The sequence below is a fragment of the Mytilus trossulus genome, unplaced genomic scaffold, assembly GCF_036588685.1.
Source record: "Mytilus trossulus isolate FHL-02 unplaced genomic scaffold, PNRI_Mtr1.1.1.hap1 h1tg000247l__unscaffolded, whole genome shotgun sequence".
NCBI classification, from domain to species: domain Eukaryota; kingdom Metazoa; phylum Mollusca; class Bivalvia; order Mytilida; family Mytilidae; genus Mytilus; species Mytilus trossulus.
The window spans coordinates 1,630,451-1,702,539 of record NW_026963318.1 but is presented as its reverse complement, the minus strand read 5'-3'; the positions used below and the strand labels follow the sequence as shown (position 1 = coordinate 1,702,539).

At 32.1% G+C, this 72,089-nt stretch overlaps 1 protein-coding gene across 2 annotated transcripts; it reads left to right on the top strand.

The window, feature by feature from the left end:
• The first annotated feature begins 31,995 nt into the window (after positions 1 to 31,995).
• On the top strand, positions 31,996 to 47,827 carry LOC134701596 (uncharacterized). 2 transcript variants are annotated; one of them, XM_063562737.1, is made up of 4 exons: positions 31,996 to 32,222; positions 41,272 to 41,401; positions 42,650 to 42,933; positions 44,270 to 47,827. In XM_063562737.1, exons 1-4 carry the CDS (start codon positions 32,171 to 32,173, stop codon positions 44,335 to 44,337), a joined length of 534 nt encoding a protein of 177 aa, XP_063418807.1. In that variant the 5' UTR covers positions 31,996 to 32,170; the 3' UTR covers positions 44,338 to 47,827. The 2 variants fall into 2 exon arrangements, with proteins under 2 accessions (XP_063418807.1, XP_063418808.1); XM_063562738.1 differs by lacking the exon at positions 31,996 to 32,222 and adding an exon at positions 38,267 to 38,379.
• The last annotated feature ends 24,262 nt before the right edge of the window (positions 47,828 to 72,089 follow it).

The window sequence follows — 72,089 nt, the reverse complement described above, 5'->3', positions numbered from 1 at the left end:
TTGAGGATTTAGAGAAGTTTTTTAATAGGACGATTTGTGCTAAAAGTAAATGAAACAGCAACCTTAAAACAAACATCAACAGAAAAACATCTAAAGGACGACATATAATTTTTTTTACCAAAAATAGGAAGTTAATATATTCAATACGCCTATAAGCTGTATAAATCGTACCGAAAATACTATATAAAATTTGTTCTATTGATTTGGCATAATACTTAAACATGGTTTTATCAAAGCCAACGTCATTTTTGTACATATATTTAAAATTAAATGAGAAAATCTGAGATCAATAAAACATATTTTATATTAGGGCGTCAAATTTACCAAAAAAATACATTCTCCTCATCAATAAGTTTAGTGTTAGCGAGGATATTTGTTCAAAGGTAATTTGATAGGGGCATATTACTTTCTTTCAATTGATTGTTAAATTGATAAATTGATAGTTACTGATAATAATACTGATATGGTAAATGGCAATACAAACTAATTAATAGCCATTTAATCGTACAAGAAATTTTCTTGAAGTGGGCAGACATTGAAATATTTCTGTGTAATTCTTTTGTTTTAAAGGAGTAAGTTCGGCAAAGGCCTAATTTGGCCCCGATTATAAAGTTCATTGTTACAAGACAAAAACTGGTTTAAGTTGACTTTAAAGACATGTGATAAAGTAAAATAAATCTTTTTTTGCCAAAGTTTTATTCTTACAAGTTGATTTTTACATCCCAAAAAGGTCAAGATAAGAGATTTTGGTGAAATTTGACAAAATCAGCTGGATTTCAACCACATTTAGGACCAGGAAATATAGAGCGCAGGCGTCGACAAATTAAATATTGAAATGAGACATGTAAAATGCCTTCACAAACATTATTTTAAAAGATCTCTGTTGTCGACGTATGCGCTCTATGTTTCCTGTCTAATAATCTATGGAATTGAACCCATTTGCATTGTTTTTTTCGTAAAAAATCAGTATTAGTACAACTTGTGACGTCATAATAAAACGCAGGAACTTAAATTTTCAACAAAATGACTTGTTTCCTATCTAGTCACTTCATTAGCTATACTTTATTGTGATATTGGTCAATAAATCCTAATTTTAAATTTACGCTAAAAAAGGGGGCCATTTTAGGACTTTACTGAACCTACTCCTTTAATTGTACATGCATTACGCAAGAACTAAATGAATCATATACAAATTTGATATTGTTCCTTAGACAATTCTAATATATGATACAGAAATACTAGTATGTGATGCAATAATTTTAAAACCTATCTGTTTCATGAGAATCCGTACTTTTAATAGGATGGCAACAATCGCAAGACATTCTAATATAAAAGTGTATTTCTAAATGAAATTCAGCTTTCATGACATCACGTGTTTTTCATGACAACTTCACAGCAATTTTGAACCTTTAATAGAAAACTTTTTAAGTGCTGTTATGAATCACAGTTTATGACTAAACTCAGTAAGTCCCGTCATAATTGCAATCATTTGATCATTTTAACAACACTCGCCGTTATCTTGGTGATATATTTTTTAACTTTATTTTTGTACATGAAAAAGAGTGTTCGGTTACTCATTTGCACTGTTTTATATTTGTCATTTCGGGGTCTTTCATAGCTGCCTATGCGGTATGAACTTTGCTCATTGATAAAGGTCGTATTGTGAACTAAAGCTTTTAATTTTTGTGTCATTTGGTCTCTAGTAAATATCTGTTTCATTGAAAAGAACACCACATCTTCTGTTTCTATAATATGAAAAAAATACCTATAATTTGTAGTTGTATGGTTGCAACACTAAGTATTTATAAGAATTGAATGAGTATTATTAGAACACGGGATAGAAAAGAAGTTAACCTGTGCAAATTTGTAGACTGTTTACTTCTTAATAAAATTGCAAAATGAAGCATTTTTTTCTTTCGAAAACAACATAAATATTCTGTTTTAAGATTAAACATGTAGATGAAATTGATAAGTTTCTATCTGCTATTCAAATTGACAGACTTAATTCATATGGTGATAATGTTATACCAATGGCTCATTTCAAACGCAACTCCAGATAAGCATGATAGAATAATTAATACGAGTTTTCAAATAGAATCATTTAACTTCCTTCTGTTTTTAAAGTAATTGCTTAGATTTAACGCAAAACAGGACGATGCCACCAATTGAACTTCTGTGTAAATAGTAATTTGAATGATACCGTTTGCTATTAATGTAAACAGGATATAAGTGTGGCAAAACCAGTAAGCTAAATGAATAGCTATTATATATTATGTGTACATCGCTATTTTTATTGTAAAACAGATGATTACGAGATGAAAAGACATCTTTAAAAGACCTACGAGAGTGAACAGTCCCTTATTTATATTGATTTGAACGTTTTATATAGAACACATAACGCATGACTTAACATTCATCAGACTTTGAATATTGTATACTATAAATATACTCTAGTTATATTCTCCCTCAATACGTTCGTCCGAATATAAAGTAATTATATTCTATGACCTTAACAAAGAACAAAAGACATAATGGAGGTGTGCTACTCGCTATAACCTCTTTAATTCTATATAATGCATCACTGTATGTATCAAATACAAACATAAACACAATAATATCATAATTCCAATTACAAATTCACATTAAATCATCCGTGAATACACGTCTTCTTTAGGCTATAGCGAGAGTCGATGGTCAGAAAGGTGACCGCAAGGATTTTAAGTGCGGACAAATGGTCTCATGTCATAAATATTCATGAACGTACGACGAACTAAATTTTATTTCAACAACCCGAGAAGCACTAAAATTACTATTTGTTATTCGAATTCCATTTTAACACAAACTTAAAAAAAAGTTTATATATTGACATCTTCGTGTGAAGCATTTTGTAACCTTAACAGCTGGTGCAGTTTTAATGAAAAGAGACAAGAAGGACATTCTAACCTATAGATCAAAAATAAACTGACAACGCTATGGCAAAAAGTCACATATAAAGCCAAAGATATTGTTTAGGCTTTCCACTAATAATCCAACATTTAGTGATATAAATAAAACTGTTCGTCATGGAGTCAGAATACTTTGCCCTTTTAAGATGACAATCATCATGTGGACTATTATCTTGATAAATAACATGTTCCTAATCCGTGCTTCAGTAGTTTATATTATACAATGTTCTTTTGCCTTGATATGACTTATTATCTTACCTCCTATACATTTCTAGGAATATGATAGGTTAAAAGCGTCCGCGTGGAGACCGTGTATATTTCATATTAGGTTAGTAGGGAGTCGGAGCTTATTTCATACACGGTAAGAAGTGGTGTTACGTCCCTTTATATTCCATATAAGGTAAGAAGGGAGGCAGGGCTTATTTTATACACGGTTAGTAGTGGTGTTGCGTCCCTTTATAAAAACAAAACGCTACTGAGAAAAAATCCTCAAGGTTTCAACAGACGAAGAAATTGATAATTTAGACAGAAATAAATTTAAGGAACACTTTTAAACCTAACAAGTCGTTTCTGTTTGCATCTGTTTTTATTGAGATCAATGGAAGAATGAAAGTAGTTTCTCAATGCTAATAGTTGATAGGTCACTAGTTTTAATTTTACACGTTAAGATAGGCGGTAAGATCAATTCGTTACATACTGTTCTAGTGACGTAATACGGTATATATGGGGTCAGTAAATTCCATATGGGGATTCGAGCTTCGCTCTCATACCATATGGAATTTACTGACCCTATATATACCTTATTAGGTCACTAGCACACTATGTAACTAATAGTATTTTCCGCCTGACGTTACACGTCCAATTAATTCATCAATGTTAGAAATGTCTGATAAAAGAGTATTCAATAATCGATGTAAGGTCAATATAAAGATGGTTAATTGACTAGTTGGGTGAAGTAAATTATTGGTTTGACTTGATTGGCTACTTGGGCATAACCAATGAGCAGCAGGATCTGCTAACCCTTCCTAAGCACACTAGATCATCAACAGTTTCAGAGTTTTCTATGTTGTGTCTAGTGTACTATTATTTGTCTGTTTGTCTTTTTCTTTTTTATCCATGGCGTTGTCAAATTATTTGACCTATAAGTTTGAATGTCCCTCTGGTATCTTTCAACCCTCTAAAATACTAGATTGAACTACTGAGCTTGATTTGAATGTGTTTTAATTATTTATTTTTCTTTGAAATTTATCACTTTTATCTTTCAACAATCGACAATAGCACAAACATTTTTTAGTGGAAGCTCCTTTTCAACCATATAAACCCCGTGCACATGCAATGGAATCTTGATAAATTCCACAAAAAACAAATGTCTTCTTTTGATCTAACCTAAGTGTCAAGAGACAGGTCTAAATCCCACTTACATTAAATAAACTGCAACATCATATATAGAGAATCTTCACCACTTAGGGAAACCCCGTAAAATCTTAATTAACTTTCATCAATTCTAAATAGTATGTGTTAGCTGATAAACACCAAGAGTTCCGTTTGACGGATTCACATGTGGTAATTGCAGCTTGATTGAGCATGAAAGAATTAATTCCAAATATTAAGCATTGATTCAAATTGAAACAAAGTTGATTCATTTAATGCTACTTTTGTATGTGTAATACAAATCGTGTGAATCGTATGTAAGAAAAACAAATTATGATTTCATTTTATGATGAGGGAGATACACCATTCATCAAAAGTATTCCATCAAAATTAAATATAAAAACAACTTAAAGTGAAATTGAGAAAAACTGCACGGTTTTAAAGAAGAATTTGTATTTTACAAGATGACATTTAAAGATGTATGTGTAATATAATTAAACAACGTGTATGTTTCATGAAAATCCGTACTTTTGATTCGGTGAGAACAATTGATAAAAACTCCGAAATCAAATGGTTTTCCTTAAAACATTCCAACATTCATGTTAGCACGTGTTGTATGTGACGATGCCACAATAATGTAAGGAGCAAGGACATATAAGTGAAAATTTGCTACAACTCGAACTTTCATGATTGTAGAATAACATGTATTTATCAGAAATTAAATGTTTTTTTTTCTGTAAAAGCTTTGATCATGTTCACATGTTAGGTATGAAGCATTTCTTCTTATTATAAATTAATATACTAAATCGATTCAATGAAATTTATATTAGTCAATGATAATTACAAAGTACATGTTAATGAAAACCATCCAATGTGACGAAATACTTTTTTTCTTTCTTGTAATGTGAATAATGGTAAGTTTTATCATCGGAATGATTAAAATTGCTGTAACAAGTAATAGAGTATGTTTTCTAGTTCATCAATGCACAATCGATTAATATACGTTTTTGTATTGTCTATCTAAAGCTTATATTTTATGAATGGAAGTATGTATGTCAAGTGCATTTTAACTGATAGAGACCAAACGTTTTAAACGTTAGTGTAAACAATCTTATATATAAATTAATGAATTATAAACACCTATTGTGCAGTCAACTTAAGATGTTATGTAAAAAGTAAAATCACAAAAATACTGAACTCAGAGGAAAATCAATTTGGCAAGTCCATAATCACATGGCAAAATCAAAAAACAAAACGCATCAAAAACGAATGGACAAGAACTGTCATATTCCTGACTTATGTACTTGTTTATACTTATAACACTTTAAAGCAATTGAATAATCGTTCTGGTTCTTTCTACGTTAGTGCAAATAGAATGAGCATAGAAAAACCAATTCATTAGATATGATATACCTGTACAACAATACATGTATATGTATATATAATATTAGGATATACATCGTTGGATATATTTTTATGGACATTATATACATCGTCGTCTTGTCTTTTGTACTGCTTATCTACAGCTGCTACTCCGGTTAGCGACACGAAAGTATGATTGAAGTGACACTTCGAAAAAATTCGCAGAGAACATCTTATATACATTTTACTGTCCTAACAATGGTAATTATTCGAGTAATCAGTTACGTTTTCTTTTTTATAACAAACTACTTGTACTCAACTGTGTCCTTAAAGATGGATAATATAAGCTTGATATCAGTTGGATCAACTTTAGTCTAAGTATCGACCATGGGTTTTTTATTTACTATAACAGTTGTTGAGATAGGTACTGAATACATGTGATTAAGTGTATTAATAAAAAATAATGCCATGTTTCTTTTTTTACTATTAGAGCTTTAAATAAGTCTATCGTTTTTATGGCAATTATTTATAGAACACCAGGTAAATTGCTTTGAGTCTGAATCAGTCTTCTTAACATAAACAAGATCTGATTTAACATATCAAATCAAGAAATGTCATTCACAATGTTTGACCAGTGTAGGTTATATCTAAATATTATCCTGTTCAGATGTCAGAAAAATTATTATGAGATGAAAAATAACCTAGTTTTGCATTATTTCTTCTGAAGGGATAGATGTCTAGTTCAACGAAAATCCTGGTCCGAAATCGAATGAAAATGTAATTGGACTGAATGCATAATCGCGACGTACTTATTAATAGCATATTAAAACATCATCAATAAAACAGAATTTATCGTCTTTCAAAAAGAAACAACTATTATTTTTTAATCGGTCAATATTAGACGAATGATATTCGTATGCGAAAAGATAAGATTTTAAATTATCTTTCTTGTTTATGGCACATCTCTTAAGATATAACGTACTTCTATTTTGGGTCTCTTGTGGGGGGTTGTGTCATTTGCAATCATACCTCATCTTCTTTTTTTATATTTTTGTTTAACAGAAAAAAGAGGAGTTAACGAAACACCCTCTATAGGGGGTAAAATTAAAGCCAAAGAACATACAACGATTGAAAAACAACTACCATATTCCTGACTTGGTACAGACATTTCCTTATAAAGAAATTGGTTGATTAAACCTGGTTGTAAATCTAACAAAAACTTCTCACTGTATATCATTTTTATGTTCAGTTTGGTAGATTTTTGCTTGATAAATATGTAAATTGTATCAAGTCGGGAATATGACAGTTGTTTTCCATTCGCACGTATTAAGGGTTTTTCTGGTACTCGCTTTGACAGATTCGTTTTTTAACTTAAAAACGAAAGATGTAATAATATTTCATAAATACGCAACAGCATGTGCCCTTATTATGCATTTTATCGCCTGACTGCAACGGACAAAATTAAAAAAAATATTTATAAGAAGCAATGGTCTTTTTCGTCCCCTATTGATGAAGTCGAAGGGGACTTCACTAAAAGTCTGGCAAATCAGTTTTTCACATTTTTTTCCTTTTTTGGCTTGAAGATATTGATTTGATAATTAATCTATTGTTTAATCATGACATGTTACAGATCAAACTCGAATTTTGTTCCAATATGATGATTTGTGTAGTCTTAAACTTTGAAAAGTCACTCAAATAATCTGTTTTCCACACTTTTTGTTGTCATTCTTGAAGATATTTTATTGATAATTGGTATATAGTTTATCTTGACAAGTAACAGCACAAGTTCGAATTTTATTCTGGTCTGATGATTTTGTGAAGAGTTACAGTCTTTGGACTAAAACAAATCACTTAAATAATCAGTTTTCAACACTTTTGTCGTCATGCGTGAAGATATTGACTTGCTATTTTTTTGTATATGCATATAGGTTACACAATTGCAAGTTATAGATCAAGTTAAATGAATTGTTACTGGTAGGGGACCATATATTGCCATGCAATACTATCATAATGTTTGTTATAAAATGACAAACTAACTAGCTTCCTGACTAACTGTCGATGATGTAGACTACTTTGGAATTGATTATTTGTAAAATCCAGACAAATCAATCTAAGGCAGATAAAACACAACATGCTGCACATTTATGACATCTAATCACGCCATCCCTTAATAAGTTCTCGAATTCTGTAAAATACAACCTCATAAAACCCATCAATAAGTACAATTTATTCATTCATCACTGATCAATACAAACGTGTTTTTTTTTTTGCAATTCATGTGCAGTTACATGACTTTTTTGTCTAGCTTTTCTTGATAACATAAGAATTTCTATATCTGCTTTAAATGGCAAGAGAGTCAATTAAAAGGACATCACTTAAATGACACTGGACGAAGCAACAATGTATTTTCCCTAATGATACAAAATCATTCAACTAAAAACTGAAAAACATTATCAACGACTATATCAATACTCAAAAGGTTTGTAATAAAGCAAAGACCGACATGCACTTAAATGGTCAAAGCAAATTTTTGAACAAAACTTTCGGCGCAAAATAAATCAATAGACTAAATATTAATAAGTGTTAATTCAAATGTAAGAGAAACATCAAGAAAAACGACAACATTCCGTTAATTATGCAAGACACTAAGTTTTTTAGTTAATTATATGATGATCAAGGGGTTAAACATTTAACAGAATGCATGGTTGGAATACATATTGCATTCTTTCATTTTTTTACGTACAAAACATACCCATTCACGATACCACAAATTAAATGCAACATGGTTCCAGAATAAAATTAAACTCTTAAATGCTTAATAAATGTAACGCAAAATTACGATTCTTGTCGAGGAAGTATTTAAGTCAGGAAATGTTATACTACTGTGGAATGAGAGAAAACAAAAAATGCGATCAATTTCAAAAAAAACTTGTGAAGATATCATGAGGATGGGTGAGGGAGGGAATTGCGAGGAAAACTATTATCTATTCATGTCTTATACTTATCTGTTTTGAGATGCACCGTGTTGATATTGGTTTATTTCTATCGATTTTCGATCTTCAAATTTGATTTAATAAATATTTTTCCGATAAATCTTTATTTATATAATAAGATGATTAAGTTACGGGTCTGTTCGATTCTAAATCATCTTATATTATCGCATCATTTCAAGTTTTAACCCATGAACAAGAAACGAAAAAGTTAATGCATTTTAGATTAATACAAGTAATGATTATTATATCATAATACGTAATTAATACATAGTTGTTATTTAATACGAAGAACTCACTTACTATGATTAAAACGTTTGAAACAAAAATTTCATTTTGTTTTATGTTGTTCTTGCTACCAGCATGAAATTGATAATATATTCATGACAATCAAGTGTTCCTACCTAGTTGGCTATTAAAAAGCATACAAGTACACCAGACATCATTCATTTGTAACGGTAATAGAAAATAAATTGAGACTGAAAATGAAGAATATGTCAAAGAGACAACAACCCGACCAAAGGGCACACAACGCAGCAAGATAATCCCGTACCCGGATGCTGTCCTCAGCTTGCCCCTTAATGACTTGCAAGTGGTGCTGGTGCTAGTGTTGTATGCACTATCTCTATAATAATTCAACATTTCAGTTCTTTATATGATACATACACATCTTAAGTTTGAAACGGAATGGTTTACATCCTTTTATTAATTCTTTGAAACTCATTATTTAGATTACATACCACCATCTACTGTTACATTTCCTTGCAAATGTAGAATAAACTAACGCCTGAAAATTTATTTCAATGTACAGTAAACATTGCTTGAGCTACAATAAACCTGTGTAGATTTGAACTGTTTGATTCATTCCACTGAAGTTTAGATTAATGATCTTTGAGAGAAAAGCTCAAGATAAGCATTTCCCCGTAATGATGCCATTCAATTATAAATATATATTACATAACCTGGTGAAAGAGTTTAACTAAACATCTCGTTGTGAGGTTTATGACGCTAATTAGATGATCTTAGCATCGTTAATTTCCCAATTAGCTAATAAATGTCGAATACTTTCGAATTATTCGGGTTTTATTTGTTTCCAATCTTAAACGATATGATGTCGAAATGCTTAATCGCTTAATCATCTCTTTAAGGCAACTTATTTCAAGGCTTTTATCAAAGCCCCGACATAAGTTTGAATGTCCTGTTTGTATCTCTCGTTTTTTTATTGACGTCTAACTATTCAAACAGCAATATATGCAAGGTTAAACTGTATGAAGTAGCTACTTGCAAAACAATTCATTAAATATGTATAAAAACAGAAAAGAAATTCTATCAATGATCCCATATGATCTTTCACGATGCATTTTAGATAAACGTTCATAAAGCATGATAATCATATGATGTATTTGCAACATATTTCTAAACGCAGTGCACTTAAAATCTTATCACAAGAAGTGTTTAATTCTCACAAAAACTGTTCATATTATTGTAAGAAGTGTATAGAGTTCACCTCTAACGTCTATATATTTTATAAATAAATATATTATCTTGCAGTAATAAGGTTTTACGATTTGTCAATAATTTTTGGACTGGTTTGCTTAAGACTATTTGTTAGACGATGTTTTTTATAGGAATGTGTGTTAAAATTAAATAAAACAGCAACCTTACAAGGATACTACAGATACAGTTAAGTCGGCTTCATATCTTGACTTACATCTAGAAATTGACAATGAGGGTCGATTGAAAACAAAACTTTATGACAAAAGAGATGATTTCAGCTTTCCAATTGTGGACTTTCCATTTCTAAGTAGCAAAATTCCAGCAGCACCTGCATACGGGGTATATATCTCCTAATTGATACGATATTCCCGTGCTTGCATTTCCTATCATGATTTTCTTGATAGTGGGTTGCTGCTCACAAGGAAGCTATTAAACCAAGAGTTTCAAATGGTGAAGTTGAAATCCTCCCTTCGTAAATTTTACGGACGCCATCACGAGTTGGTTGACTGTTATGGAATTACCGTTTCACAAATGATATCGGATATGTTCATTGCGTCGTAGCTACAATCCCCTTCCCTTTCATGAATGTGACCTACCGAATAAGTCTATTTACCGGATTTGATATCTCATTAGCAACACGACGGGTGCCACACGTGGAGCAGAATCTGCTTACCCTTCCGGAGTACCTGAGATCACCCCTATTTTTTGGTGGGGTTCGTGTTGTTTATTCTTTGGTTCTCTATATTGTGTCATTTGTACTATTGTTTGTCTGTGTGTCTTTTTTTCATTTTTAGGCATGGCGTTGTCAGTTTGTTTTAAATTTATGAGTTTGACTGTTCCTTTGGTATCTTTCGTCCCTCTTTTACAACTAAAGTACAACATAAATATTTTTTTGTAAAATGAACAAGATAATATATTCAATATGCTAAGCTGTATAAATTTTACCGATAATATTATATAAAGTTTGTTCTATTGATTTTGCATAATACTCAAACAGGATTTAATTTAAACCAAGATTAACAACGTTATTTTTGTATACATCATAACATTAGGGCGTCAAATTTACAAAATTTACATTCCCTTTATCAATGAGTCTATTGTTAGCGAAGCTATTGAATCAAAAGTAATTTGATTGGTGCATGTTACTTGCTTGCAACAGATTGCTAAATACCACCGATAATATTACTGATACGGTAAATGGCAATACTAACGTAAGTGCCATGTAATTGTATAAGAATTTTACTTGCAGTAGGAAGCAATTAAAATATGACTGTTTTATTCCTATTTAGAGTTTAATTTGACATGCTTTACGTCAGAATTAGATGATACACATGTGATCGGAACGCTTAGATAATTCCAAGACACAATAGAGAAATACTATAATGTGCTTGTATGATTTCAGAACATATGAATCCATGCTTTCAATGCGATAAACACAATCGCGAGGCATTCCAATATATAATTGTATTTTTCAATTAAGGTCAACATTCATGGCAGCATATGCTTTTCATAACTAATTTACAACATTGCATATAAAAGCAAACATAAAGTTTGCTAAAGCTTGTAAGTTTATAGTTGCAGCATAAATTATTATTTATAAGGACTGCATGCTTCTTATTTAATTATATGGGATAGTAAACGAAGTGCAAACCTTTTTATTATCTATGGTCTGTTTATATCCAAACAAATTGCAAAAAAACATCTATCTAATCCTTAAGCAATCCTTAAGCAATCTACATAAATATGAGTGTTAATTTGGTTCAATTTAAACAAAAGACACAAATCCAGATAAGCATGCTCAAATAAATAAAAAAATCAAATAGAACCGTTTATTCCCTCCCTTGTTTTACAGTCATTGCTCTGCTTAAATAGTTATTTGAATGTTACCGTTTGCTCGTAATGTAAACAGGATATTAGAAGGATAACACTGATTTAATATCTATAAGTTTTTTTTTTACACACATACATTTTGTATAGTAAAATAGCTGAATGAAAGAAGCAAGACATTTAGGATGACCTATGAAAGAGCACTGCCCCTTATGTATATTTCTTCGGAAATATTATAAACAATATATAACGCTTGACCTAACATTCATCAGACTTTGAATATTGTCTACTATAAACACGTTTTCATTTAATAAGTCGAGAAGCCATAAAGACACCTGTTAATTATTGTATTTCAATTTTACTACAAACTTCAATTAAAATGGTTGATTTGTTTACATCGTCGTGTTAAACATTGTGTAACATTAACAACGCGTGCAGTTTTAATGATCCACTAATATTTCATGAATTTTGATACAATCATGTAACGGATATTAGTTTCGGTTAGTTATAACTGACACACATCTGATAGTTTTACATTTAAAAACTTTAAAACCTAACTATCATGAAATCATTTTCGGAAATGTACGAATTTGTCGTTACTAAAGAGAAAAAACGTCATGAACGTTGCTTAAAATCTTTGACATACTGTTAAAATAAAAAAAACTATAGGATCTGAGGTATCCATCCATGACACAGAATATGTACATGCATAGTAAAAGACAAACAAAAGTCTAGGAATGGCACTTTTATTGCTGTTGTTCATCATAAAGTCATAGTGAGGCCTCAACATGGAGCAAACAACTTTAAACTAACAACAAATCTACAATAGTTCCTAACACCGGTTTGAACGAAAGTCGACAAGACATCTCTTGTTGGTTTTGATATTTTTGCCAATTTTTCTGTCTTGTCAAATAGTTGATATAGCCATTTTACATGTACCATAACGTTTTCCGAACAAACACAGTTGAAAAGAATCAATCAGATATTTTATATGACGTTCTTCTTTCGCTTTGGAAACAAAACTGTTTTCTTTTTCTAATGCAACATGGACAGCACGTTATTGACGTCATAATTTAAATTGCAAGTGTTTTAACAACGCAGGTATTAATATATTTATAGTGACAAATAAGATGCATACCATTGTTTAATTGGCATAGAACATGGCCTATTAGAATTATTTCGATTCTTCAGGCAGAGTGTACGTAATAAACTACTCCACAGATTTTTTTAATTTTACATGTGGCTTCTGCTTGTAAAAATACATCATAATACAAAATGAAAAAAGGGTTTAACCGTTTTCGTTTTTCAGATACAAGCTGATTAAACTATTATCATGATACATGATACGTCAGAAATACAAAGGATATACAGTGAAAATCATAAAAAAATCGTCAGATATTTTTATTTCATCAAGATTTTCTAATTTATTGGTCCACAATTTTAAACAAAAAACAAAATGCGATTAAAAAATAAACAAGAAATCTATTTGTGCAAAAAAAATCATAAGGAACTGTGCTAGTTTTCAAGCTTTAACCTCTTGAAGCTTGATTTTTGGTGAAAAATAATAAAAAATATTCGGCAACGTTATTGATGCCTTCATTATCGTCACAAGATATTCTACTTTGTAACGCTATCATACCAATTGTAACAAACAGTATCGTTATACAAATCGTGAGTGTGAGTAATTCATTTTAATAAGTATTGATCACTGGTAACAAAAAAAAAACGAAATCGATTGGTAAGAAATAATCTGTAAAGTTTTGAAGGAAACTGTCATAAAAATTCAAATTGTCAGATAAATATAGTATAAAAAAGTGGTATGATTGCCAATTGGACAACTCTTCATAAGAGATCAAATGACACAGAAATAAACCATTACATTAACCATACGACCTTTAACAATAAGAAAAACCTATACCACATAGTCAGCTATAAAAGGTCCCGAAATGTGAATGTAAAACAATTCATACAAGAAAACTAACGGCCTAATGTATGTATAAAAAATGAACGAAAAACAAATATGTAACAAATAACAACAAATGAATTACAGGTTCCTGACTTGGGATAGCCACATGCATATATAATGTGGCTGTGGCGTGGTTAATAGATATAGGAAGATGTGGTATTAGTGCAAATGAGACAACTCTCCATCAAGATAACAATTATAAAGGTAAACCATTATAGGTCAATGTACGGCCTTTAACACGGAGCTTTGGCTCACACTGAACAGCAAGATATAAAGGGCCCCAATAATTATTAATGTAAAATCATTCAAACGGGAAAACCAACGGTCTCATCTATAAAAAAAAATGAGAAACGAGAAACACGTATGAACTAAATAAACAAACGACAACTACAGTAACTGTACATCAGATTCCTGACTTAGGACAGGTGCAAACATTTGCAGCGGGATTAACCGTTCTAACGGTACCAAACCTTCTCCCTTTTAAGTATAACATCACACCATAAAAAACACACTATAAAATATCAATTGGAAGGCTTAACTCAATCAAATAACGCAAATGTACACACAATGAACGAATAAATTTGATCCTCGATACCTGAATGCAATTTCATAGTTAATAAAATTTATAAAGAATAGACAATTAAGGTCAAAGTAAATAAACAGGCACATCATAATATATGTGTCCAGATATAAAGAATGTAATTTCAAATAACTATAGTTGTTCCAAAAGTATGGAAACGTCGTAGAGTAATAACGATCACTTAATAGAATGTCTTTAAATAAGTTACATCACTATATACTGTTTAAAATAGCAATTATTTCTATGATTAGTCACCATTGTGTGAGCTTACACATACCTGTGCAGATTTGAACTTATTCATGAATCCCAGAATGGTTTAAGTTAATGGTTGTAGCTACAAAAATCGGAGATAAGCTTTCCCAGTAACGATTCCATTCAATTAGAAAATGTATATTACATAACCTAGTGAACGAGTTTAACTTAATAGCTCGTTGTGAGGTTTTATAGCGCTAATTAGATGATCTTCGTGTCGTTAATTGTCCACTTACTTAATAAATGTCAAATAAATTCAATATCTTTAGGTTATACTTAATTTGTTTGCAATGTGTAATTTGTTCCAATCCTAACTATATGTATATGCTGTCGTAGTGCTTAACCTCTAAAACACCTCATTGAGGTAACTTGTTGCAAAGAATTGTTAACAGCCCTATCACGAGTTGGAATTTCCTTTACATCTCATTTGTCTCTTTTATTGTGTGAATCTATTTGAACTGCAACATATGCACAGTACAACTTTAGTAAGTAGCTTTCTTAAACATCATTAGTTTACATACAACAGAAAAGAGATCATATCAATGATCCAAAATGATCTTTTGCGATGCATTGTTGATAAACATAATAACTATATGATGTATTTTCAACATATTTCTTAACGTAATGCACGTGAAGATATTATCGAAAGAAGTATTGGATTTGCACAAAAAATATTCATATCATTGTTAGAGTACATAGAGTTCAGTTCCAACATCAGAATATTATGAAAATAAAAACTAAAGACGTGAATTTAATTTAAAAGTTATAGAGTTATCTGACTTGCAAATATGTGAATGAAATTTTCAAGAGATCTTTGGGTGATTCTAATTAGATGAGTTTTAGCAAAGGCAGATGTGGGCTGTTATAAAATGAAACAGCAATCAAACAACAAAACAAACCATAATATATCGTAAGGACAGCATACAGTCTTCAACAAATGAGCAAGTCAATAAATTCAATGCTCTAAGTTCTGTAAATCGTCAAGAGTATATTTTATAGAATGTGTTGTATTGCTTTTGCATAATACTTTATCACGATTTGATTAAAGTCAAGATAAACAACGTTATTTGTGTACATACTTAACATTGGGGCGGCAAATTTACAACAATAACCTTCTCTTTATCAATAAGTCTAGCGTTAGCAAAGCTATTGCTTCAAATGATATATAATTGGTGCATGTTACTTTCTTGCAACTGATCATGACTGTTAAATAATACCGATAATTTTACTGTTACGGTAAATACCAAGTGCCATTTGATCGTACAAGAAATTTTCTGCCAATGAGCGGCAATTTAATATGACTGTCTTATTATTTTTCTTAATGAGAAATTGTACATGCATTACGTCAGAATTAAATGATACACATTTGATCTTGGTCCTTGGAAAATTCGAATTCATGATACAGACATGCCATCATATGAATATGATGCAATAATTACATTACATATATGTTTCACGAAGGTCCGTACTTTTCATAAACAATCGCGAAACTTTCCAATGGAAAATTGAAGTTTTAAATAAAATTCAAAATTCTTGGCAGATCGTGCTTTTCATGACAACTTCACAACATTGTATATTAAAGCAAACATTAATTTACTATAATTTTTAATTTTATTGCAACTTATGTAACATCAATAAGTAATTATAAGGACTGAGTGCTTCCTACTTTAACGTTACGTTGTGAGGTGAAAATGTGATTCTGCATAAATTTCTAGCCTGTGTTCATAAAAATTAAATTGTAAACAAGCATTTAATCTTACGGCAAACTAAATCAATGTTCTGTTATACGATTATACATGTAGATAATATCGATAAATATACATCTAATGTTCAAAGTGAAAACTTAATTAGTTCAGTGTTAATGTAATGTTAATTTCTCTCTTTTCTCAAGTAATTGCTTTGATTTTTTACGCAAACAATGACGATGACACCAATTGAACTTCTGTGTAAGTAGTAATTTGAAGATTGCCGTTTTCTCATAATATAAACAGGATATTAGAAGGACAACACGAGTAAGCTAATTGAATAAGTGTTATGTTTTATTTTACATCTTATTTTGTATAGTAACATACTTTAATACAAGATTACATGTGGTTAAGATGACCTATGATAGTGTACTGTCCCTTATTTATATTAATTCGAATGTTTTATATACACATAAATTAACTTTCCTTAATCTTTGAATACTGTTTACTACTAACTTACGCTAGTTCAATAAGCCGAGAAGCACTAACATAACTATAAGTTATTCGATTTCAATTTTTAATACAAACTTCAAACAAAGTGGTTGAATTATTTACATCTTCGTTTGCAACTTTGTGTAACCTTGCCAACACTTGAAGTTTTAAAGGTCGGCTCTTATTCCAGAAATTGTAATAGAACTATGCATTACTAACTGATAATTAATTCCGGGTGTCGGAATCTAACGTTAGGAAACTTATCACTTTAAATCATTGACTGAGATTTACGAATTGGTCGGAAATAAAGAAAAACTTTACTGTACATAAACTGTTAAAATAGAAAGTCATATGATATGGGGTATCTATCCATGACACAAAAGGGTATGTCTGTCCAAAGTCAGGAGCCTGTAAGTCGGTGGTTGTCGTTTGTTACTGTGTTACATGTTTGATTTTCGTTAATCTTGTTATGTAAATAAAGCCGTGCGTTTTCTCGTTTGAATGTTTTAAATTGTGATTTCGGGGCCTGTTGTGGCTGACTATACTATGCGGTATGGGTTTTGCTCATTTTTTAAGGCCGTGCGGTAACCACAATTTCTGTGTCATTTTTGCATCTTGTGGAGTGTTGTCTCATTTGCAATCCCACCAAATCTTGTTTTTATATGCATAACAAAGGATGAACGAAAATTCAAGGCATAACGCTTCTATTGCTGTTTTCCGCCTCAAAGTCACAGTGAAGCCTCAACATGAAGCAAACAATTACTGCCACCTCACTTCAAGTTTAAAACGGTCCTTAGAACGCATTTGAGACTGATACGTTACTTTTTAGACAAAAATATACTTGTGCCATTTTCACTTGTTTTCCAATCTGTTCTGTGTTTTCTGATATATTCTAGTCGTCATTAAGTTAGATTGTTACTATTTTACACAATACATAACATTTTAAAACAGCAAGATATTTTATAGTTTATTAACAGATATTCCATGTTTTTCTTAATTTTTCAGTGAATGGTTTATTTTTCCCTAGTTTGAGTTTCAGTTCACAAAAATAATTGTTAACATGCGTCAATAACACAAAAGAATTTCAGTGGGCCTTGTTTTGCCAATCTAAATTCTTAAAAACCTATGCACAATGGAATCTTGATTTAACCAACCATTTTATTTTCTTTTGATATACACACAGTGTCATGAGGTTGTTCTACACCACTCTTAAAGAAACCACAATAAAGTGATGTATGATAGCGAATCTTCACCACACTGGAAATCCATGTAGATGAAATTTAAATTTCATTCCTAATTTAAAGGTGTTAGCTGATGAGTACAACGTTATCTATTTCACTGATTCACATGTGTTAATTAATGCATTAAAGAATTTATTCTTAATATACACAGTATCAGTATTAATTCAGATCTCGACATAGCAGATGCATTCAATACTACATGTATCTGTAATGCAAATTGTGATTACATCTTGTACATGAAGAACACGTTGGGATTTCAATTTATGGTGTAGGAGCTATATCTGACAATTGAAATGTTGCATTGTTTACAAACATACAAAATATTTTGCTGCATGCATAAAATTAATAAATAAAAACAACATAGCAATCAATAATGATATTGAATAAAAACCAAAATGAATAACAAAAAAAATGAAACTAACAAAAACTATAATTTTCATGGTTTAAAAGTAGCATACGTATTTACAAGGTTTGATTTCTAGTTATCTAATGATTTTTTTAATTTGTAAACACCGTTTGACATGTTTGCCCTTTTTGCTGGTTATGTGTGTGATTACACCAAATTAGTGGTATACACATCATTGTTTGTCTTTGATAGTTTATTCACTAAGGTTAAAAGATTTTTCAAGATTTTAATTTTGTATTCATTTATTACGCAAAGCAATCGGGTCTACAAGAAGACAATAGCAAAGCAAACATGAGTTAACTCGCAACAAGACAGGACAGGCAAAACATATATACATATTATTGTACATTATCTTGCATAATACCTCTCCTGTGCATATTTAGTTTGTGTTTCGTATCTGGTTTGTAAGTGATATTTTTTGTCCCTTTTCCTGCTTGCGATGACAGAAGATATAAAAGTTTCAAATTCAAAACAATTAAAATGGTATCTTGCATAGATAGAATTATAAAGCGTTTTCCTGTTAGGATCAACAGTTCAAACTACTGATCATGTGGGTTGCTATCAAAGTAAATGCGATATACAGTGGCGTTTCCTAACACAGATTCCACGAGGTTGTGTGTCTTAAATCAGGCTCGGATTCAATTTTATTTTTATATGTTGTTATATCTGAATATCTGTCTTCTACTCTATTAGCTATACATAAATCATGTATTACTTTAAACATATGTAGTTGAAAGTTAAACCAGGTAATTTTGCCCCTCCACAATTACTTTCATGTTTTGTTGTTGCTGCCAGTTTTTAAACGTCTTTTTATTCTCGAGTTTTCTGTGTAGAGAGATTGAAATGATTCTTGTGTCTAAGTTTGGAAAAATAATCATGATAATCTTTATCCATATGTAAACTATCAAATTAACAATAGACATTGATGTATAGCCGTTTCTACCTTCTATGTCATATGTTATAATCGATTACATAATTTTCAAAAGAAAACAAATAACTAACCGAATTGTTATTGAGGCTGAATTAACGTGAGAAATCTGAAGTGACAGGACAGTCACTTGCTTCCACAATTTCGCGCTTATCCATAAATCAATATTGCAGCGTTACAGTCCTTCCTACAGATACGAAGAGATTGCGACTTTTTTTTTTTTTTCTTTTTTTTTTTTTGGTTGCACAACATATCTTCTACAGCTACCTTTTTTCAATATGTTTTCGTTTGTGATGTTATCTGACATCAATGTCAATGTGCATCCATTGCTGTCGAAAACACTTGTCTCAGTATTGGGAAAGTTTACAACAAATACTTTAAACTGTCTTTTTTCATTGTATGGTTAAATTTACCTTTTTTAATGTTTTTTTAGACCACTAGACAATCGCACTCGACTGCGTCTCGTTAAAATGAGGTTACCGGCTTGAATGTAGAGATTAATGAAACACTAAAACTGATCTTAAGGATCTAAAAAACATGTATATTGAAATCAAATTTGGCTCGATTGGTGTGTCAGTGTAAAGTGTGCATACATGTAGCTTCAAACATGGCATATTATGGGTTGGACCCTCGTTCATATCAAAACACAGTTGTTTAATAATTACGTAGCAGTAAAGAGTACGAGCACTTTTATACTCCGGGTCAGAATGATTTGTCCAGTTAAGTTGACTTATCGTCTTATTGATTGTTATCTTACTCAGAACGTTACAAATCAGCGTTTCGATCTAGTATCTTAAATTTCATAAATATTTTAAGATACGTTCCTAGCCTGAAAACAAAATAATCAACAGGTCGGGGATAAATACTAATCTGGTTAAAATTAGATAAACATAGATTTTCGTCACTTGTGAATAACCCATGGAATATACTAGACAGCTTGATTTTAATGAAATCTTTAATAATGCCATTGTAATTTTTTGGCATTGGTCATCTTCATTTTTGAACACACGTCAATATCACAAAATAGTATTGGTGAAAGCATGCATTTGCTAAATTAAATTTTATTAAACCCTGTGCAAATACAATAGAATTTTGATAAGTTAAAACAATACTTCTTTCATCTACAAGAAGTATCAATAATTTCGTCTTCTTTATGTTACATGTTCTTCGGGTTACATTTACCTATCATTATAATATGATATGTCATTCAACAACCGCTACCAAAAGAACCACATCAAAGGGATATAAGCTAGGGAATATGTACCACTTTAGGAAACCTCACAAATTCAACTTTAATTTCATTCGTCAACATATAATGTGTTAGCTGATAGTTACCACGTGTTCCTGATTCTAACTGATTCACATGGTGTAATCAATTCATTAAATAATTGATTAATAATACACAGCATTGCTTCAGAATGAAACAAATTAGAGTTATCTAATTAATGTTATATATATAATACTTATACCACATTGTAATACCAGACAAATATAGGTGTGCAATAGGTCAAATGAATCTGAAGATAACTGATAAGTATGATTTATGTGTACTGTCCCCTAGTTGTCCCCTATTTGTATTTGTATAGTCGACGGTTTAATATACAAAAAGTAATTCTTAATTTTACATTCATCGAACTTTGAAAGCTATAGCGTATTACTTCAAAAATAATAAAGTTGAATACACCGAGAAGCACTAAAACTACTACGGTTTCTTAGATTTCTATGTTACTACTGACTTCAAACATATTGGTTGATTTATTTCCATCTTCGTGTGAAACATTTTACAATCTTAACGACACGTGCAGTTTTTATAATCGGAAAGTAGTGAAATACAAGACGGTTACGTAACTGGTGTTAATGTAAGTCAAATGATTTTAAAGTAGAAAATGTAACAACATATCTAGCATACAATCATATTTAAAAATCAATGAATCGTATGTACTAACAGTAGACAAACCTTATGATACCTTCATAAATTGTCTTTGATTAGTTATTGATAACTACATGTATCATAAGATTTTTCAAGATTTATTCATAACGATAGACAAATACATGTGTTAAAAGACATGCTGCTAGTGATATATAGCGAGACCGGAAAGCCACAACACAAACGATATACGGGAAATCGACATACTAACCTCTGCAATGTGAAATGTAAATGCATACTCAGTTTGTGTGTTTATATTATTTCAACTGCTATTTTTTAAGTAGTATTATCTGTCGTTTTATCAGCATGTAATGACATATTTGTTCCTTTACTTAACCAATTTAAAATTCATCATACATATGTACATATAGAGTTTTGAAATTTGAAAGAATAAAGGTGATATGGTGTAAAGAAAAAAACAAGAAAGTCAAGTCTATTTAAAGCAGGGTGTTACGTTTTGTCATTAGAATAATATATGCTATAGTGGTAAATCAAAAAGGTCCAGTAAGATTCCATTTGTCATTTCCAAGAGTGAAGTCCAGACAAAGCAGGTTTTCATTTTTCATGATTTAGTCTTGATAATAATATTTGCTATAAGATTTTACAGTTTTTATGATTGGCTTTGCACTCCTGAATTCTGGATCAGATTAAATTTAATTTTGTTAATCTTCATGTCTGTATTCTACTTTATTCATCTATAACTCAACAAGTCAACACTTTAAACACCTGGTTTTGTCTGTTAAGCCATCTTCCGTTGACCTTATTGTCACATTTTCATCTAGAGTTGAAAGCCTCCTGTAGGTTTAATTCTCTCGTTTTTAGTGAAACACGGAAACGTGTTTTTTGTAATCTTAATTTCGGAAAAATCTAGATTGATATGTGACATATTCGAGTTTTGAAAATAAACACTCAAAGATAACTTTTTTCTTTCACACTTCTGTGCTATCTGTTAAGAGTTCACGTAATAGAGAGATTAGATCATATATAAAAGTAAACCAACAACTGATAGGTAAGCTCTAAGCAAGGCTCAAACGTAAAAAACGGAATTCAGCATTTTTCCGTGAAGGAAGCACAAACAGTAATATTATAGTTATTTTGAATTGTCGTGGACTATAGAATATAAATTAAATGTAGGCAATGCTGCAATAATAACTTGTAATGTGAAAATAGAAGATATGGTATGATTACCTATGAAAGACCTCTCAACAAGAGACTAAATGGCATAGAAATTAACAACTATAGGTCACCGAACGGTCTTCAACAGTGAGCAAAGCTAATACCGCTTAGTCAGCTATAAAAGGCCCCGAAATTACAAAATTAAAACATTTGAAACGTGACAACTAACGGCCTTATTGATGTACAAATCATATTACACTTTCTATATGTTCGCACAGGTGTATTATCATGATTATGGCCAGTTTTGTCGGTTTTAAAATGTAGAATGTCCGTGTAAACAACTTTGTGTGACTTTTTGACCAAAACTGTCAAACGGGTATTATGTGTTTAAATAAACCAGTTTAAACTATCATTATTATGTCGTTCTGACTGCCACCAAAAGAAACCGCATTTAACTCCCGCAATTTTCAAAAATAACTGTTATTCTAAATACAATGTGTGAGCTGATAAGTAACAGGCGTTTGACTCATTCAAAGGTGGTAATTTGTGTATTTCAGAATACATTCTGTATACTACAATGTAGTATTCATCATTAAATCAAACTTTAACAGAGAAGACCTACGTGTTATATCTTATACAAATCGCGTGTAGTTCTTTGAAGTGCAAAATACGATTTCATTTTTAGGTTGAACATGTGTAGGGAAAACTAATGACACCAAAAGTGTTGCATAGATAAGAAATACATCAAATATCATCGGTAACATATTCTCCTCTTGATGCTAGAGGTCGTGGGCTTTAACCTCGTTCGGGTCAAAAATGTTTTTAGACAAGTATCGGCTCATTCGCTGCGAAGCACGCAGCATTAAAGGAAAGGAGCAAAGGATGCTCTACTCAGAGTGAGAATAATGTATACAGGTTAGGGGGAGGGATGTGATCCCGCTAACATGTTTAATCCCGCCACAATATTTATGTATGTGCTTGTCCCACGCCAGGAGCCTGTAATTCAGTGGTTGTCGTTTGTTTATGTGTGACGTATTTGTTTTTTGTTCATTCTTTTTTTATAAATAAGACCGTTAGTTTTCTCGTTTGAATTGTTTTACATTGTCATATCGAGGTCTTTCATACCTGACTACAAATGTATGCGGTATGGGCTTAGCTCATTGTTGAAGGCTGTGCGGTAACCTATTGTTATTAGTGTCTGTGTCATTTTGGTCTCTTGTGGACAGTTGTATCATTGGCAATCATACCACATCTTATATACATATATACAGGTAATATGATACAACTTGCTGTATACTGCCTACGGCCTCATCCCCTATGGATTTTATTAACCCTCTATGGATCCTTATGGGGTCAGTAGCAAACAATAAAAATTATATTAGCTTATCTCCTATACATTTCTTAGAATATGCTTGGTTAAAAGCAATCACGTGTTGACCATGTATATTCCGTATTAGGTTAGTAGGGTTCCATATCAGATAAGTATACGTGGCTTATTTCAGTACATAATTAGTAATGGTGTTACGTACCTTTAAAAAAACGTGCCGATGAAAAAATCATAAAAGTTTCAACAGACGAAGAAAGTATTGATGAACGATGAAGATAAATTCATAAAAAAACATTTTAAAGTTAACAAGTTGCTATTGTTGGCATTTTGTGTAGGCCAATAGCAATAGGTTTTAATTGTAACGGTATTGAAGACTTCATTCCCTTGATAAGCCACTAGTCGCACATGGTAAGATAGTCGGTAAGATAATTCGTTATACATAGTGTGTTAGTGGCCTTATAAGATATATGTAGGGGCAGTAATTTCCATATGAGGATTCGAGCTTCGATCTCATCACCTATGAAATTTATTGACGCCATGTATATCGTATTAAGTAACTAGTACCCAACGTAACTAATAATATTCTGAATATGCCTATTAATTTGCCCATGGACATTTATCAGCAACCCGTCACCATCTCAATTGGATGGTGTTAAAGTAGAATTCACAATTTCAAGACTTACAATTTTAGATGTTGAGTTGTAGTGATTTATTTAACTTTTCCTAATGTTTTAAAGCTATATCTGTGTAGATTCAACATATTTATTCATAGTGGATTGGGAAAGAAGTTTTGTAACTTATATTAATCCCTTCCACTTGGCGGTTACGAGTGATACCTTGTACCGGCAAAAGCCTGCTCTGTTTCGAAATCTACGAGGATGTCGTTTACGTGCAAGAGATATAGCTTTCTCTTAACACAGGTCAGTCATTTATCGTCCACTTCCGACGGACTATCATCAATATCTCAAGACCATACTCGCAAATGGTGTCAAGAAAGAGCCGAAAATTCTGTCCCTGGAATGTTCATCTCGGAACGGGAATCGAACCAGGAACCTTTGTGTTTGTAGTCTGATGGACTACACCACGGCTCGTCTATATCTGTTTGATTACAACAAGTGGGGGCTTGAAAAAAAATCTAATTACTGCAGGTTTTGGTCTTAATTTCTAACAATTACTTAACTGTTTACAAAATTTTAATTTTAATTTTTGGGAAATCCTAAAGCTTTTCTACCTCAGGCATAGATTACCTTAGCTGTATTTGGCAACACTTTTAAGAATTTTGATTCTCAATGCTCTTCAATTTTGTACTTAATTTGGCTTTTTAAAACTTCTTTTGGATTCGAGCGTCACTGATGAGTCTTTTGTGGACGAAACGAGCGTTCTGGGGTATATATAAAATTTAGTCCTGGTATCTATGATGAGTTAATTTACTATTTCAAGATTGTTCCAGATTCAATCATAACACCAAACAAATACATGACTTTTGCAATGGACAATATATTAGAAATATCAAGCGAGACAGGACAGACAAAACACAAAGTCGTATACAGAAATTAGACAGGCCAAACTTTACTTAGTTTGTTTTAAGCATATGTTGCGACAACTCTTATTTTTGAGGCAATAATATATGTCGCTTTACAAACATGCGATGACAGATTTATTCCTATACTTAACAATTTGGTAATTCATTTAACAAGTGGATTTTTCAAATTCAATAGAATAAAGGTGATTTTGTAAAAGAAAAAGTATAAGCATGTTTTATCAAGATCAACAGTTCAGTCCAGTCAGAATCCATTGGTTATTTCGAAGAATAAGATCAGTTAAATCAGGGTTTCCATTTTGTCAGGAAAATAATATTCGCTATTTGTGTTTGTTAGATAAACTAAACTATTCATAGATATCAGTATTAAATAAGTGTTATATAAGATTATACGGGTGAATTTTTTATGATTGATTTTGTTAATATGTTTTACATGCTAAGCCTTAAATATTTGTCGATGGACGTTTAGCATTAATCCATCGACAAATAAAGACATATGGCTGATAGAAAAAAAAATCATATTTTATTCTTTTTAATTCGATACAGATAACATCACAAAAAAATCAACGGGCACTTCTAATTAGTATAATCCCATGTACATTAATTGAGAAACTGCCATGTTAAGGAAGATCGCTTGTTATGGTTTGGAATTTTGGTCAGATTTTCGGAATCCTTAGGTTTTATCCATTTGACTGCCTTAACAAATTTTGCCCGCTGACCCCCATTTTTCCTTTTATAATTCTTTTACGTATATATAAATAAGCTGTCTGTTACAGTCTTATATTTTTTTAATTATTTTTTATTGGTTTCTTGAGGATTTAAACTTCTCAATGATAAAGCTATGCAAAGTCAAGAGATAACATTTTCCCGCCAAAATGTCAAGGCTAATACCTCGAAAACACGTATGGTGACCTACATATTGTGTTAGCTTTTTTGATTCCTTTATTAATTCCCTATCAATATATATATATATATATGTTAGTATTTTGAAACGTTAGTTATTGTGAAACTGAGAAGCCAACTGCCTTAAAACAAACAATACTTTTTCCTTCATCTTCCAGAACTGTCAAACAGGTTGGTATATCTTTAAATAAGCCAGTTTAATCTACACTGGTTATATCGGTCTGCATCCAAGTCAAAGGAAACCACATCACACCCCACCGTTTTCAAATATAAATTTTATTCTAACTATAATGTGTGAGATAATAGGGCAAGGTGTTTAATTTATTAAGTGGTAATTATTGCATAATAGATAAATTCGTCATACTAGAACTCGTCATCGATTCACATTTAAACAGAGAAACTTGCTTAAAATTATAATGGATATATGTTGCGTGTAGTTCTTTTAAGAGCAAATTACAATTTTATTTTTAATGTATACATGTTTAGGGAAGACCAAAGACACCAAAGGTGTTGCATCAAAAATTTATATATAAGACACATAAAAAAAAAAACCAGAAAATATAAAAAAAGAAATTGTGGTATAATTGCCAATGTGAAAACTCTCCACAAAATACCAAATGACATAGAAATTAACAACTATAGGTCATCGTACGGCCTTCAACAACTAGCATAGCCCTTACCGTATAATCAGTTATAAAAGGCCCGAAATGACAAATATAAATCAATTCAACAACCATTTGCATTGTGGTTTCATAGTAGTGTGTTCGTCTCGAGTGCTTGAGGTCGTAGGTTCTATTTTCAACCATTTTCAACCGGGTCAAAGCAAAGACTTTAGTATTAGTATTTGGTGACTATTTACTATTTACTGCTTTTCCGCTACGCACGCGGCATTTAAGACTGGTCACCTCTCGCAGTTAGAATAACTAATCCAAGAAGATGGTATGTCTTGCTGCGAACTGTCAACCTTCTTAACTAGCACGTTAAAAATCTGGCTCATCGTGTCTGTCAAGTGAAAGGTCTCCCATGAATATACATACTCAGTTTGTGTTTAACCATCTATTACGACAACTGTTATGTCATGTTTTATGTCGCTTAATCAGCATGCAATGACAGATGAATTCATGTACATTATCATTATATAATTTATAAAACAAATGAAACATTCTCTTCAAAAGAATAAAGGTGAAAATTTGTTTAGAAAAAGATATAAGCGATGTTAAGTCAGGCGCATCAGTTAAGTCCAGTCAGATTCCATTGGTCATTTGTAAGAGTAAAGTCTAGTTCAATAAGGGTCTCTTCTTTGTGAAGAAAATAACATTTCCATATATCCTTTTTTCCTAGATAATATTTATCCTTTTTTATGATTGACTTTGCACTCCAAAAGTTTGGATTGCATTAATATTTTGTTATCGTATTTGTTTTTATCGTAATGTCTTTTTTTTTCCTTCAGCATTCGTCTGTAACTAAGCAGTCTATCACTTTAAACATTTGGGTTTGTCTGTTAGAACTGTTCCTTAACCTTTCTGTGACATTTTCACCTTCAGTTGATAGCCTTATGTAGAAAAGGATTTTTCAAAAAGTTTTTTTTTTATTTTCTATAATTTTGTCCAAAGATAAAACATAATACATGTTTTGTGTTGATCTTAGTTCGAAAAAAAATACTTACGTTGATATATGACATATTTAACTTAGAAAATAATCTTTAAAAAATCCTTTCACACTTCTGCAATATCTGTAAAGAGTTCACGTAATCGGTTAGATAATGTTCTTTTTAAAAAATATTCAAGCATCTAAATGATAAGCTCTAACCAAAGTCCAAACGTTACATCCGCAATTCCGAATGTGCGCCGTTAAGTTTGCACAGCGTGACGGCTGTGTAATAAAAACTTAAAAAGATGGTTGCACTTGTAAATGTATAGTTTACATAGTTTTTTGTGAATTTATAAAAGTCATAGTGAGCTCGAATAGTTGTTGACTCAAAGAATACTAATAAATTTCCGTTAATGCAATGAACACTCGTTCAAGCCACTTACAATATCTTCGTATGGTTATATAATGGCAAGTTTTATCGGTGATAAAAATCAGAATGCCTATGCGTGACTTTTGGCAGCTCAGTTCAATATGAACTCTGTTCTCGTATAGAAAAAGCTGGTAACAAAGTCCTTAAAATTAACATTTGTTTTTGAGTCATCTGCGTTCTGATCTAGTATTAAATAAAGTTGATATAATATAAAAACACCTTTTGAACTGATACATGTATGAGACACATGGAAGATATATTAAAAAATATTCAATAAGCTACATTGTATGTAGGATCGACATCAGCATGGTAAACTGATTCTTTAGATGATGCAAAAATGTCAAATAATGATTTACTAGAAATTATTTGACCGTTGTAGACTCTTGGGCTTGTCCAATGGACGAATCTTTTACCGCTGAACATAACTTGAACGCGCTTGTGTCCTGGTAAAGTGACATGTCTTCCAGCTGACTGTTACTATGTGTACACTACAATGTTAATTTATCACGTTAAAACTCCAACTCAGCGTGACGGTTTAGTACAAAGCAGGGTAAATTTCATGTTCTTGTCCTGCATATGCATATTAATTTGCCGATAGACGTTTAGAAGACGTCCAGCGTCATCATCATTTGTGTGGTTTTAAAGAAAATAAATACTAAGATAAGATGTGCGTTTTGGTTTTTGGTTTTTAAATGTTGGGTGGTATTGACATTTTAACTTTCTTTCGTGTTTATCGCTTTTTGTATCATTGAAAAAATTAGGTGTAAATATAAAATAATTAATTCCTATTTTTTAACTTAATTTATCATTTATTCATATTTAAAGATTTGTCAAGAATTATTCAGAACGCAAGATAACTACAGGTATGTCACCGTTTGAAAAAGGACTATGTCCTAATAATACAAAGCTGGACAGGACAGACAAATAGTATACAAAAACTAGTCATACTAATCTCTCCATTGAATATGCATATCCAGTTTGTGTTATAGCATTATGCAAAATTACACCCATGAGGGTCAAGCAATACAATCAAACAAAAATTTTATACAATACAATGCAATACAATGTAATACGATGCAATACAATGAAATACAATATTATGCAATACAATATATAGAATAATAGAACATTTATTTTAATTTAGAGTTCAATTATAAATGTATGTAAAAAAACACCACCATAACCTTGCCTGACGCAGGTCTGACTCCCTCAGTTCTAAAGACTGCTTAAAGAAGACTCCAATATGGCAAAAAAGTTCAGGGATGGGGTTTAGAATGTGTTTAAGTTTATTGAATGCATCAAGAAGTTGACTATAATTAAGAAATAATTCATGGGGGCTTAAATATATCGTGATTTTACCACGGGTTGGCCCTTTATGACAAATATTTTACCCTGAGCGATAGCGAGGGGTAAAATATCGGCATAAAGGGACAACCCGTGGTAAAATCTAGATATATTCAAGCCCCCATGAATTATTTCGATTCTAATAAGACAAATACGGCAATTATTTTGGATCGAAGCGCTCTAGGTGATGGCATTATTTGCCGTTCCAATATATAAACGCACTATTAAATTGACGTAAAATAAAGGAGCAAACTGAATAAATGATGATGCTTAAACTATTTATAATAACATATTTAGATAATTTTAGATGAATCTAATTATTATTGTACTTATATGTCTCATATATATACAAAAACGGCTAATATAACTCATTTTAGCATCATTTATTAACGTTTCCTTGTTGTGATGATTTTCCGTTTCACAAGCGTGTATTTTCCCGTAAATTGCTTATATTCTGACGTCATTGTTCTATGACGTCGAGTCTCTCATTCATTAAAAAACATATGACGTGGGGGTACAATGGGAACAGCCCATGAAATATATTCATATTTTACCACGGGTGTGTACTCAAAGCGTTTGAAGGACGTCATGTTAGAATGGTTTATAGTCTTTTAGATAAGCAAAAAGATTAGAACGCAAATATATGTTAATATCACAATACAAAAAGAAATGAAATTTATCATCTAGAACTTCACATTTTTACATAATCTTTGTGCTTTTGGAATGTTTCTGTACCTTCCTAATTCAATGCCTGGGGAATGGTCACTTAGTCTAAATTTTGAGAGTAACTGCCTATGTATAAAACTATTGCAATTTAATAAAATTAACGGTACCAATTTTCTTGCACCAGATGCGCATTTCGACAATACATGTCTCTTCAGTGATGCTCGTGACCAAAATATTGAAATCCAAAGCTTATATAAAAGATGAAGAGCTATAATCCAAAAGGTCCAAAAAGTAGTAGCCAAATCCGTGTTAAATATTCCTCAGACTGACATAAAGACAAAGTTTGGATGAGGAATATATTTATGAAAGTTTATTTTTATATATTCCTCTGAAACACACTTTTTTATATTATATTTTAACAATTTTTTTATTGTTTTAAAGATACATTATTATTAGAGTAATTTTCTGGGTTTATTTTGATTTCTTTAAAAAAATTATCTGCAAATGAGTGCCAAGAATAAATTCCTTCTGAATGTAAATTTATGTTTGTTTGTAGAGATTCTTTAACCAGGGGATTAATATCATTACAATTTATTCTATAAAAATACATGAGTGTTTGAGTTTTTATATAGGAGTCCAAAGTAAATCTACCTAATTCTGATCTAGCACCTATGTTAGTGGCCGTCTTTTTCAGTCCTATTACTTCTTTACAAAATTTAGAAAGAACCTTCTCAAAGGGATATTTTTCTGCTAATGCAAGAGTATCACAAAATGTATTATTTACTGCAGCTCTATTAGATGTCTGTTAGTGACAACTGTAGTGTTTGATGTACATGTGTAAAAGTATCTGTACGTCGACATCTCAGCATGCAATGACAGATTTATTGATGAACTTTATTATTTCATAATTTGTACAGTAGAACATATGGAGTTTTCCAATTCAAAAGCAAAAATGATATAATGTATAGGGAAAAAATAAGCTACTTTAAGTCAAGTGCGACGGTTAAGTTCTATCAGATTCCATTGGTTATTTTCAAGAGTCGAGTTCTATTCAATCAGGAATTTACATCTTGAAATAATTCTACATGTTTTCTTTGATGATTGATTCTAGAACACTCTCGAATTCCGGATCGAATTAAAAATGTATTTTTTTTTATTTATTTTTTTTTATTTTTTCGTTCTTCTTTACCTCAAAAATTATTTACTTCAATCATTTAGGGTTGTCTATATTTAAATATTTTCCTTTCAACGTGTCTGTTACATTTTCATTTTAAATTATAATACATGAAAGATTGTGGGTTTTTATGTACTTTTTTTTGTTTTGTGTTAAACCTCTTTTCATTTTTTCACACTTTTAAATGTCAAAAGATTAAAGTATTTTTTTGTTATCTCGGTTGGGGGGAAACATTCTAAATTGCTTAAATTGACAAGTGAAATGTCAAATTAAAAATAGACGATGATCGATGGCCTTTCCAACCCTCAATTGCATCTGTTACGAGTTCACATAATCGATTAGATCATTTACAAAAGTAAACAAATAGCCGACTGATAAGCTATAATCAAGGCTACTAAGTCAACTTAACATCCGGAATTCCGCATTTGTGCCGCATAGTAAGCACATGAAAACTGTCAAATATGTATACACCTGTAAATATGTAGGTGTATCCTATGTTTACCTATGATTAAACGTTTTACATACACGGATAAGCAAAGTTCACTTTCATTTTGAAACATGATAGAGAAAATAAAAATGTCAGGTGTATAAAACGCGATCAGTTTCAATCAATGGATATTTACATATTAATTTCAGTCTTTTTCTGTATTGATGTTTTTTCAGGTAAGTTTTTACTTAATTAACCTTTAATTGATATATGTCTGATGATAGCTACAAGTCGTCGTCTGTAATGTTATAGGGTCAAATGGGTTTTATAATCTCTAATTAGGCCACTGAAATCGATATTTATTGTCAATGCTAATATAATAAACCAAATACTTATCATTCATCAAATGAACATTTGTGAAAAAAAATTACCACGTGGATCTATCGAAGTCAACTTTTATGTACATATACACTTCCTCTGTATTAACTTGTATAAACTTTTATTTTTTTTATTGATTATACTCTGCATTGTACGTATTATTTATTTTACACACAGTTTTTTTATGTCTTTTAAAATACCAGATAAGGACAGGGAAATTAATCTTTTTATTGTTTGCATTTGATGAAAAATAATACACTAAGGTTTATATCTCAACAGTGGATTTAAATTCACGATAAAAAGACGATACACAAGCCCTATAGAGATTATGTTTTATGAATACTAGTATTCGTCTATAAATTAAGCTACTGAACTTGAAAAAAAATTTATTCAACACAAATAAATTGCAGTATTTGAACTATAAACGGCACTCCTTCTAATTCTATATCCTAAGACATAGTTTAGTAAATAAATGATTGATAGCTGTTTCATTAACAGATTAATTCTAGTCCAGTGGCAAGTATTACATTAATTTTGGTAGAAGCGTTTTATAATGACTAACATGAAGCATGGTGTGCATCGCATACACCAATACCTCCGTATTGAATTCTTTTTTTGATTAAATGTGATCGATTTACCACGAAAGACAACATGACCTCAGTCAATATTACAATGTATAAACTCTAAAACGTTTATATAAAATATATTATTAAAAAGCAAATTGTTATGAAGACTAACACATTGCTATTGAAATAAATTTTGTTGAATATTCTAATTTTCACATGTTTTTTGTTAAAAACAGTAGGGGTGAAATATTACTTTTCAAACGTTTAAGAAAAAAAAGTTTAAGTAATGCATACATTTGTATATGCACCATTACACATGTGTATATGCTATCTGCATCTGGTTTTGTTATGTTAGTCATAATAATCAAGTTGCAATGTGGTCAAAGAGCTCTCAGACCATTTCACTTTTAAATGAAATAGTGTATTGGCATATGGTTATTTTTTTTTTTATTCAGACCGGCCGTTAAACCCTGTTAGCTGTTTATAACAAGCTTAGCAACCGTCATGACCGTTTTTTCGAATTCAAAATATGTTAAATTAAATTTTATAAAAAAATATCTGAAAATAGCGTTATATACTTTCATATTTCCAAATTATACATGTTGTTGAAACAATAAAAAAAGATATGTTGACCCAACGTGTCTTTAGTCGCATCAGGCTGACAGCTGTCCTTGGTTTGAGAAAAACGAAGGTCCTACCAAGGCCATTTCTTAGTTTTGTTATATAATAACTACCACACAATTCTATCTTATATTGCTATTTATAACATGCTGATATTCTTCAGTCAGCAATTCACTTGTAATCTACTTAAATCCTTTTTTACTATAACTATACAAATTCATATTTAATTTGTTTTACCCAGTGTTATGCTATTACATATTTAAATGACGTTCGTTTAAAGGGGTGGTTTGAGAATCATGAACACCATGCAAAATTCTCTTCTCGATCCTCCTTTTGTATTTTTGTCGCAGCTACATTTTGTACGTCCATCCAGAATAATGCTATTTTAATGATTTAATAATGATAATTTCTTTCCCCTTACAATTAGACCCTCATTTTTCATTGCCAGTAACAATTTGCTGCATGTTGTAACATGTAACATATTCAATTCATTGTATGATAACTCTCGTCCTGAATCTACATGAGATATTTGCTGCTGGGTTTTTAGCGAAAAACAATCATCAAAATTAGTCAGCAGTGGAATTTGTATATTATACTTCATATGCTCGAATTCAAACAGATATTCAAAACGAAAAATTAGAAAGATGAGAGAAATCATACATTAGCAGAATTTTTTTAAAGTTTTATGGGTGTTCTTGCATGCTGTCACTTCTATCTTAGTTTTGTCAAGAGCTGTCCTGTGAATAATGTTAGGTTTTAAAATCAACATTTTCAACTTGAGTACATCCCTTTGTTTTATAGATAATGATATACATAGTTCTTGTTGCAACGGTTCGGTGCTTGTTTGTTATGTAAATATGTACGGTTGTGTTTACATTTATTTTATATATGATAGTCACAATGTAGTTTGGTTCAACAATTCATTGTTTTCTTCCTCTTGTGTAATTATTGGACATTGCAAAAATATTTCATTACTATAGTGCAAAGGTTTGAACTCAGAATTAAAGTAGTTTATCCTGTTGGATTCGTATGCCTTTGTTTCTGAATTTGAATTGGGAAAATAACTCAAAAAGTAAGAGAGAGCGAGAGACAAATTCAATATATTCCCCTTTTTCTGGTTACAATATAAAACTTAGAAGGTGTGGTATGAATGCCATTGAAACAACTGTCCACCAAAGTTGAAATTAAGAAATTAAGTTAAGCAATTATAGGCAACAATGAACAAACTCGTATTGTGATCATCTTAGCTTAAAGCTCAAGTTAATTCACGTGTTTCGAATTGTATATACATTGGGGCGCCCATACATTGATCTGACGATTTCATAATTTACATTGTGTGACCATTTTTCCTTATCCCAGTGCACATGACAAGCCTTTATAGTAATTCTCAAATAACGGGAAAATCGATTATCTGGTATATTTCTTCCAAAGTTTAACATAAAACTATGTGACCTAAACAAAAATCGAGTATTCATAATAAAGGTTAAACCAGGAACATGCAATACAGATTTATTTGCATACGAAATGAGGCACTTTACTTTTTTGCAGAACTAACAAGAGACGGTGTTTTTAATTATGAAACATTTATTTAGTCTAAAATGTAGACTATTTACCGGATTTGTAATCACATAAGCAACACGACGGGTGCCGCATGTGTAGCAGGATCTGCTTACCCTTCCGGAGCACCTGATATCACCCCTAGTGTTTGGTGGGGTTCGTGTTGTTTATTCTTTATTTTTCGATGTTGTGTCATGTGTACTATTGTTTTTCTGTTTGTCTTTTTCATTTTTAGCCATGGCGTTGTCAGTTTGTTTTAGATTTGTGAGTTTGACTGTCCCTTTGGTATCTTTCGTCCCTCTTTTGAAAAACATAGCATATATATACAAGATAAGAGGAACGATATTTTGCAATCTTCAAGCAAAAGACGACAGTATTCAAGACGCTGAATTTCAGTGTTCAAAGTATGAATACCATTAAACCGAAGCAACTTTATCCCTAGGTCAACATTTATCCAGTTTTATATAAATTAGAATTTAAATAAATACACGTTATCCGTATATCAAATTCTAACTATGTACATATTAATTAATAGATGGTAGGTTAAGTCATGCTTACTTGATAAATGGTTGTTTAATCAGATAAGATATCCTATTTAATATTTATAATAATAACACGTCCAATTTCACTGTATTATACCCATGAACGATGAAGACATTTTAACTTTATGAAATCAAATTATTCATGGCCTTAGGACGTTTTATGTTGTTAAATCAAGTATTAAACGTGAAAATAAGAAATTCTTAATTCTTCTTGACAAATTTAATTCAGTTTACTGGGTTGATTTGTGAAACATTGCTCTGCAGTTAAACGATATTGAATGATGGTACAGCGGCCAGTATTACAATCATATTATTTAGAAGCATAACAAAGAGTATAGACAAGGAAATGGCAATGCTAGCATTGCGATTATGTTAATTAATTTACGAATTTTGCAAATACAAAATATGCATGTGGTATGTGACGTTCACTGCAACGTATAGCTGATTCAATTTACCCCTAATAACTTTGGTTTTATGAATCGAGGGTTGGCTTACATCATGTGATCATACCACTATCCTAACTTCTTTTTAGCTCACCTGGCCCAAAGGGCCAAGTGAGCTTTTCTCATCACTTGGCGTCCGTCGTCCGTCGTCCGTCGTCGTCCGGCGTTAGCTTTTACAAAAATCTTCTCCTCTGAAACTACTGGGCCAAATCAAACCAAACTTGGCCACAATCATCATTGGGGTATCTAGTTTAAATGTGTGGCGTGACCCGGTCATCCAACAAAGATGGCCGCCACGGCTAAAAATAGAACATAGGGGTAAAATGCAGTTTTTGGCTTATAACTCAAAAACCAAAGCATTTAGAGGAAATCTGACAAGGGGTAAAAATGTTTATCAGGACAAAATCTATCTGCCCTGAAATTTTCAGATGAATCGGTTAATCTGTTGTTGGGTTGCTGCCCCTGAATTGGTAATTTTGAGGAAATTTTGCTGTTTTTGGTCATTATCTTGAATATTATTATAGATAGAGATAAACTGTAAACAGTAATAATGTTCAGCAAAGTTAGATTTACAAATAAGTCAACATGACCGAAATGGTCAGTTGACCCCTTTAGGAGTTATTGCCCTTTATAGTCAATTTTTAACCATTTTTCATAAATCTAAGTAATCTTTTACAAAAATCTTCTCCTCTGAAACTACTGAGCCAAATTAATCCAAACTTGGCCACAATCATCTTTGGGGTATTTAGTTTAAAAAATGTGTGGCGTGACCCGGTCAACCAACCAAGATGGCCGCCACGGCTAAAAATAGAACATAGGGGTAAAATGCAGTTTTTGGCTTATAACTCAAAAACCAAAGCATTTTGAGGAAATTTGACCTGGGATAAAAATGTTTATCAGGTCAATATCTATCTGCCCTGAAATTTTCAGATGAATTGGACAATCGGTTGTTGGCTTGCTGCCCTCCAATTGGTAATTTTTAAAGAAATTTTGCCGTTTTTGGTTATTATCTTGAATACTATTATAGATAGAGATAAACTGTAAACAGCAATAATGTTCAGCAAAGTAAGATCTACAAATAAGTCAACATGACCTAAATGGTCAATTGACCCCTCAAGGAATTATTGCCCTTTATAGTCAATTTTTAACAATTTTCATTAATTCGGTAAATTTATGCAAATTTTTACCAAATATTTTTCTCTGTTACTAATGGGCAAGGTTCATTATAGATATAATTGTAAGAAGCAAGAACGTTCATTAAAGTAAGAACTTCAAACACATCACCATCACCAAAATACAATTTTGTCATGAATCCATTTGTGTCCTTTGTTTAATATGCACATAGACCAAGGTGAGCGACACAGGCTCTTTAGAGCCTCTAGTTTTCTATTGCAGATATTTAATATCGATATACAAACACATTATTCAACTTTAGTATTGTTCGAAGTCTTAAGGTTTTTGTTTACAAAAAGACATTATATAAAGTAGGTTAAGACAACAATATTATCTCTAGTTTATTTCTACACCGTATTTTCGGTCTTAAACAAATATTCGTGAGTTATACAGAGCTTTAATAAATGCAAAAAGGCGTTTTACAGGTATAAATCTTATTCAAACATTTCAAGTAAAAGGTTTGCTGACATTTTTATGTTGTAAAAAGTTAACTTTCTTATCTATGCACTTATCAAAATGTAATTTAGTACTGATAAAAAATTACCTGTGCGATACACTATTTGTTTACAGTTCAGAAAAATATTGTATAATATTTGAAATGATGTAATTTTAAATTTTATAGACATGTATGAAAATACCCTATAAGGCTAGTAAACAAAACAACAGAAGAGTCATATTTTGTTTACTAATCGAATTATTCCGCTTTCAGTCAAGCTTGAAAAATTCACACGGTTCTTAAATTATATGTAAATTTCCGGAAGGATGATCAATGGACACTTACATCCGATCATTGAAAAAAAATATATATATTATTCATATATTGATAAAAATATGTTCAATACAAATATATATTTCAACTATTCACTTTTTTCCACGTGGGTGATTAAATACAAAACAAATGATTGGCACATATCAGTACACAGGACTTTGTGACATTTTTGTTACATGCATAGTTGTGCAAATAACGTATTAGTCACAATACAATTTTGGAAAGTTGATAAGGGTCATACTGTTACATGTACACACGTAAAATGTAGTCCAAATTTAATATTTTAAGATCGATTTAACAAAACAAGATGTTATTGGTTATCGTTATAATCTATTTCATGAAAGGTAAGTTCAAAATATTTACTGTAGATAGGATCAGTTTAAAAAAAAATATCTAAGTAATTCTTTGGTGGTATTTGTAGAAAAAAAAATCTGTATTTAAAAAATGCAAATTTCTTAGTATTGTCGATATTTTTATAACTTTGAATTTTATCCATTGCACATAACAAGTAAAGCAAAAATCACAAAAAGATTTAGGATAGTCCAATAGACTTAATTTAGTACTAACGTTTGAATCCTCCGGAAAAACAGACAGACATAATGACGAACTTCACATCGTCCTGACAGTTTGAAATGTAACTGTTACTGTTCGTAGAGAGCTAACAATTGTTTTACATGCGCACCTCAAGTGGCCTCCTCCACCCGACGCTTTACTATGCCGACCGTATATCAAAACAAAAACCTAAGACTAGGTGAAAACCTGAGCATTGAATGCATATAAATGCTGGGTATATATGCCAGCGTGAATACAACTTACGATTAACGTCCATGTCTTTTTTGGAAGGGATTTTCAATTGGTAAACTTGTTCGAATAGATGTTATAACATATTTTACACATGCATTTGTATGTAAGTTGAAATTATGTCAGTGTGTCCGTATTTTAAATCAATTTCAAAAATCCGAACGTGAACAAGAATTGGAAAATGAGAATGACCGGCTTCCTCTTACAATCTCTTCTAAAATAAATCAACAACTGTTTTAATAAAGACATAATGAATCTTATCTTTTTCATCATATGCACATCATACCTAAGAGGGCCTCATTGGGAAATATAAATGTGATCACTTGGTCGCCCGACAATCCGATGCCTCGTTTAAAGTGAGTGCTTGTTCTTTGCACGTGAAAATCCTTGTCAACAACTACTTGAGGAGTCCACAAGTGACCTGTTGCAAGGCAAAATGTCTGTCCCTATTCAATACACCTTCCTATTCCAGTAGCTGTCCAAATGTTCTCGACCATCATCCATAATGGCCTCTTTTATAAGACCTACGTATTGTATTTATTATTAACTTGTTCTCGTCCTGAACATGCATGTCATACTTGCCACTGGACGTTAAGCAACCATCAATCAATCATTATGTCAAAGTTTACTCTAAATTTTCATATCTTGTTGTTAACACTACCGTGTGTGTGTACATGTAACAGTGTTGGTCTAGCCATTGACCAAAAAGAGAAGGTGATTTCGATTAACCGGAATGTGATAAGATAGTCAGGAAATTCCTGAATATTTGTGGTTTTAATTTATAATATAAGTTTCCCTAATCAATGCATATGATGGGGGTTAGCTTGATTGCAAAAGAAAACAAGAGCATTGCTCTCTTTGAAAACATATGACTCCGCATGGCTTACATTTGGTACCTTGATTGTAGAAAACACTTGACTCTTTTTCTTACAATTGTATAATTTGATAGTATTGAATCAAATATGTGTTGTCTCTTGGACGAAATGCGTGATTTACTTTCATAGCTTCTGAACTTACTATTGCGTGCAAAAAAATGAAATGAGTTCTTGATACGACACATATCATATCTACATCAAAGTAATGGTACTTATACATCTGAAAATACTCAAAACAAGCGAAATAAATCATTATTTAGTTTGTATTATATATCAGAATGTTCTGTTATTAATTAATGATGAAATAACAAAATACAAATTGAAGGATGTCGAGCGGTCATCGCCATTCGACCTCGTGAAATTTATCCAAACCGTTGTAGGACTATAATTATAGCAATCATTCGGTTTTGTTTTCAATATCCTAATGTTGTGTTATTTAGCAATAATGGAATAACCAAAATACAAATTGAAGCATGTCGGCCGGTCATGCCCAAAATGAAAGAATTCTTTAAAAAAAAATCCCCCTAGTAGTTCATGTTGTGTAGCACAAATATAAATTACAATCTTGTATTTAATGGTTAAGCCTAACCTGGTGTATAATTCTAAAAAAGGATTCTAAATAGTTTTTTGTTTTTGTCAACTAATCCCACTATAAAAGTCAATTTGAATTTCCTTCAAGTAAACATTTGAATGGCGTACACATCTGAATATATACATTGTACATTGACCTTCAACAGATACTCATATTCTGCCATAAATATTCAATTTGAATTGTCCTACTAGTACGATATAAACATAAGTTATCCATATAGATGTCATTCTAGTAACACAATGCACAGACTCGATGGAGCCTGTATATACTATTGTTTGTATTCAAATCCTGTAGATAAATGATACAAGAGAAAAATATTGTATTTCAATTTAAACATATTGGTTGATAAAAATGCATTACACAATGCATCAATTCAAAAAAAAAAAAAAAAAAAGAAAACGTATGATATGGTCCTGTTGTAATCCATTGAATTCGAAAAAAAAATAATTATAAAATTTTAATCTATTTAAAAAAATTACATCTTTCAAGTGTTCAAACTTGATATTGGTCTTTTTGACACCAGTATTTCTTCCCTTGATTTGTTTCTCACAAATTTTCATTCTGTGTTAAAACCTTTTGCATTTCGTGCATACAATATAACTGCTAGAATGTTAAAACATAGACTTATTTGAGAACTTAAAAAACATGTATATTTAGGTTTAAGGTCGAGGCTAGACAATTATTCAAATTAATTACCTGTCGTAATGAGAAAGTCTTTTGTCCGAAAACGGGTGTAAAGTTACTATTTTAGTTCAAATTTGTTAATGTATACAAAATAGCTTTCAGTACCAACATGCCAAGACATACAACTTCCGGCATATTCTACTGTCAAAAATAGAAAAAAAAAGCATAATTTTGAAAGGATTTACTATACCCCGTGAAAAAATTAAACAGCCGAAAAAAGGCTCTAAATATGTTACATCCTCATGTCTGACTTAATAATTACATTTTATTTTTGTTTCTTTCAGTCGTTGGTGCCTGTCGGAATTGTACACAACAGGATTTTATGACCATACAAGAATCCTGCAAAGACAGTGATGAAAAGTTAATCAGGGCACAGCATCAATTTTCTAAAGAAAACGAAACATCGCTTTGCAAGTAAGTCAGAAAAAAACCCGAACTAAAACATAAAATGCTTCTTGGTCGGTCGAAAGTTAGATTTCCTGCCTTGAAAGATAAGAATACATTGAAAAATAAGGTATATATACACGTATGTACTATGATATCCAATTAAATTAATCAAAAGTTACATGTAGTTTGTTGGTATGTTACATTTATTTGTTTTGTGCTAGAAATCGTTTCATGATTTTATTTGTTTCAAATACGTACGTTAAACAATGAATACAGAAGGTAATAATTCGCTATATAAAAATTACACCTTTCAATAAATATAGTATTATGTACAGAATAACAGAAAAACAAAGAATATGTGGTATCCGTCAATAACACAAAATCAGTATATGTACAGCAGATAAGAAACAAAAAGCAAGGGGACATTGCTTTAATGAAGTTGTTCTTCTTCATCTGAACGTGACACAGTCAGGCCTTTAACACGTCAATCAGTACATGTGCATGTATGACTTTATCACCCATTATAAACAGTTTATAAAAAATATCGAGAATTAAAATTAGAAGTCTAATATCAAATAAAGGAATTAAGAAACATTGAACAACATTAAACTACAACATTTAAGAAAAAATATCAAAGGAAAGCAGACGATCAAAAATTATCAGCCGGAGAGTTGTTAATACGGACAATACAGTAGTAGACAACTTATGAAATTGACTTCAGTCATAATTATGTGTTGCTTCTTACATATTGTCATTGGGTAATTGATTTCCTTAGCTTGATTCAAGAAATATACGGCACAGACATCAGCACTGTTCAAATTTCCCGATTAAGATCAAACACGCATTACAACCATGGAAAGTTATATGTTAGCTCTCCTATCTAAAATTAAGGAAATGTGAGATGATTGCAAACGAGGCAACGATTCATAACTGACGATCAGACTAAAATGTGAACACTTACGGCTAAACCGTATGGCCTTCAACCTGCAATGGCAAAACCAATCCCGTATACCTAGCTATTGAATCATTGTCATATAGATTTATTGCGAATCACACAAACATTAACTTCATGTAGTACATGTATTATTTTACCTTTTAAACTATACATACATGTACTTTAGTTAACAAATTAAAAATGTGAGTTCCATCGACAGATGATTAATTGCCCATACTAATATGCACAAATGTTCTTTTCTGAAGTATGAATTATCAATTATTTTTTCAAATGAAATTTCTATATATATATATAATAATCTATTTTCCATTCTTTTTCAGTTTTTTGTTTCAATTTTATTATTGTGTCGGGGACCATGTTCCAGCATGTCTACAACAGATAACAGGCAAATATGCAAGATACTATTCCTCTCCATTTGACTGTCATCCGACACCGGAAGTGACGTTAAAATTACAAAATTATATTATGAAAGCGAACGATTGCTCAAGTAAAATTCCAAATGACCATGTGACAACAGTGAAATATAACATCATAACATCGTCACAGCCCAGTCACGTGGGAAAACATAATTCATTAAATTCAACAAATGTAGCAATCAAAAATGGTAAGTCATTTTCGTTTCTTTTGACAGTTATTTTATTGGCAATCATACCACATCATTTGTTTTTATAATGGTTAAACAATCGTTTGAAAAATCATATAATATATAAACATACATGTATCAATACACAATTTTTTCTCTCACGACATTCAAACATCACGTGGAAAAAAATAATCTATAATTAGCTAATGCAGAGACTAAAGTTTTTGGTGTCAGACACTGTACTGATTGCATTGATTCAATATAGAATAAAAAAGGGAAGTTGGTCATCGAAAAGATTTTGAGTTTTATCAAAATGAATAATCTATATTTTCCCATACGAACAAATCACTTAAAGAAGTTTTCACTATAGACTACGATAAATTATGTACTTAAACACATTTTATTATCTATTTTGTGAGTTATGAAATTCATTCAAAGATTTATCTGAAACACCAAAGAAAGTTCAAACTCTAAACATAAAATAAACGCGAAATCAATGTTTAGTAGTAAATAGTTTCGATCTTAGATAATGACATCGTCTTCACAATTCATGTGTTTTTTTTCAATTTCTTTAATATAAAACAGGAAAAAACGAAGAAGTTACAAAAATATGTATATTAATTCAACTATATGAAAATATGACATAAACAAAATAATTGACGTCTTTACATTCTTGCTGATTTCTTCATGCTCTGTAGTGACCGTGTATAGCCACTATAAGGAGGAAATCAAACTGGATGATATAAATTATGTATCCAAAAAGAAGAAATTGGAAAAATAATTGATATTTTTTGTGAGTGTATGAAGAAGGTTACTAGTCTATATCACTAATGCTGACATGTTGTTTATGCCCCGCCGTATAGAACGGGAATTATGTTTTACCATTGTGCGTACGAACGTCCGTCCGTCTGTTCGTTCCAAAATTGGTTCCTGTTCTAATGAATGAAAACGCAAGATTCAAATCATCATGTTTGTTCTCGCCCTGTTATATTTGTTTACTGTGAAATTTTACGTTAGGTACATGTATTATATTGACGTGTTGACACGCACGTGCAAATACGTGATGATTTTATTAATGTCTTTGGGTGGTGTTGAACACATACGACAAACTGTAAAATAATGTATGAGACATTTATTGATATTCCACATTTATGTACAGATATAATTGTGATGCTTATTGGCTATTATACAACCTTAGTATCCAGGAGATAAAACATAGTCTAGATCTAAATTGAATAACATTCAAATTTGTATAAACAACGAAAACGGCCGACTCAATTACTTAATGCTTTTCGATACAGATTCGATCTTTTTATGACAGTGCTTTCAAAGGATTTGTTTTTATCTTTTATTTCAGCCTCTCCTTCTGGGACATTCCTACTGTCAGTCAGTACAATTGTTTTGTGGTCTTTGGATATATTATGACAGGAAGTAAGACTTATCTGTCGCCTTGTCACGCATCGTTGTGTTCGCTTTTAATCAAATAATTCAGGAAGGAAACGATAATCAGAGACTCATCACACAGACAAAGTACCAGATCAAAGTTCAAGATCAGATATTGGGTTAATACGTTAGTGACATGAGACATCCGTTAGTGTTTTCCAATAATTCTGCACTGAGCGCATTATTCTGTGATAAAGCAGTCAATGTTGTGGGATATCGATTCCGGTATTACACTGCTATTAAATTGCCAATCGCAAATGCTAAGTTATTTATTTTAATTATCATATTGAATATTATAGTTCCGTTTTAAATTAGTTCGTCGTTTTGGAATCTAAAGAATAATGGAAATATTAGCAAATACGTTCATCAAAACGTCATGATTGGTTTGAAATGTCATATACAGTGTGAATTCAACCAATGGCGAGACGTTTCTTTTTGTTTTTGGGGAAAGAAAAACTGAAATTACCCATTAGTCTTTTAGAATCTTAAACGTAGAATCATTTGGTAAATGTAACATGGATTTGATTGATTAATTCTGTAATTTCGCAACTCCCTAAGGGAAAGTTAACACATTTAATAGGACTTGACTTATTTCGTGGTCCCTTTCCTATTGTATTATTCTTCATATTTTTTTTACACAATATTTGGCTTTACAAACTTGGCTCGAAACTGTGAAAGTTATTACATTAAGATGCTGCGAAATAGCACATTAGGTAAATTAAGATATATCTATTTATCATATGCTGTGTTCTTGTGGCGATCGAATGGGTTAAAAAAATCTAGGGCATAAAGTAAGTCATGACGTTTTAAAAATAGGGCAAGTATTGTGTAATATGCTCTGTTGAATCGTATGTTGAATTTATCTGAAACGTAACTTAACAGAAAACTGAATACTGTTTAAAATTTAAATCTGTACTACCTTCGGAAAATCAAAATTTCTTTTGTATGATATATATTCCCTACATGTTTTGATATACCTCATGAAGCGTTGCATTCACCTCGTAGATGAGTCACATGACCGGAAATCATATTGCTAATGAAGTATTTGTCACATGACCGGAAATCATTTTGCTACTATAGTATTTGTCACATGTACTAGCATTTTTGATCAGGTCAGAACTGTTTTAGGTTCGACCCCACCAGAGAATTGTATGAATGTGTTTTTGTTCACATGGAACGATCTTTTGCTTTTCGGAAAACTGTTTTTTATTTGAGTTTTTCTTACCCATGTAGGGTATTATAGTTTCTTTTAAATTGTCTGTCCTGGCAATTCAATTCCAATAAAACAATTTCGAGTTTGATTTTATGTAACAACACCTGTCTTCTGTAGAAAGCCCTAGAAATGTAGATTCATTTATGTTCATGGGTTCCAATTTACGTGGATACACAATAACTTGTATGTCCGTGGATGTTTAATTTCATGGTTTTACCGAGGTCTGCATAAAAGCCAGAAAATAGTTATTCGCTGAACATTTAATGCGTGGTTTACCTGTACCAACTAAATCCACAAAATTTGGTATCCAACGAATAATAATGAAAGCCATGGTATGTTTAAATCTCAATATGTAACTTGTTTTGGTTGTGGTGTTGGGTTACTGTCGCAATGACGTTAACACGACATCTTAACAAGTATGTACATGTGCTATTGTGCTATGTATAAAGTTGGTCAGTGGTGTACGTGTATATGACAGCCGCCCACAAACAACTAAAACCAAGCACATACAATTGTTAGAGTCAAGATTCTAATATAAACATATACACTGTTATATTTTATGTCGAGTAATTGAGAAATATACCAAGGGAAATCATAGCCATGCTGATCATGCGCCATCTGCACCTTTTCATTTATGTACTACACCAAAAGTTGTCATTTTGTGATTTTGTTACATTCCGAGTATTATTTTGTTAGTATTTGAGCAATCGTAGCTACTCGGCCATTTTCGGTACACCTACGTTGAGTAGCGAGAATGACCGAGTAGTTACGATTGAGTATTTGAGAGAATAAATAACGTCCATGAATAATGCTTTAATCAAATTGTAATTTATTTTTTATTGTATTTTGTACTTTGTTCATGTTTATAAATGTTTAGGTCTTTATATATTGTGCTAATCTAATGTGTGCTCAGGAGTTGTGCTAAAGAGCTGTACTTGTGTATGTAAAATTATACAGCGTACTTTTCTTCTAATTGAACTTTTTTTATAACATCATACTGGTACTTAACGGTAGTCATGCCTTTTATTCCCACTCCCCTCCTCTAATTGTTCACCTTTCAATCGGTACATCGTAATTTTCTATTATTTATTTTTTTTGTAACCTCGGTGTATCGTGCAATTTCAAAGGGTCCAATTATTAATGTTACATGTTCGTATCGTAATCATGGTAATAGTCCTTAATACAAGTTTGTCCTGTCCTTTTAAATGCTTAATTTTTTGGGGATATTTCAGAAGGAAATTGAATAAAAAAAGATATAAGAACTTACAGTTCAGTATTTGTCAAGCAATAATCTTATACTAACGAGACACGCTTTTTGTGGTTGAACTTTGAAGAAATGAATTTAGAAAGTTTGAATTTCTAGCTATTTAAATCCTATTTTGGGAAGAGTTATTAGTTCGTTACAATAACAAAAAAAACCCTGAAAATCATTAAAACTTTTATAATGTTTGTACATGTATGACATTTTATATGTGTTATAGTTATATATGTTCTTGTGGTTCTAAACATAACAATTAAAATACCCTCTCCATTTGTGTTATACTTCCATACAACTAGTTGTTCTCGAATGTGTTCTAGAATCCTAACGTTGCAATCTTTTCGCAAAATCTTAATTCTTTTTATAGACAGCGGTAACTGTTTATGTCTGAAAATTTTTGAAATACTAACGGTTCTATTTAAAATATATTTCTGTCAATCACTGTTCAATCCAATGCACCTTCATATACGTACATTTACTGCTGCTTCAATAGCCTGTATGACAGTACTATTAGTCTAAAACGCTCGTGTTAGTGAGATTTGACTAATTGCCTTTTTTCTCCACAAAAGGTTGTCTTTTTACGACGTTTTGTTAGTTTCTTTGATTTTACAGCTGCTTATCGTTTTCTGTATGCGGCTTTAAAGTCGTTATTACATGTATTATGCGCAGTGCGATCATTGTTCTACATCAAACATTTTTTTCCAATCTGTATATGTTAAGTTTTTTGTTCTTAAAATTGGTTTAGGAAAACCGTTTAAATTACTAATTTTTGAGTGAATAAAAACTAACACGTTATTATATTAGTTACACAATATTTAATATTCAACCGTAGTCTTTGGATATATGTAATTTTAAAAGAACATATACAAGTAGTTATTGCAGGTTATGTTTATTTTTTTCTGAATGAGAATAATTATGTTCCATCGTTATCATTGTAATACCATTGTGCACATGACATGTTGCTTATGCTCCTGTGATTTTTGTTGATTGTTTGAATATGATTTAAATTTGTTATATTATTTTTGTAATAAAATAAAATGAAAGTTCAAAACATCAAACGAATTTGTTTGTTAAAGTTTGTGATATAAAAAAATCAAGATGTGGTATATGTGCCAAGGAGACAACTCTCCACAAGAGACAAAAATGACACAGAAAATAACAACTACAGGTCATCGTACGGCCTTTAACAATCAGCAAAGCCCACACCGCACAGTCAGCTATAAAAGACCCCGAAATGACATGAAAAACAATTCAAAGAGAAAACTTATGGCCTTATTTATTTATGTACAACAAATGAACGAAAAACAAATATGTAACCTACATGTATAAACAAACAACAACCATTGAATAGCAGGCTCCAATAATAGGCACATACATACATACATACTGTGGCGGGGTTAAGCATGTTTGCGGGATGCCAACCCTCCTCTTACTCGAGACGTACAGTAGTATACATGTAACAGTACAACATAAGAACGAACTATAAAAATCAGTTGAAAAAGGCTAAACTCATCAGCTGAACAAAAATACGAGTGGACGTGGCCGGGTACTTGTACATCGCAACAACAAAAAGACACTAGGTACAGATCTGAGAGTACTCCCAGTTAAATGACGGCAAGTTCAAAGCCACTGACAACTACTACACACAATTATTCAACTAAGACTAATTTATCAATTTATGCACATCCAACATGTAAAGACGTCATAAACAGTCTGAGAAAAAACATGGCCTTGTGTAATACCAAGATACAGGTATCGGCAGATTGTAGATCCATGAATGTGTATATGTATATAACATATTAGTAATATTTAGCATGCAACTCTCTTTGCGCGAGGCATCGAGTTAACGTAACCATTCTGACCGTACGTGGTTGCCTATTTGTATATACCACTCATAAAATAAAACCAAAAAACGCTCTAACTAGCAAGGTCGTTTGGTCGTCAGATAACCAAGATTGACCATATTGATATTCTTCAGTCACTTTTTGGTTGTTTTTTTAAGCATCTATCAGTCATCCGGTTGTTGTCTGCTCTATGGTAGGAATGTTGTCGCTATGACATATTCCCTATTTCCTTTTTTTCAATTCTATTGAATCAGACTACAGGTCAACGATATTGAATATGTAACTAAACATGAAATAAATTTTAGATTTAGTATTCATACCATCAAAAAATATGTGAGAAGAACATAACCCGTATCATGTCAACAACTGGTTTTAGAATACATGTGTTTATTTTCAATGCATCTATGAGTTAAAAACGATATCAATACCAAAATAGGCCAAAATAGGCCATCTTCTCTGATCTGACAACATAATAGTAAACCTTCTTTAAGTTTCTGTTTACAGGGTTGAATAGCTGTTGAGGTGAATTCTGTCATCATTTCTGTGCTTTGTAAATAATATTATCATAAAAGATTGGATTATAAATATCTGAACGTATTAGAAGTCTGCATGTTGATTTATATTTTCGAATGATGTCCTTGTATCGATATCTGCACGAAAAATTTCCTATTTATACCACAAATATTTGATTTTCAAACTAAAACAAATGATTACGCTGTTACTAACAATTTCATTTTCATTGCTATTCTTCTTATTTCAACATTGTTGTGACATATATCCAAAGTTTGGCATCTTTTAAAACAAATTTGTCATGCATGTAACTAAAGTAACATATATATTTTTTTTCTCACAAAACAGCGTTTTTTTCTCGCTACATTGAAGACCTTCTGCTGTTGTTTTTTATTGGTCTGTTTGTTGTCTCTTTGACACATTCTCCATTTCCGTTCTCAATTTTATTATACATGTAAATGTGATTCCTATATGTGATGATGTCCAAATATAACAATCAGGAGTTGTCCCATTCCTTCGAAATCGACAAAAACGATAACACTTATATTAGTGTTTGTTAAGGATTTAATTGTTCGAAAAATAAAATTGACATCTGTATAGTTCGTAAGAAAAAAAAGTGGGTATAATTTTAAAATATGTTGAATATTATTCTATATTTGTATTCATTGTACGCAAGAGTGACACTCAATATTTTCTGACAATTTGGACAAAACTTTACTTTAGATGAATGTTTAGCATTCCTGAATGTCATTGCACCTGAGTGATAGTTATTCCAGACTCGTAAAGACCAAACACGTACATAATACAAGTAGTAATTATTTCAATAGTGTCCCCAACATTCATTTTGGTAACGAATACAGTTGTGCCAGTCTGATAATTACTTCCAAATGAGAAAAAAGCTTCCGCAAACCGTTTATCGTTCTTCAAAACAAAATACCTCGATTGAGTTGCATTGGTTGTGATATATACCGATATGTGATAAATGCCATCTTTTTCACATGTGAAAACACCGGAATCTTTGATAGAAGAAATATTCTGTATACCATTTGCAACTTCGATGCTGCCGTATTGTAGTCTTTGACTAACCGTATATAATGCTTCTTTCAGTCTTGCAGAAAAAATCCCTGAAAAACAATTACAAATTAGACTTTAATGATAATTTCTTTTAATCGATTGATTGATTGATTGATTGATTGATTGATTGATTGATTGATTGATTGATTGATTGATTTCCGTTGTACATTATCATTTTATTCAGATTAAACTATCTCATTACTAATTTAATAAAGTTATAATACCTCTATCAGATAGTTGTTGTTCCGTCATATGTGCTTTTTTGTAAAGGGCAATGAAATCTTCCTTCCTGGCTTTGGCATCACTAACGATGGCGTCCAGTCTGCTGTTTGTTTTTTGTACTTCGTTTTCGATATGTTTTGTCTGATTCCAAACATCATTGATAATGTGCTGATCTTTGAAAGCCTTTAAACGTTTTAATGATTCAATTTCATGTTCTAGTTCTTTTGACTTTTTCACGGTTGCATACTTCTTCTGAAATTCCGTTTTCATTGAGTTAACATTTTGTAAAGTGCATGTACCCTCGAGTTCCTTTTGGAGTTTATCGGTTTTATTTCTGATTTCCAAAACCATGAAGCGGGTCTCCAAAGAATCGTTGTTTTGATTGTTTAATTTACATAAAGCCAATTCTTGTTGCATCATCAGAACGTTGTGCTGAAGCTGAGTGATTTTCTGGTCTTGTTTCCTCTGAGAGCGCCTCTGTTCCAATATCAGATCCATCAGCATATCGAAATGTTTATCTGTGAGAATCGGATCTTTTGTTGTTGGTATTTGAGATGTAGTAATACATACTAATCCAGTTGAATGTAGGATAAAACTGATAAATACAAACATTTGCATCCTAGCTTCTTCTTTTCGAAAATTGCTCCAATATTGAATCACTTGCAAATATATTCAATTGTCGAATAGCACAACAATATAATCGTCTAGAATAGTGGTCTACATCCACAAGTGTAACGTTTAAGATATGCTTTTACCTAGCAGTTTTATCTTCTTTAAATGTCCACGTACATGTATAGTTGAAATATCATTTTATGTGTAAAACTGCAGTACTTGACTTATCTTGTATCACAGAGCGATTGTCAATCTCACAATAGACTATTAGCATTAAGCCGTAACATGCATAGACAGCACTTTATTCCCAAAAGATGGGAGATAAACAAAATCTTCAAATTGTTTGATTATAGATTAGGACTTGAATCCTTGATAAATTAATTTAAATAAAAACATAATCGACAAGCTTATTGGCAGTGCATCTAAACTTAATCAGAATGAACTATCAAGTGTGTATGGATACTTCCTGGTGCTGTGTTTGTTTTGTCCTATGAAATGCATTTCCAAGACCATTTAGTCTGAAGGATAACAACGACTTATATCAAGGAAACCATATTTTTTTCTAGTAAAAAACAGAAGTTAAATAGGGATTCTTGTCGATTGAAATAAAGCATACATATAGTCAAAATTGTCATTGATGGCTATGTTTACATATTAGACCGGTACACAACCCAAGTTAAGCATTAACAATAATACTTTTGACAACCGATTTTGTAAAATAACAGAGCCCGCGCCACAATCAATAAAATGGTTAAATTATAACGACACCTGTATTTGTTGTCCTTGTAGCATAGAATCAGGGAGTGTGAAGCGGGATTTGCGAGATAAGGGTCATGTTGAGGAAAAGGGGTTTTGGGGTGGGGTGGGTGGGGTTGTGGGGGGTAGGATAATGCTTGTTTTCATTGAATGATTTTCGGCTGGGAGTAAGGTAAGGGTTGCTTTTTTTTTTGGTGAAGGGGTGTGTGTGATTATAGAGTAGGGTCAGTTGAAGTTTAGGTGGATGGTGTAATCAAGGAATTTCCTGCCCAACCCCTCATACATGTATATTGTAACCTCTTCGACAATAGACAGGTGTCTGGAAAACACATAACGTCCCATATAGAAAAATGGAAAATATTAGCTGATAACACCATTAGCATTTATACCCAATTCTTTTTAAATATTGATAATTATAGTTTGTGGATTGATGTCGGAAAAAATAAAGCATGCACATGACCACAAGGTAATATATGGCTAAAGATACAAATCAAACAAAACCCCATTGGCCAACTACAGTATTAACAAAAAAGGCATATGAGGATTAACATATTTCAGGGGTTGGACAGAAACAAGGGAACCTGGAAACAGGAACCTCACGAGATAGTGTCGGAATGGTCCGAGTTCCTAGATCGGCTTGTTGTCATACCAAACGAGTTGCTTATTACGGGCGATCTTAACTTTCACCTGGATAATGTAAATGCGAGTGATACTCGGAAATTCAATGAAACTCTTCTCGACCATGGACTGGTACAACAGGTCCAAGGACCAACACACAATAAGGGCCACACACTTGATGTCGTTATAACAAGAGACAACAGCACGCTAGTGCAAACATCTCCATCCATTAAGGACCCATGTCTATTCGATCAGAATGGTAATCTTTCTGGTAATCACCTAGCTTTGTTTACATCATTGAAGATCTCAAAGCCCCCGAAACAACGACATACCGTGTCTTATCGCAAATTTAGTGACATCAAAACAACTGACTTCATACAAGATTTGAGCAGCACTGAAATAGTTCAAAATCGTAAAGGGCCGGTTGAAAATATAGTAAACCTGTATAACACTGAGCTTAGTTCAATCATCGATAGGCATGCACCATTAAAATCGAGGAACATCATAATGCGTCCTAACACTGAGTGGTATACAGACGAACTCCGCTTAGCTAAGAGAGACCGTCGAAAAGCAGAACGACGAATGCGGAAATCGAATTTGACAGTTCATCGTCAAATATTTCAAGAGACCTGTCTGAAAGCAAGCAAGCTTCTCCTTAAATCCAAGAAGGACTATTTTTCAACAAAAATATCCGAGATAGAACATGATCAAAAGCAATTACATCGTTTGACAAATGACTTAATGGGCAATAGGCGAGAAATCATACTACCTTCGCATAAAGATGAAAAAGTTCTGGCTGACAAATTTTGTGAATTTTTTGTTGGAAAAATAAGTGCCATTCGTGACAATCTCACGGCTAAGAATGATGCAGCACATTACAACCGTGATCCAATGAGAGCTGATATAAAATTCGAAGGTAAACCATTAAGATCGTTATCGCCAGTTTCAAATGACGAACTTCGTAAAATTATCTTGGCTGCTCCTACAAAGTCTTGCGAACTTGATCCGTTACCAACAAAACTTCTTAAGCCTTGTGTGGATCATTTGTTGCCGTCAATCACAGATATAGTCAACAAGTCGCTATCAGAACAATGTGTACCTTTGTCGTTCAAACAAGCTGTTGTGAGACCATTACTTAAGAAACCAAATCTAGATAAAGAGGTACTCAAAAACTACAGACCAGTCTCCAACTTACCTTTCATTTCAAAGACACTGGAAAAGGTTGTCGACATTCGACTAGAAAATCACATGAGTTCACATTCTCTACATGATAGTGTTCAGTCAGCCTACCGTACATGTCATTCCACGGAAACTGCACTCTTACGTGTTCATCACGATATTGCCTATGCATTAGATAATAACTGTTGTGCCGTTTTGCTCATGCTCGATCTATCGGCCGCTTTTGATACCATCGACCATCAGATTCTTTTTGATCGTTTTGAATATTCTTTTGGCGTTACCGGAGATGCTTTGCTATGGTCAAAATCGTATCTTATAAACAGAACTCAACGTGTTGCTATAGGATCAGTACAATCTGACGATATCAAACTCGACTTAGGTGTACCGCAGGGCTCGGTCTTAGGGCCGAAACTATATTGTATTTTTGCAAAACCAGTAGGCGAAATTTGTAGACGCCACGGAATGTCATACCATTCGTACGCAGACGATACTCAGGTGTATCAAATTATAAAACCGAAATGAGACTGGAGCGATCTGTCCAAACGCTTAGAAAAATGTTTGTCTGATATTGGTGATTGGATGAGTGCCAATATGCTTAAACTTAATGAAGACAAGACTGAATTAATTATCTTTGCACCAAAACATCAATTGAAGCATCTTTCAGATTTTCGTCTGACATTTGATGGAACAGTGTTGAGCGACGTTTCTTGTGTGAAAAATCTGGGAATGTACTTTGATAAAATCATCAGTACAGTGCGATCACTAAGGCCTGTTTTTACCAAATTCGGAATATTGGTAGAATTCGATCTCTTATTTCTGTTGAAGCCTGTAAAACACTAGTATGCTCCCTAGTAACATCAAGGCTGGACTATGGCAATGCATTGTTGTACGGTACTAACACCAACATTATCAGTAAATTGCAGCGGGTACAAAACACAGCAGCACGTTTGATAACACGAAAAAGGAAATTTGACTCAATTACACCTGTTTTAATTTCGTTACACTGGCTACCCATACATTACCGTTGCCAATACAAACTTATTTTATATGTGTACAAAGCACAGCATGGCAAGGCTCCGAGTTACCTTCAAAATTTAATTACGCCATACAAGCCAAGTAGATCCCTCAGGTCGGAAAATAGTATGCTCCTTCATCCTCCAAATGACGTTCGAACGAAAAGCTACGGTGAGAGGCGTTTTGACAAGGCTGCGCCTACACTCTGGAACAATTTGCCACCGTCTTTACGGAGTGTAAATTCCTTAGATGTTTTTAAAAAGCAACTCAAGACTCATTTATTTCGGACTGCTTTTAAGGATTTCTTGTAGTTTTTATATACTTTTAATTGACTGCATTAGTTTTAGACAGTTTTATATATTTTAGAGTACATGCATTTTTATTTCTTTTATAAGTATCTTATAAATTTTTATTTGCTTGTTTAATTCTTTTAAGATAGTGCTTTGTAATCTATGATTTATGTATTTTTGTATTTTATATATTTTTTAATGTGAAGCGCTTAGAGTAATTTTTGTCATTATATAATGCGCTCTATAAATATTGTATTTATTATTATTTATTTATTAAGGGGAGGAGGTTAAACATAAGAATCTCTAGTTTTCATTGACTGATTTTCGTCAGGGAGAAAGGGTTAAGAAGATTATGAGTAGGGAAAAAAATGGAGAGATGGTAGAAATTAGTGAGTCACCTGTCCCACAACTCATACGTGTACAAAATGTATAGTATACACTCTTTAACAATAGACAGGAGTCTAAACATTATGTAGACAAATGAAAAACGTTTAAGCTACTATATTACAATTACAGGAACAATTGAAACAGTGAATCAAGGAGTGGGAATGAGGAACCGCAAATAGGATCCGGGTAATCAAACTAGGAATACTAGTATTTGGATTTTCAATAACTGAATATTGTCCATAGGAAATAATTGGTGGTTGTTTTGAGTAGAGGGTGTAGAAGTTTGTGTTGATGGTACGAATCTCCTGTCCAAACTCTAGTACAAATTCATTGTACACATTTCAACAATACACAGGTGTCTAAATAACATGGCAAGTCTCATGTTGAAAGATGGAAAAGAAATTAGTTGTCTACACTATTAACAATACCCAGTTCTCTGTAAATTTTGAATAAAGTATAATCACAAAAATACAAAACTCCTAGAAAAATTCAAAAAAGTAAGTCCTTAATCAAATAGCAAAGTCAAAAGCTCAAACACAACAACTGTTATATTTCTGACTTAGAAAATGCGTTCAAAGGAAGTGTAAACATGCATGTGAATTTTGTTTTATTTGCAACAATACGAATATCATGACGAATCGTTGACTCATTTGGTATATTATACGTAAAATGTAAGACCAGAGAACTGTTTAAGAGTCGAGTAACAGTATAAACAGGTGTAGATAATTATAAGATAACATCTGTTTTTATAACATTTAAAAAAGTGTGTGTTTTTTGGTAGAAATTTAGAAGCAAATAAATAGAAGGGATCTTAGATAAGTAGATGTTTACGCTGAGATGTTGAAATAGCATGATTATATACTGCACGACTTTCTGTAGAGCACATTACCTTGAACATAGAGAGGAATGAATAATGTTATTCTTAAGAATATGCGTTAAGCAGGTACGACCATTAACGCTTGCTGGTACGTCGTCCGAAAACGGGAGTAAACTCCTATACAGGAGTGTTAAACTTCCATGAACTCGTGTGCTATGTACATGTGAACTTAAATAAGATTACTATTACAAAAAGTAAAATAGGTTTTAAAATAACATATATACATTATGTACAGTTGCTTCGATGGATTAATATGTTGGTGCGGGTCCTTCAAATGGTAGGGTGTCAGACATGCATTTTGCTTCAGGTAGAGAATCCGGTTAGAGATGGTATTTGGATAAAAATAATATTAATATAAGTCTTCATCAGATTCTGTTTGCCGAAATGTGTATCGCATCAGAGTACTTCTATCAGATGTTGTTAAATAAATCTTCTACTGACCTCAATTTATTTTATCTAGCACTGTTAACCTAGTTTGGTTTGTTTTGTTGTGTAAACTCATCCCATTGGAAAGTATTTATCATGTTGGAAACTGCTCCTTGTGTTCTGTCTATAAACGTTATAGCAAATATGGCTGTATTATGCTGTATCTGCTCATCAACCTAAGTGATATGGTGCTTTGTATATGGGTCATACCCAAGGGAAGAGTATTCGATGACTGGACGGACAAGTGGTGTGTATGTAAGGGTTTTCATTTGCGAAACGAGCATATTGCTTATATCCCTTTAATCAATTACAAATTTCATTCGAAATGTGATATGTGTATATCATCCTAAATATTTATACATTTATTCAAATAGGAATCGAGTGACTTTGTGTCCGATTTCTCCAATTCACAAAGTTTTCTAAATGTATTTGTCCGGTTTTCATAGTTAACGTTCTTAAAAATACATTAATTAAAGGGGGATGTGATATGTTTAATAAGGATGAGTAGAACCTCGCCACAATTTGTTTGTGTCTGTCTAAAATCAGGAGCCTGTTATTCGGTTATTGCTATTGAATGCTGTCTTTCTGATTGTTTTGTACACTAATCAAACCGTTTCTTGCTTGAATAGTTTGTTTACATTTGATAATTACGGTTCCTTTATAATAGCTCATAATACGCTATCAGTGTTGCCCATTATTGAAGGCCCTGCGATGTTATATTATAGGAACTTACAAATGTATATCTACGTCAGTATGTCTAACGTGTATAGTTTGCTACTGACCCTCTTATAATACTCCTATGTTTTGTATTAAGTGCACGTCAATGACATTTTTGATTCATTTGTATGCTTCTTGCAAATAAATTAATATATATAGTAGTAAGAAACCAAATGCAGCTAAAAAATAATTATACCTTAAGAAAGCACTGTCTGTACTTCATGTGATAATCACATACAAACCCCGATACTTTTGTCCTAGCAATATTATAAACAACGTCAATGGTGATGTTTGCTGATGATAATGAAATATGGTCGAAGATTAGAAGAATGTGTGATCATCATTTTTAAAAGAAAAGCGAGGATACCAAAGGGATAACCAAAATCTAAAGTTAAAAAAGAATTGCCAACGTTTTTAGAAAAAAAGAAAAACGACAAAAAGACAATGAAACAACTGTATACAAACATGCAACATACGAATCTGAAGACTGAACAATATGATCCCAACCAATAACAAAACGGTGGTGATCTCATATGTTATGGAAGAATAAGAAGATGCTGTTCACGTTTTTTGACAGCCGTCCTGTTGCTCACGTAAGTACAAACTCGATCGGTTTAAATTCATCATGCGTGTGGCATAATTCATCGAATCCTTGCTTTAATCATTTATTTATGAAATCATGCAATTAAATTTGTACAAAATAAAGTATAGCATCGTTCAGTATCACATATCATCAATGAATCTGAGTGATAGTGACGGCAGACTCGTTACTGCCGTAAACGTAGATTTCCAGATTTGCTACAAAGCTAAATGTGTCGCCAACATGCATGCTTGTAACAAGCGGTGTCGTGCCCGTTTGATTATATATATTTTAAAAGAAACAAATGCTTCCGCAAAGCGCTAACCATTCTTTCAAACAAAGTATCGCGATCGCTTGGTGTCGGTTGTTATGTACACCGATATGTGATATATGTCGTTTTGTTCACATGTAAACACTCCAGAGTGTTGGATAGAAGGTATATTCTCTACACCATTTATAGTTTAGAGGCTGTCATAAAGTATTCTTTGGTCTTGCAAGTAATGTCCTTTTTTCAGCCTTGCAGACAAAATCACTGAAAAAAACAAAATATCCTCTTTTATGAGAACATTAATCAATAAGTAAACCTGTATAAAACATATCTTACTGTAGTTAATAGTACACCATCAATGTAATATCAGCTTTATTTTTTAACTCGTTTTCTATTTGACTGTTACCCTGTACAATGTTAAATTGTGTTTGTTGCCGAATCTCAGTTAATCTATACATTAAGATTTTTTTAGGTAAAAACATCCACTGATTTAAAAACTGATATATATCATGTATATTAAGACTTGATAGTTTTTATACGTTTTCGTTAAAATCCATATTCCATAGTATGCAATTTATGAAATTCATTTGAATTAGAAAAACCTGAAAGCGATCGTTGCTGTGACTATTTTCACAAACTATTTTATGATTAAAAACCACTCATAAGTCATAATCATTTCAGTATAACTTATGATCAACTTTTTGGCAGATTTTTTTTACAAGCCCCTGACTTGAATACAGAATGAAACATAATATACCCTCACTCCGACAACACTCCTTTCTATTGTCATTGTGTACAGAAACAATGATATTTTCAGGCAAAAAACAAACACTACATCCGATTATTCTCGATGAGTGATTTATCGACGTGTATTTTTTTTTCAATTTAATTTCAAAATTTTTATAAATATCTGTAGCAGTATGTGATTAAATAAATAATATTGTATGCACTGAATTGTTTTGAAAATGAAAAAAAAGGATACCGGCTTTTACAATTCGTAACCATCTGTCAGTAACTGCGAATACTCCCGGATCTTGTCATGGTTTCTTTTTTTGTTGTTGGATTTATAGATGCGCTGCCACGTACTGTATGTGTTTTCGTTAAATGCTTTCACTTTTGTAGCAATCTAGCTTTATATGAATAAGAAGATGTGGCATGAGTGTCTATGAGACAACTCTCTATCCAAGTCGCAAAGTATAAAAGTATGGTCTTCAACACGAAGCCTTGGCTCACACCGAAAGATATAAAAGGCCCCAAAATGACTTGAATAATGTAAAACAATTTAATCAGGTAAATCAACGGTCATATTTATATATAAAAAAACACTAGTCAACCTCACCAAAAACGACAGCTACTGAACATCAGGCTTCTGACTAAGAACAGATTCATGAAAATGCCGCGTCTTTGATCTTTTTAACAGGCACAAACCGTCACCCTTCCCTGAGACAGTAGTGTAAATGACTTTACTCGATTAAAAAGACATTAAACAAAAAAAACAAAAAAAACATTCACTGAACAAGTTTGACATGTGGCCGATGTAAATACAATACAAACAAACGGTACATAAAATAACCGTACCTTGATAAATTTGAATTTGACATGTTTAACTGATTTTTATAGTTCTTATGTTTTACAGTTACCTAAATTTCGAGGTTTAGAGGGAGGCTTTTGAACCATCAAACAAATTTAACCAACCTGTCCCAAGTCAGATCCGGTATTTCAGTGGTTGTCGATGATTCAGGTCCTTTTTTTTTCTTCTTTTTTTCGTAAATTGTGTTGTTATAAATTAGACCTTTAGGTTTCTTAATTGAATTATGGTCTTTTGCAGACGTTGAAAGCCGTACGGTTGACTATAAATGTTTACATCCACTTTAATTGACCATGGAGGGTAGTTGTCCCATTGGCAATAATACCACATCTCCTTATCTATATATCAAATTTCTTTACAATGAAACACTTCTTCCTTGTTCCCAGGACAAACATCTTAGTTTCAGGATTTACAAAATAATTTTGATTGTAACATGTTGCATAAGATATTTTGAGTATACAAATAATATGTTGCATTTAGACGGGTACGAGACAGAGTAACTGAAAAGTTTATATATATATAGACTCATAATAGTAACTACTGGTATATAGGAATCGGAACAAAGCAATTCATGGTTATTATTTCAAATGATTCATTAAAATTTGTGTACCTCTGTTAGATAATTTTGTCCCTCTTTCTTCTAGATGTTTTTCCGTTAAATCGGCTTTTTGATTAAGGGCGATAAAATCCTGCTTTCTGGCTTCAGCGTCACTAACAGTGGCGTCTGAAACTCCTTTTGAATTGAGTTAACATATTTTGACGCACTCTAGAGTTCACTTTGGAGTTTCACCGTTTTATTTTCCAAAACAATGAATCGAGTTTCTGAAGAATCATTGTTTTGCTTGTCTACTTTACAAAGAGCTATGTCTTGTTACATTGTCAGAAAGTCCTGCCGGAGCTTTGTTATTTCCTTGTCTTGTTCTCTCTGAGAAAACCTTTCTTCATTATATGAAATCCATCAGCATAACGAAATGTGAATCTGTGATCATTGGATCTTTTATTGTTTGTATTTGAGATGCGGTATTTATTAAAAAATCAGCTCGAATGCATGATAACACTGATAAAGACAACCACTTGCATGCTAGCACTTTCTTTCCCCAAAATGAGAAAACGAATAGCTATTCAAAAAATCAAATGTATTAACTAAGACTTTTAAATCCTTGACATAAAAAGATAAAACAAAAATCCTTTGACAGTTTTTTTTTACTGTAAATCTTAACTGATTACAAACGATCAAACAAGAGTGTATAGATACTTCCTGGTACTGTTTATGTTCGAATGCATGCGCTTATGAAATCTAGTTCAATCATGTTTGAAGTATTACAACGGATTATACAAAGGAGATTCCCAGGAAAACCGAAGTTTGACAAATAGGGATTCTTAAATATGGCAAAAATTGTTAATGTATGGCTATGTTTATAAATAAGACTTGTACACAATCGAAAGTCAGCATTAAATAAGAAATCTTCTGATAATTAACATAAATAAAGGTTTGTACAGGAACAAGGGAACCTTAGAATCAGGGTGGGGGAGAGCTACATTCGCGATTTCATGGTCGTGTTAAGGAGGGGAGGTTGAAGGGTAATACTGGTTTTCATTGAAGGATTTTCGTCTGGGAGTAAGGTTGTTTTTTTGTTTTTTTGTTAGTTTCCTTTTTGTTTGTTTTTTGGGGTTGATTATAAAGAAGGGGCAGTAATATTTTGGATGGATGATTGTGATCAAGGAAAAGAGTTGGGAAGTTATAAGTAGAGGAAGTAGAATTGTTGGTGGATTGTAGCAATCAAGGCATCTCCTGTCCAACTCTCATGCATATCTATTGTACACTCTTCAATAAATAGACGAGTGTCTTTACATCATGGCATGTCCCTTGTAGAAATAGGAAACATTTAAGCTGTTGAAACTAATACAGAAACAAAGGAAGCACGGGATCAGGGAGTGGGAATGAGGACCCGCGGGATAGGGTCCGGAGATATGAAATAAAACAGGAATATGCGGATTTTCATTGACTTATTTTCGTCTAGAAGAAAGGGTCTATCGAAATTTTGAGCAGGCGAATTAGAAATTTGGAAGGATTGTAGGAGTCAAGGAATATCCTGTCCAACATGTATATTGTACACTCTTCAACTAGAGATAGGTATCTAAACAACATGTCAAGTACCGTACGCGTGTAGAAAAATGGAAAATATATAAACTGTATTTATACCTATAATTCTCTGTAAATTTTGAATAAAGTAAAATCACAACAACAAAAAATAACTCGATCCTAGGAACATTCAAAACGGGTAGTCCCTATAGCTAATTGTACAGCAAAGTAAAAAAACCCAAACGCAACAACTGTCATATTCCTGACCTGGAAAATGTGTTCAAATGAAGTTTAAACATGCATTTGATTTTTTATCTCGTTGGACGGAATCAAAACGCGAGACATAGGTATGCTATATTCGGCGGCGGCGTTAACAATGTATTAGTTTGTGATTAAGTTTACTTTATGGTGAACCACTAGTGATATGTTAAATATACAATATAACACAATATGCTTTATTTTAAAAACACTCCGTCACATTGACATGTGAAACAAGAGGTAAATTACAAAATACTATCACATACAATTAAAGAAATAAATAAAACAACTTAAAGATTTTTGGTATGCAGGTGAATTAGTATTGTAACATCTCATTATCTTGGAGATTATTTGGCCCTGCCCCCTCAGTTATGGTCTATTGACTTTGAAATTTTTGCTTAATGTTCATGTTATAGTGAGTTAAGGGGGAAACACTAGTAGTAAGTTAATATTAATTGGTATGCAGTTGTATAAGCTTTGGCATATCTCATTTCAATGAACATGATTTGGCACTGTCCCCTCAGTCATGGTCTATTGACTTTGAAACTTTTGCTTAGTTTTCATATATAAGTTTGCGATTGGGTCGGTTTATGGGGAACTATTAGTGGCAGTTCAATGATTTTTAGTATGCAGTTGTATTAGCATTGGCACATCTGATTACCATGGAGATTATTTGACTACGTCTCCTCAGTTACATATATACATTATGTACAGTGACTTCGGGGGTTTGATAAGTTGGTGCGAGTTTTAAAATGTAAGGGTGTCAGACATACCTACTCACCTACATGTACTCTCCAGGTAGAGAAAACTAGTTGGAGATGGGTTTCGGATAAAAATAATATTACTATACGTCTTAATTAGATGCTATTTGTCGAAATTTTATTGCACCAGAGTACATCTATCATATTTTAATAAATAGTCCTTTGGAACTTCTACTAGCCTCAATTATTTTATCTAGCATCGTTAACCTAGTTTTTGTTTGTCGTGTAAACTTTTTCCATGGCAAAGTATTGATCATGTTGGGAACTGCTCCTTGTGTTCTTTCTTATAAACGTTATAGCAAATCTAGCTGTATTACGTTGTATTGTTCAATCTAAGTGATATGGTGCTTTTTATATAGAGCATATACAGGGTATTCGATGACTAGACGGACAAGTGGTATGTATGTAATGTTTTTATTCCGAGAAACGAGAATATTGCCTATAACCCCTTTATCATTTAAATAGGAGTAGTTCCGGTAAGGGCCGATTTTGGCCTCAAAGTTCGGGTTATATATGTTATTTCTTATCATCAAATACAACTTACATTTAAATATTAAGAATGAACACAAATGCAGCCACTTCCATTCCAAACGGAAACCGTCAAAAAGTTAACCAAAATGCTAAACATTCGATTATTTCAGTAATTTAGCCTGACTTAATGATGCTTGTACCCGTTATATGTGCATTGTAATTGCCAAAAACGGCCTATATTTATGTAACATATGTCTGAAGTATTCTTCTTTCCAATGAATAGCTCAAAGTTTTCATTTTAACAATTGTGTATAACTGCTATATTTTGGGGCCAAAAAGAGGTCTTACTTGGCCTACTCCTTTAATATGAAATGTGATAAGTGTATATCCTAAATATTTATACATTTAATCAAAAATGAATCAAATGACTTTGTGACCGATTTCTCCAACTCACACAAATTTTAAAAATGTAATTTGTCCATTTAATAAGATCACAATTAATGATCTTTAAAATGGATTAATAAAAGAGGCGCTGTGATTTGATTAATGATGCGATCAATTGAAATAAGGGCGAATAGAAGCTATAGTTTAACCTTGCCACATTAAGTACTATGTGTCTATCCCAAATCAGGACCATGTTAATCGGTTCTTGTCATTGGATGATGTCTATCTGATTTGTTTTTACACAAATTTCTGGGTCTTTTATATTACCTCATTAAACGATATCGTAGTTGCTCATTAGTGAAGGTTCTACGGTATCAGACTTGGGGTAATTGTAATTGTTATCGTTAATCAGGTGTAATTGATTACAATTTTTTAAGTAATCAGTGTAATCATTAATCAGCCAAAAATCTGATTACATGTAATTTAATTTAATCAATTACTTTTCAAAATACCCTGTAATCATGATTACTTTTTGATTACATTCTGATTACAATGAAAAAAATCTAAAATTGTGTTTTTGGTCATTAAATGAACCTCTTTGTTATTCAAATTTGATAAATTTTTAACATGCTAAAATGGTTTGGTTTACTTTTAGCATGTCTACTTCAGTAAAAAATAAACTGTTACAGTATTGAAAAGTGTTCATTAGCCTAAGCAGAGACATATAATACAATTATATACCTTTTATCATAGTAAAAGATATTGTACATACATGTATATTCATCATTTTATAATGATCTTTATATTAATATTTGATTATAACTGTTATATATTCAAGTTTTCTTTTGTTAATTTTTGTGATTTTTGTCAACTTTGACAGATAGGAGATTAATTAAGGTTTGTTTTTATTGCAATTACCAATTGAGTATAGCTGTAGGGAAATATATATGATACAAGATAAATCAGACATAAAAATTTATCTAATTAGCACAAACTAAATTAAAAGTAAGACAAATTTGTTAAAATTTTTAAAAAATGTATTTGGACTGGACATATAAAATGCAATGATTTTTAGTATTACATATTGTTTACAATTTGGTTAAACATTTCTATTAAAATTTAACATAGTTTTAACTAGTACCTTTATTTCATCGACATTTAAACTTCCATAAACTGCACCTTGGAATACATATGAATTATGAAAGAGGTCAGAAGACAAACCAAAAAACTCTTGATTATGATATTTCTTTATTTAATTTAATTCAAAATAATTCAGGGATCATTGGTGATAAAGTGTAATGTAAATATGTAGTGAAATTTGGTGTTTATTTAAATAGATGAAGTTTAATTTGAAGTTATCATTTCATAATTGAACCAAATAAAATACTTTCTCAAAAATGCTTTAGTTATATTGAACGCTTATCCATACACATCATTCAAAATGTTTTTTTTTTTAAATTCATTGTAATCAGATGTAATCATGATTACTTTGCCAATGTAATCATTAATTTAATCAGATACTTTCAGAAATGATGTAATCATTAATTTAATTTAATCGTACAAATGACAAAGTAATTGTAATTCAATCAATTACATTGAAAGTAATCGGACCCATCTCTGTACGGTATTCTATTATAGTTGCTTATATCTACGTCATTACGTCTAACGTGGATAGTCTGCAATTGACATTCTCACCATATTCCTATGTTTTGTATTACGTGCATGTGAAGGAATTTTTTTAAGTATTTGTATGATTCCTTCAAATAAATTGATATATGTATTGTAAGAAAAGCCAAATGCAGCTGAAAATAAAATGTTCCTAAGAACCGTTGTCAGTCCCACATGCTGAAACCACATCCAAACTGCGACTTTTTTTTTTATCCCATCGATATGATGAATTACGCCAATAGTGTTGTATATGGTTGAAGATAAGAACATTGGCCACCATGTATAAAATAGAGGTGAAAGGTACCAAAGAGGTCGTTAAACCATAAATTAGAAATAATTGACAACTATGTCAAAATGCGAAAACACGACAAATAAACAAACAACAGTATACAAGACTCAACACATACATCTGAAGACTAAGCAAAATGAACCAAACAAAAACAGAGGTGTTCCAATGTGACCCGAAAAGTAAGTAGATATTGTTCTACATTTTGACACCCGCCAGACTGCTCATGTAAGACAACCTCGATCGGTTTAAGTTCATCATGCATGTGGCATATTTATATAAATCCTTGCTTTTTAAAATCATTTATTTATGCGATTGAATTTGAATAAAACATCGTTCAGCATCACTTAGCATCAATTTATCTGAATGATAGTAACGCCAGACTCGTAACTGCCGTAAACGTAGAGTGTCAGATAAGCTTTAATTTCAAATGTGTCGCCAACATTCATGGTTGTCACAAATGTAGTCGTACCTGTTTGATAATAGCTTCCAAAAGAAACAAATGCCTCCGCAAACATATGACCATTCTTATAAACAATGTATCCCGATTGGTGGGTGTTGGTTGTTATGTACACCGATATTTGATAAATGCCGTTGTTTTCACACGTAAATACTCCGGAGTTTTGGATAGAAGATATATTATGTATGCCATTTGCTGTTTCGATGCTGTCATACTGTATTCGTTGACTTTGCTGATAATTTCCTGCTTTAAGCCTTGCAGAAAAAATCACTGAAAAAAAATCTATTTGATGAGAACATTAATCAAAAAGTATAATTTGTATACATATTAACTATAATTTATAGTAGACCATCAATTTTATAGCAACTTTAATATTTTACAATTTAGCTTTTTTGCTGTACACTACTAAATGTCATTTGCTTACCTAATTTCAGTTAATCTACATTAAGATATTTTTAAATTAAAAAAAACATCCCCTGATTTAAAACACTGGTTAGTCATAAACATTTCAATATAATTTAACATTAATATTTTTGTGATATTTTGTTGAAAGAGTCCATGTACAAACCATGTTACATAGATCCTCTGTCGGCCAACGCTTTTTTTACAATTGTGTATAGAAACAATGAAATTTTCAGGTTAAAAAAAACAAACACTAGTAAAATCTGAATAGTCTAATTTGTGTGTTTATTTATTTTTTGAAAACTTGAATAGCAGTTTTTGATTTAATATATAATATTGTATGCACTGAATTGTTCTTTGAAATAACAGAAAAATGGAATTTATTAGCTTTTACATTTTGTAGGCTATCTGTCAGTAACTGCGAATACGCAGACCAGTATTTTGTGTCACGAACCCCACCAAAAACAAGGGTTGATCTCAGGTGCTCCAGAAGAGTACGCAGATCATGCTTCACATATGGCACCCGTCGTGTTGCTCATGTTATAACACATAAATAGTCTAATTCGGTAGGTCACATTCATGAACGGGAAGGGGATTGTAGTTTCGACGTAAGGTATATCCGATATCATCTGTAAAACGGTAAATCCATAATGGTCAACCAACTCGTGATTAGGTTCCATGTGAGCAGCAACCCTCTATCAAGAAAATCATAATAGAAATAAAAGCACGGGAGTATCGTGTCAATTGGGAGTTATACCCCGTATGCAGGTGCTGTTGGAATGTTGATACTTACAAATGAAAAGTTCACAATTGGAAAGCTAAAAACATCTTTTTGTCGTAATGTTTTGTTTTCAACAGACCCTCATTGTCAATTTCTAGATGTAAGTCAAGATATGAGGCCGACTTAACTGTATCTGTTGTATCCTGTATCTCTAGTTCGATGGGATAGATGCGTTCAACATAGTCACCAAATTTTGAATTAATTAGTGAGAGAACATCATGTATATAGCGGAAAGTAAAGTTAAAGGATATTGCTAACTTCTTATCTATCTTATCTTATCATCAAACGACAACCACTTAACAATAGGCTTCTGTCTGTTTCATAAAAATGCAGCGAGATAAAAAGTTGTTTAGTTGTCAATAATAGTTGCTGTTGTTATATATGTATTGGATGTATTTTCACAATGTAATGCATGGTTATACATAGTATTTCAATGATCAATACAATTTGTGTACCTTTATTATACAATTTTGTCCATCTTTCTTCTAAATGTTGTTCCGTCAAATCTGCTTTTTGGTATAGAGCAAGGACATCTTGCTTCCTGGCTTCAGCTTCGCTAACGGTGGCGTCTAATTTACTATTTGTCTTTTGTAATTCGTTTTCGATATGTTGCGTATGATTCCTTACATCAAAGAGAGCATGCAAGTTATTAATAGCCTTTAAGTTTTTCAATGATTCAATGTCATACTCTAGCTCTTTTGACTTGTTATCGGTTGTTGCATACTTAATCTGAAATTCCATTTTCATTGAGTTAACATATTTCGAAGTATTCTCGAGTTCATTTTGAAGTTTCTCCGTTTTATTTTCCAAAACAATGAATCGAGTTTCTGAAGAATCATTGTTTTGATTGTTCAATTTACATAGAGCTAACTCGTGTTGTACTGTCAGAACGTCTTGCCGGAGCTGTGTTATTTCTTGGTCTTGTTTTCTCTGAGAACGCCTCTGTTCTAATATAAGATCCAAAAGCATATCAAAATGTTTATCGGTGATAATAGGATCTTTTGTTGTTGGTAGTTGAGATGCAGTATTTAATAAAAATCCGCTCGAATGTAGGATCAAACAAACTGATAAAAAAAAAACACTTTCATGCTAGCACTTTCTTTCCTAAAATGAATAGAAGAAAAAATATTCAAAAAGTTTAATTTATTGATTAAGACTTAGATCCTTGACATAAAAAGATAACCCAAACATATGTTGGCAAGCCTTTTGACTAAATATCTTAACTGAATAAGAATGAACAAACAAAACATTATTTTGTATGGGTACTTCCTAGTGCTTGATTTGTTCTTAGGTATGTGCTTAAAAAATCTTGTTTGATTTAGGCTGCAGGATAACAAACGGATTATACCCAGCAGATACTGTATATACATTTTACTCTATTGTTTGTTTAAAGAATTTACGTCCTTTTTGTCATACAAATTGAATACCACATTTGGGTTAAGTTCATGTTACAATATATATATATATATGAGGCTTTGGGTGTTTTAAAGGAGAAAAACAAGAGAGAAAAAGCACATTCGTGCACAATGACCGATGAACAGGCATTACTGCAGATATTTTGAAACATGTTTGTATTTTTCTGGCATTGCATAGGAATATATGTGAATTTTATAATTTAGCTACAGAAGCCTACATTGCTGATTTTTAAAGATTAATTGGGGAAGTTGATAATGCTGTTTTTAGCTTGTGAATATTCGAAAAGGGAGGAGGTTGGTTGTAATTTTTCCGTTTAATTTAAATGGATTAGTAAAAGACCGCTGGTACACGTAAAGGAGGCGTTGTGGTATTGTAACTATCCACCAGAGTACCAATGAGAAATAAATTTAAAAAAAAAGAATAATAAAAAAGGCAGGACGAGAAACTTGGCAAAAAAAGGCAGGATGGCAATTTAAGTAAAATAAGTCGAGATAAAGTAATAAAGAAAGGCAGTGTCGAATCGAGTGAAAAATAAAAGGTAGGACAGCATACTAGCCACCTCCCCCCTTCGAACACACCATAAAAATTATATGGTAGCTCCCTAACTAGACATGCAGGAGTTCTCTTTGAAGGAAAAAAAGAAGCTAGCTTACTTGTATCCTTGAACTCAACATTCAGCTATATAGATGATGTTCTTTCATTAGATAGTTCATAGGTTGGTAACTATATTAACGCATTTATCCCATCAAACTAGAAATTAAGGTTACAGCAGACACAGTCAAGACTACCCTATATCTTGACTTATATTTAAAAAAAACACAGTGAGAGTCGGTTGAGAAAGCTTTTACATTAAGGTTTGTCCATTTCCAGGACGCAGCATTCAAGCAATATCTGCATATGGAATATACATGTATATATTATACAGTATATATCCAAGTTGATACAATATTTTAGGGCTTGTATTTCCTATCATGATTTCTTGATAGAAGGATTGCTGTTTACAAATAATCTTTTGAACCAAGCATTCAAAGTGGTAAATGATTAAACATTCCTTCGAAAATTCTACGGACGCCATCATGAGTTGGTTGACCGTTATGAAAAATCTGTTTAACAGATGACGGCATATATTTTCCAACTGTTGTAACCACAATTCCGTCCCCTTTTCTATATTGTAGTGACCTACTAAATTAGGCTTATCAACGGCTTAGTACTTACATGAGCATGACCACGGATGTCACATGTGGAGCAAGATCTGATTACTCTTCCGTAACACATAATATTACCCGTGATTAGTTGGGGTTCGTGTTGCTTAGCATTTCGTTTTCTGTGTTTTGTGTGTTATTGTTTGTCTTTTAGTCGTTTTTATCTTACATGGCATTGTCAGTTAGTTTTTGACTTATGGGTTTGAATTTCCTTTTGGTATCTTTTGTTTCTCTTTTGAAGAAAACACATGTGCAGCTGTCCTGATATCACTGACCAGTCTTGTTTCGTTTGTATAATTGATATCTATAATTTTTCAAACGAATGCCGTTGATGTACAAGGGGTCTATATATTTAAGCATCATTTTGTCGATTGTACAGCCAAATATTACTGGTAATTTCGGTTATTTTTTTTTATCATTACATAACATTTTTGTGTTCATAAATTGATAATCAATTTATAAAACTCTTACGGAGTCTTGATAAATTTGTTTGACCTTTGAGGAAAATTTAACATAACTTTTGTAAAGATACGAATTTAGCTTCCCAAGAATCGCGTCATTCGTGGCTTTTGAATGTGCTTGCAATACTTCACACGGAATGCTTAGTAGTCGTCTATCAACCAACTTTTATAATTATAAAATATATCTGTATTTGGATCACGCACTTGTTATGGTTTTTCGAATAATATCTTGAATGGAATTAATTAGAATTGCGAATTAAATTATTTTACGCAAACAACTGTTAGTACACTTCTTTTAAAGGACACCGTTGTGGTCCTGTATTACAATCGAATTCCTGTTTCATCTGATTTAACTACTTATATGCAGATTAAAATTTGGAGATAAGCGCTGTACGGGGGTAGTTGTACAAAATGTATAACATTAAAAAAAAATGTAAAATACAAGAACTTAGACGTAGCTACAATGTATATGAACGTTCCACGGATTTCAATAAGAATTCCAAATATTTTTTGCCAACAGATGTCAATATCAAGCATGATTCAAAATATTGAAAAATCAACACTTAGTCTATTAGAAAATCTACTTGCAATCTTCTAATTTATTCAATACTTTCACTAGTTCTTCGATTACGTGTCTTGTTTATCTAAAAGCAATTATTACTAGTAACAGGTGATTTTTGTTTCGAGTTATTTTGCTATCGAAACTATCAGAGAAATAGTCACAGGCGATCGTATTAAAGCCTCGGTCACACCTTACTTGATAGCTCGAACGGACGCCTAATGGATAACTTTTTTTCAATCCGTTCATGTCCGTTAGACGTCCGTTGTTATCCGTTAGACGTCCGTCCATATCCGTTGCATGTCCGTTAAGCGTACGTTTTATCCGTCGACGTCCGTTCTGTCCGCTGGAAAATGTTGAGCATGTTCAAAACTTTAAACGGACGTTCAACGGATAAAATGTCCGTTGAACGTCCGTTAGACGTCCGTTTTGTACGGTACTCGTCCGTTTCGTTTCCGTTTTGTATCCGTTACGTGTCCGTGATACATCCGTTCGAGGCCTGGAAGATAAATTCACCAACGGACTTCTACCGGACGTTTAACGGATAAAACGGATGTTGGACGAATGAGAAACGAACTTCTACCGGCCGTATAACGGATAAAACGGACGATGAACGGATCTGATACGGATAAATGCCAATTGAAAATTTCGCGTCAGAAATTCCAATTATTGGTATGTCAGATTTCTTAACGTTCATGAATTCTTATTATTCATAATCGACCTTAGAGTAAGGGCGATTCTTCACAATCAAGCAGCTCTTATTCAGGTCAGACACTGACCTTTCGCGGTATTTTGAACAATAAACCAAAACAGTTAGCCATAAACATTTTGAATATTTATGCGATATACATGTATTATTATTGTCGCCTATAATTTTTCCGTATATATTGTTCATCCGTTTTATCCGGTACACTTCCGTTAGGTGTCTGTTTTATGCGGTACTCGTCCGTTGGATGTACGTTCGACATCCATTCTGTCCGGTACGTTTCCGTTTCTCGTACGTGGCATATCCGGTGTGTGTCCGTTAGGCATCCGGTAAACGTCCGTTTTATTCGGTCAGTACATCAAAGAACTCCCAACGGATAACAATTTTGTCAACGGACAACTTT

Coding starts and splice junctions, on each gene's coding strand:
- LOC134701596 (XM_063562737.1), top strand. CDS start 32,171: ATGGATATTTACATATTAATTTCAGTCTTTTTCTGTATTGATGTTTTT. Junction 32,223..41,271: donor CTGTATTGATGTTTTTTCAG/GTAAGTTTTTAC, acceptor TGTTTCTTTCAG/TCGTTGGTGCCTGTCGGAAT. Junction 42,934..44,269: donor AAATGTAGCAATCAAAAATG/GTAAGTCATTTT, acceptor CTTTTATTTCAG/CCTCTCCTTCTGGGACATTC.